The sequence below is a fragment of the Cibotium barometz genome, chromosome 5, assembly GCF_041138505.1.
Source record: "Cibotium barometz isolate CiBa-2024 chromosome 5, ASM4113850v1, whole genome shotgun sequence".
NCBI classification, from domain to species: Eukaryota; Viridiplantae; Streptophyta; class Polypodiopsida; order Cyatheales; family Cibotiaceae; genus Cibotium; species Cibotium barometz.
The window spans coordinates 9327621-9398595 of NC_141050.1; the positions used below are offsets into that span (position 1 = coordinate 9327621).

The 70975-nt window shown below is 38.9% G+C and overlaps 1 protein-coding gene across 1 annotated transcript; it reads left to right on the forward strand.

Moving 5' to 3' along the window:
- The first annotated feature begins 35334 nt into the window (after window positions 1–35334).
- On the forward strand, window positions 35335–36540 carry LOC147638030 (putative transcription factor KAN4). Its single transcript, XM_086796958.1, has 4 exons — window positions 35335–35519; window positions 36053–36129; window positions 36224–36266; window positions 36389–36540. The coding sequence occupies exons 1-4, from the start codon at window positions 35372–35374 to the stop codon at window positions 36538–36540; spliced, it is 420 nt and encodes a 139-aa protein (XP_086653084.1). The 5' UTR covers window positions 35335–35371.
- Window positions 36541–70975: the final 34435 nt, after the last annotated feature.

Sequence of the window (70975 nt, forward strand, 5' to 3'; positions counted from 1 at the left end):
GAGAATGATCAGGAATAATCTCACCTGCAGAAATCAACTGTTCTTTGAGATCTTTAATCTCAGCAAGAAAAACATTATTAATGTAGAAGAATGCGGAATAATAAGAAATGACGTGGAACGATGTGGAAAGATGGGATTTCGTTGGAAACTGTAATTGTATATGAGACCTATTTTTCAAAGACTATTTTATGTCAAGAATGCTGGGGAAGCATTTTGACTATCTTGTCGACTAAGATCGTGAGGACCTAAGTGAAAAGGTTACAACAGTTGATGAAACAACAGTTGATGGAGAGTCAATGAAGGATATCTCACGTAGCAAGGTCGGCCAAGGTCTTGACCAGCCTCGGTTCGATTAAAATGGTGAGCTTCCAGTACAGTGGGATGAGGGACTAAGGAAGCAGCCTATGAGTGAAGCGCTAGGTGACCTGCGAAGGAGCCTAGAGGGTGTTGACTATACGGTGCTCGGGCTCTGGGTTTCGCCCCAAAGATACCCACGCGTGCGTCGAGGAAAAAAATGAGTTGGAGTTGTTTTCTGAACACGAGCATGGATCTATTGATTGGCCTTGCTGGTCTTCAACGCGGATGAGTTCATGACCCTTTTACAAAGGCCTTAGGCGAAATCCTTCACCATCCACACTACTTCAGTCATGGAAACTGGCTTGGCATTCTTTACCAGGGTATCCAAAGGTTCGTTAATTCCCCGAATGAACATGGGCCCATCAACTGTTCTTCATCCAGTGGTGGCGGACGACTGAGTATTTGAGGAGGAGAGCGAACGCCTAGTGGTATTCCTCCGTTGTTCGGCTTCCCTGGGTTAACTCCAGGAATTCATTCATCTTAGTCTCTAGGAAGCCGGGAGGATAAAATCTCTTCCTTAGGTTAGCTTTGAGATCATTCCATGTCTGGGTGTTCCGATCCAGATGGTTTGTTTTGCAGTGGTTTCTCCATGCCACTTTGGTTGTTTCTACTATCTTCAGTCTTGAAAGAGCCATTTTACTCTTCTCGTTGTATCCAGTGACATCGAAGTATTCTTCTATTGCTTTGATCCACTTCTCCATAGCCTCACCCAAGTTTTTCCCTTCACCCTTGAAAGGTCCAGGCTGAGATCTATGAAGAGTTTTATGAACATCTGGGTCGAGCTCTTCCTTATCGAGTTGGGGGTTAACATTCCTACCATGATGACCTCGATCCATGATCCTATCAATACAAAAATTCTTGTTAAGTCCCTTTTTCCATTTTAACCCCAAGACGCTCAGGTGAAAAGACCACTTTATTTATGATTTGAATCCAACTGATTCTGGGGTTCCTTAAGATCTGGTCAACCCTCACAGAATCCTGGGATAAAGATCCCTTCTACAAGAAGAACATATAGAACTCATTATTATCAGAAAATAGTTCATTCATATCCTTAACACAATAATGATCCATTAGACCAGAAATTCCATTTGAACATTCCCCACGGGAATTTCAGTTATACAGGTTCTCAATTTGTCATTCCTTAATTAGGTCCACCGGGTCAAAATTCAAACAGCAAACAATTTGTTAGCACGATCCACTAATCTCATAGTGATCTTCTGAAATTTATTCAACTTATCTACTTTCAACCAGAATTTAGAAATTATCATCTTTCAATCAGAATCCAAATCAATTCATCAATTCTCAACCAGAATTCTAAAATCATATCAACCAGCATCCGAAATCATCATCCAGGATAGCATTTTTGCTTATAACTTCAAGGTCTTATATTTACTCGTATGTATTGTCAGTAAAGAGCTACAGTTATACCCACAATATATACGGGTAGTCATGGTCCTTGGAGCTATAAGGTAAATACTATCACATCTAGGCCTCAAGCAAGTCAGGGATTCCACACAGTTGCGGTACTTCCATCTGAAGACCCAATTCCCAACTTATGAATCTTCATTCTGAATGTCGATTTGTATGAATTTCATCACACAATTATAATCTTTTACTAGTAACTCATAAATTTTTAACATTTCTTGCTTCTTGGTTTATCAACTTTAGCCAATTCGCTCTGATACCAACTGAAAGATTCCTGCCCCCTCCGTGCATTGAATTTAGGGTGCTAGCAGAGCAGAAGTAGAAACTTCATGCATACGGTAGAGACTCCCACTCGGGGCCTCGCCCATGGATGTTTGGACAAGAGACTAATCCCTCGGTTCTCCTAAAATCGAACCCGAAAAAACTTCCCTCGCCCAGAAGGCATATGCGATTCCTCTGAGAAATTATATTCTAACGTAGTCAAGAGCTTTAATTTAGCCTTTTTCATTCTGACCAAACCCGCAGGTCACATGGCCGGATCAAGGGAACAACTTGCACTTGGATCATAGAGACCAAAACGTTTTTCCCCGTCAAGAGGCACAACCGTTGATTCTTTTCCATAGAACAAGGATTATCCGTGATTTACTTCAACTATCATAACTTTAACATAATTAAATTTTATTTTAGGAATCCATCAGTCCAGCCTAACCCCATCTAATCCCATGGGTTAGCCAACCGCCCAAGCCAACCGCCCAACCACTATATTAATAGGATCCATTTAGAAATTTCATTATGTTTTGTCTCAGGTACCAAGGAAAAGAGTTCCCAGGTCCCCTAGCCAGATTCATGCAAAATACATTTCAGACATACCACTTACGCACCCACCAATATGAAATTGCCTTTCACAGATTCGGCTATCTTTAAAGCAAACTTTTAATGAAACCATAGTGTCACTGATCATGATCCTCCAAAATATCTAGCTTGAAGTCCAATTTCCAATCATTCCTTCATCGATGTACCTATGGCATCATTGGCAACCAGAACGCTCACCACCTACTCACTTAGGGGACATTTCAATAGTTCTCATTTCTAAAAATGTTAGCATAACCCTCTTTCAATTTAGAATGAGTTAATATGATTTTTCTATATTATAAGCAAGTTTAAAAGAATTAATCATCCTTTTTTCTAGATTAAAAATCATAAAAAAAACTAATCTCTTTCTCTAGCTTGTCAAGCCTAGAGTTTAGATTAAGATAATGAAATTATCATTAAGAATCATTCTTCTACCAAGGACGTAACCATAAAGATGAAAAGAGAGATTTATCAACAAAAAGCGCTAATTATTAAGCATAAAAATTAGCATTAAAATATTTAAGCATTATGAATCATTGGAGAGCTTGATTTCAAGAGAAAACCATTCCATTGATAGCTTCTCAAGCATTAGAGGGGTTGAGAAGAAGAAAGTCATTGAGAAGAATAGAAAAACCATTAAATTAGGGTTTACCTTTGAATTTGGTTTGATTCTTTGGATAGAAGTGAAGCCCACAAGGAAGTCCTTGACCACCAAGAGGGAGAGGGTAATCTGCAAGAGAGGATGGAGAATAGAGAAGCTCCAAAAATCCCAAAAGAAGAGGCAAAATAGAGGAATAATAGAATTACACTAAAATGAAGATAATAATGGCATGTAAATTCACAAAGATGAAAATACAAAGGAATGAGGGTCTATTTATAGGTGAGGGAGGCCACTAACCAAGTCCAACTAGGTTCTAGAGCCTTCCACCTTCAGTTTGACCCAATTTGGACAAGATTTGGATCAATTTGGCCCCCTTTTTGGTCTAGCTTGCACTAGGAGAGAGGAGAGATAAAATATCTTGATTTTTTTGAATTAAAAAAGCCAAGTAATGATGATAAAAAAGGAGCCTACCTCAAGTGGCTTTCCCTTCTTATTGAGGTGTCAAAAATGCATCATTTTACCAAAATATCCCATTTTTTTACTAATATATCTTAATTTTTAACTAATAAAACCCTGTACTCAGTCAACTCTTCATCTTATGTGAGCATTTACTCATTTTTGGGGTATTTTTTTTTATTCTTTGAATTTTTGTCATCCCAACACTTGGATTAATCCTATTGGCCCCTTGGAACCTTATTTGGACCTTAATCCAAATTTTTTTGAAATGTGGACCCTTAGGCTAAGGTCACTTGTACACATATTCAATTAATTCCTAATGCACATTGGAAAGTTCATTTTGAACTTCTGTTTCAAAGGAATTCATTTTAGACATTAGGAGAAATTTTGTATCCAAGAATATCTCAATTTTGAATTATCTCTCTCTAGACATTTTCTCTTTCTAGGCTAAACGTGGGTAAAACAAGATCTTTTTCCATTTCTGAGGGGCGGAGGATTACAAGAGATAGAAGGGGAGTTTCTTACACCTTTACATCTCAAAAGTTGGAGGGAGGAATCTTACATGCCTGGAGAGGCAACGACAGTTGGAATGGAAAGAGGGGCACTGGAGAAGGTCATGGTGGCACTATGTGTGAGTAGTTAGTTGGGGGTGGTGCCACGAGTAAGGCTTAGTGCCCAGGAGGAGAGGAAGGCAATGTTACAAATGAGCTTTGGGTTGTCATTAGCGCAGTGGCCAATTGCATGGAATAGCTTTCTTGCATGTTGTCATTGAGAAAGATTGCCCAGTTGTTGTAGGCCTGATCAAAGGTGGAGGGGTCCTTGACCAACATGTGGTCATGGAGTCTTGGACTGTGCAAGCCCAAGAGGAATCGGTCCATTAAGTGCTTGTCACACTGAAATTTTCCCTCTCTTTGCAACACAAATCAAGGTACTTGATTTGTGAGATGTAGTCGTGTAAGGTATTCTCTCGTTTTTATTCCAATTGGAACAGTTGGATGATGGGACTCCATTTGGGCCCATAGGGTGCAAAGCCAAGAATGAAGGCCCCTCTCATTGCTTGGAAAGTACCTTTGTGCCGAGGGTCCAAGGATTGGAACCAATGCACTGCCTTATCTTCAAGGCTGAGTCCAAGGAGATGGACTTTGGTTACATTAGCAAAAATTTCAAATGCGTGATAGATTTGGTTAAAGTCCTCGATGCCGAACGTAGTCTCCAACTTTGTAGAATTTCGACAAAAGTTTAAAAATTTTCACCCACATGAGTTGTGTATGTGAGGTTTTTGGGTGCAATTGTTGGGACACTCCCCTTCCTAGAGCTTGTACTAAGCTCAGAATGTCGAGGTGGTTCAAGGGAGGTGGTGCAAGGGTGGGGGATGGAAATAGATCTGTGGATAGAGAAGAAGGTACGTGAGTATGCTCGAGGCATCTATCCACGTTAGGTGGAGGGACCCCACTAGATGAGAGCTCTTCATAAATCATTTCGCCCTCACGGGCAAACGTGTGTGGCATGGCAACCACATGTGAATGTGCTATGGTGGTTATGTCACCCAATGGAATGGAGACACTTGGGGCATGCAACCATGATCGAAAGGTGTCCATGGTGCACGGGGAAGCCTAGAAAAGCTTCAACAGTGCACGCGCAGGCCCGAAATAGGAGTTTTGGCTCTTTTTGCCTTGCACGCATGAACGTACCCTTAAGGTTAAAAAAATGGTCTTTTGTGCTTGTAAAAACAATCCTAGTGAGTCGTGGAGGGATACCATAAGTACCACTAAAGAATTGGAAATTTTAAAATTTTTGAAAAAAGATCAATGATTTTTTTTGGGACGGTATGTCTGTACACTCACGAGCATACATCCATGGCTTCATGAGGTACATTCGTGGCCTTAGGAATGTACGAGCGTGGTATTTTTTTTAAAAAAAAATTTTGGCGGTGCGTCTGTATACTTACAAGCATACGTCCATGGCTTTATAAAGGTATGTTCGTGGCCTTAGAAAGGTATGTCCATATGCTTAGGAAGGTACGGTCGGGCTTTATTTAGGTACATCCGTGCAAAAAATAAATAAAATTTTTTAAAAGTTTATTTTTGGGATGGTATGTCCATATGCTTAGGAAGGTATGGTCGGGCTTTATTTAGGTACATCCGTGGCCTTAGAAAGGTACAATCATGGGGGGTGGCAAATTTTGTTTTTCAAAAAAAATTTGGGAAGGTATGTCCATATGTACGTCCGTGGCTTTATGAAGGTACGTATGTGGCCTAAGAAAGATATGGCCATAGCAAAGTTTTTTTTTTTTGAGAAAAAAAGTTTTTTTGGGACGGTACATCCATAGGCTTAGGAAGGTACGACCGTGGCTTTATGGAGGTACGATCCTTAGACTTAGGAAGGTACGACTATAGAAAAAAAAATGGACGATACGTCTATACGCTTACGAGTGTACGTTCGTGGCCTTAGGTGTGAACGGTTATAGCAAGCTTGAAATTTGAATTTGACTTTTGAATTTCAAATTTGGAGGGAAGTGAGTGGGGGACAACTAAGTTTCCTTCATTAATGCAAGGTAGGTGGGAAAAGGCTAAAGTTATAGGTTACCTCTAAATTAGTGGTTTTTGACTAATTTAGAGGCACTCTAACTTAACTAATGATTAATTCTTCTTAATCCCATTATTAATCACCTTGTAATCCTCATCTTTGCTCTCCAATTACTCCCTAATGGTGGTGAGGAGTTTAGGAATGGGGATTTGATAGGTGGATTAGCAATGTTTAGGCTAACCCAATGATGTGATCATCCCTAATTAATCTCCCTAATTAGGTCTCTAATTAACCCACTCAAAAGAAAAAAATAGGTAAATGAGACATAATTAGTGCTAATTATTGCTAATTCAGGCCTAATGGAAGTGGACTAAACATTGCTTTGGGTCAAGGCAAGTGTTTAGAACACTAATGTCACTCTCCAATTAGTCTAATTGCAAGAAAATAGGCTCATTTTTTTCTCTCTCTTTAAATTCACTAATCACACTAACCAATAGATTAGTGAAAATTAAGAGATACTTTATCGTTTTTTATGTTTTTGGGTTGATTAAGGTTCTATCTAACATTCCTAACCTACCTATGTAAAGTAATTGAGAGAAAGGAATAAGATTAAGCTAAAATTAAGAAAATAGTCTAGGTTTAAGCAAAAACCCTCTTGATTAGGATCTCTAATCAGCCAAATCTCATATCTTTTCACTCAAACTTGTAGTAATCCTACTCTGACACACAAAGCTATGCATAAATCACAACAAAAACATCAAAAACAACCATATAAAACATCAAAATACATCAAAAAACCAAAAAACTGTATGCTAAAGAGCTTACTTTAGCACCAGGCTATGGAGACTCCATTGGATTCGAATCAAAGATGGCTTTGACAACAAGTAGCAGATTGGCACTCCCCCGCCCCCGATAGCAGCACTAGAGATGTTAAACTCTCCCTAACATGTTGTGGGAAGCTACCGATCCGCTGGCTCGAGCCAGGCTCAAGAGCTCCATCGTAGCTGCTCCTCGTCTCACCGCTGTCCTCCCACACTCATTGTCACACCGAGGAGGCGGTCGCTCTAATCCAACGGGTCGTGAAACCTCTCTCGAAAAGTTCGTGTGGGATCTCTGTAGAAGATGATCGTGTTGGTAGCTTAATTACTCAAGTAAGAGGGAAGCATGAGAGAACAAGTGATTAGCACTAATTACTCCCAAACCCTAACCCTAAGCACACCACACATGCTAGATTAAATTTACAAGAGAGAGGGAGAGAGAACACTCTACTTCTATTGTGCAAATGGGAGAATGAGTTACAAATAAGAGAAATTGGCTTTTATAGTTCCAGGCCTTTTCCCACCACCCCAGGAGTAAGTGACTCGAGGCACCCAAAACATAGTTACAAGGATTTTTTCTATGGTTTAGCCAACTGACCAAGATCCTCTTATCTATCCTTCAAAGCTCAATACTTGGGAGCGTCTTTAGGGCGTTTTCCTCATCAAATAATGAGATTTACAATATAGTGCTGGTGCCCATTACATAAGTGTGCGGATAAAGTTTTCAAAGGAATGTGTTAACCAGTATGTGGTTAACATGGATAGATGCCATTGGCCTTTGAAAGTGAGCTACTGCAACACCTTGCATTGGGTAAGTACATTAGAACTTTCACTAATGGGGCTGGTGACATCGGTTATACTTTTGTTCCCTTCTGAGCTCCTACTATAAAGTTCCAAGGATACTTGGGAGCTTGCTCTTTCTTGGACCCACATTTTGGAACCCTTGGCTCATATTTTTAAGTCTTATTTCTATTTTTCTTGGGTGGATTCTAGTTCTCAATTGGGGGGGTTGATGATCTCTTTGGAGTAGTAGGGGTCAACCTTCTAGAGTGAGGGTTCTTCTTTGGGAAAGCCTTCTAGAGTGGATTCTAGTTCTCAATTGGGGGGGTTGATGATCTCTTTGGAGTAGTAGGGGTCAACCTTCTAGAGTGAGGGTTCTTCTTTGGGAAAACCTTGGCAAAGTTTTCTACCATATGGATTGCTTCAGTTCGAGTCTAGCTTAGAATTTTTAACTAGCTTATCTACAGGTGAATCAAGCTTTCTGAAAAATCTATTAGGTAACGTGGTATCATCCATGATGGAGAGAACTGCATCAGATTACATAAGCTTAATGATAATCATCAATAGATTTACCATCCTGAGACAATACCAAAAACTCGTTTATCTTATCCTCTTCATACCCTAGCAAGAAATACCTTTAGAGCAAATACATTTTCAAATCATCCCACTTTATTTGGTGTTGATTAAGATGAATGGCGTCAACATTATTCTTCTAGCTTTGAACGAGCCAAACCAGTAATCTTAAGACGTACCAAAACCATCTTTCTTTGTTTATTATAACCGACAATATAAAAATACTCACCCATTGTGTCAATCTAGTTACAAATCATTCCAGCCACATTATTTCCTTCACCATGGAAAGGTCATCGGCTAAGATTTTTGGAAGGCTTCATAAATATCACTATCAAGTTCTTCCACCATGTGGGAAGATTTACTCGTACAACTCATGGTGATAATTTCAAAAAAGATAATCACATATTTGGATTTTGAGACTTGGTGATTCAAGTTAAGACAAAAGAAAAGATTTATTCTTGACTTGAAAACTTTTATTAGATTGCAGTAGGGAAATCTAATTCATGCTTCCACACAAGTGATAATTTTGATATTGTCCCATAATGACAAATTTTTGGTAGAGAAGATGCAAACTCAAATGATTTAACCTCGACAAATATTCATCTAAGGAGTGTTAACTTCTTCCTCTAATCCTATAACATTTCAAAGATCATTGTACTTTATAAATGATAGGTAACATGGTGTTCATGACTTTTGAATCTCATGGGCACTTCTAGCTATCCTTTTATCTTTAGTATGGAAGAAGAGCTCTCAATGTCACTATCTTTTGTCTTTGGTATGGAAGAAGAGATCTTGATGTGGCATGGCTCATCCTCCTCCTCTTCAATTTTAGGAGTGTAGGCTCTTAATTTTCCATTAATCCACAAGGCGATAATTATCTCCAAAGTTGAGAATCTCCTTATGATGAAAGAGAACTTATTGAGACTTAGACTTCCAAGGATTCTAAGGATGTGAGGCCTAATATGTTCCTTATGCAATATTTGCACTCACTTGGAAGTGGACTTTGACCTGCCAATGTGCAAGGGATGTGCACTGATCCTTCCCTAGGAAGCTTTGAGGGAGTCAAAATCAAGTGTCCACCTATCACATGAACCACCTACTATAGTACTTACTCTAGTTCAACCTCCTGGACATTCCTTAAAATGCTTGGGCTTGTTTCATTTTCTCCTTCTCGAACACGAGACTAGGGTATTCTTTGAGTTTCTTTGGAGGGTTTATGTAGTCAAAAGGTTTCTTCTCTTCGGGAAGAGCTAGTTTGAACAAGAGATTACCCATTGTCTCCGTAAGGTAGGCAATGGATAACTTTGGAGGGTTTATGTAGTCAAAAGGTTTCTTCTCTTTGGGAAGAGCTAGTTTGAACAAGAGATTACCCATTGTCTCCGCCGTAAGGTAGGCAAATTTGGAGCTATTATCTGGACTACTTTGGTCATGACGTTGTTGCCCATGATAATTGATCATGCATTACCATGCTTCTCAAGGTTTTCTTCTTTTGGACCTCTTATTCTAGACGTTTAGCCTTTTCAGGGACTATTGCAAGCTTGGGGCTTGCATCTCGAGCTCTTTGGCTGCTAGGTTCAAAGTTGAGGCTTGAGCTTGTTGCTTCTTAGTTGCCTTAGATGTTTCCTTGACAACTACCCTTGTCTTGATCTTGATACTTGTGATAGAATTAGGGGGGCCACTATATGAATAAGTCCTCTTTGTATGCTTAACAAATTAAGGCTCATCGAAGTAGTTGATTCTTCTGCCCCCACTAGGGTGATTATCACTCTATTGGGAAAATCCTTGAAAGCATGTTCGATCTCAACACTCAATTCCCTATCTCAAACCATGTGTAAGAGTTAAAGAAGCATACAAAAACCTGTTAAAGAAAGCGGTGTATTGGATTTTTCAACAAAAGGAGCTTCTACACTAGCCCATTTTGCCTAATTCCCATGTCTACATATACACACGAGCTCTGCATCTAGTAGACACATCAGTAGTCACGATATCTCAAGCATATACATTAAGCCTCATTGAAAACCATCTAGTAAACATATCGATAGGAACTGATATCTCAAGCATATACATTAAGCCTCATCAATAGCCATCTAGGTACCTTTCTAGATGGGAAGACGATGGTGGGGCAGAAGCCTGGCTGGTACAACCCATCACCTTGATTTTCCTTAAATCAGTTTTGGAACCTTCCGTAGTCTCTTCTTTGTTCTCACCACCCATTGATCCACATTACCTCCATCCCCCCAGTGCTTGGCTAACACCAAATATGTTGAATCATAGAGGCTACCCTAGCTCTATCACAAGTATTGGCAAATTCAGTTGCCATGCCTCAATAATTTAACGATCTTGACTCCCTAAGAAAAGGGATGTGGAGTAAATATCAAGGAAAGTGGGAAAGATAAAGAAAGCAATGATTTTGAGAAATCTTTGAGTTTAGAGTATACACACAGAGGGCACACCTTCTGCCCATTACCAATGCAAGTCACCTACATATATCACTACGGGAATCACCATTTATTTTTCACATCTCGCATCTCATGGTATGGACACACACATGCACCTATAACTAAGTTAAACCCTTCAGGTACATCTCTCGATGGGGGACCATGTGGCAAGTGTAAACCTAGCCCATGTACGACCCATCGCCTAGAGAAGCCTTGACCTTGCAAGTACCTCTAAAGAGATTTAACAGATGCAACATTTTCTTCAACTCTAATTCCACACCAACACAACCTTGCCCTGGACATGACACTGTCGCCAATGTATTCACCATGAAGAAGCCTAATCTATTAAGAATCATGTTGTGAGATCCAAGAATGATACCCTATCATGCCACTGTCTCACCAACATATTCACCATGAAGAAGCCTAATCTATTAAGAATCATGTTGTGAGATCCAAGAATGATACCATATCATGCCAAGAAGATTGGGATTGCCATCTACCCATGCTAATCATTTCATGGTAGTCCTAGCACTAATCCCTCTCTTCAAAGGGTGTTGGCCACTTCTACCAACCTTGAAGGACCCGTGTCGAGAACAGAAGGATGCCTCACATGACAAACTTCTACTTTGCATTTACTTGTCATGTTGTCTTGATAAGTTGCCTACCACCATTGTTGCTACCCAAAGTAGCTTATCACTAATATGATGTGCATCTAGTTGCAGAGCATATCACTTATCACCGATATGTCCTACATCTATCTACAGATTGGTCCCGAGTCATACCACTTAACCTCGCATGCCGAAGTCACACGAGGACCACCACATTCAAGCATAACCCAAGCTGCCATCATGACGACCAACCATAACCCAAGCCATCAATGACACGATCAAGCAACGTAGTATAAGTTGAAAATAAGTATTTCATAGAAATTGATGTATACAAGAAAATGATTGGGTTTTATGAGTAGTTTGGGTGAAATCATTTGACAATTTCTTTATATTCATTATCTAGAAATGGCATGCTCAAGAATATCTCTTATGTAAATGTAAAACAATCACATTTATGGATTCAAAGCAACGAGAGTGACTCAACATTATTAAAAGATCTTCCCCAAAGATTTCAAATCCATCACTGTGTATGAAGAATATTCACATATGAACATGGACAAAAACTTGTGTAGACAATCTATAAAAATCACCTTCATAAATCTCTATAATGTTTTTTTTGCATTTTGCATAGTCCAAATGGCATAACATTGTACTCAAATATCCCTCCAACAAATAACAATAGTCTTCCCTTGGTCTTCTTTTGTAATGGTTAGCTAGTTGTAGCCACTATATCCACCCATAAAACTACATAGCTCATCTTGTGCCAATTTATAAAGTATGGTTCCAATGGAAAAATATTTCATATTTATGCATTTAATTTTCTACAATAAAGACCTACTTAAAGCTTCCAACTTTTATTTGAAATCACAACAGCACCACTTGCTAGGTAGACACTAGAAAAATTATCAATTTTCTCCTTGATCATTGTGAACATTTGGGATTCATTCTACACTTTCATATTCAAAATAATAAAAGATATAAAACCAAAAGAATCTTATGTTCACACAAAGTTAGATCCACACCTCTGAGATTAATATGGTCCTAATAAAATGCATATGAAGGCTCCTTCATATCAAGGCTTCTTCAAGAGGGGATCTATATCCACACCTCTGAGATTAATATGGTCCTAATAAAATGCATATGAAGGCTCCTTCAAGAGGGGATCTATATCCCAATTTGAATCCTTGTGTAAATTAGCGTTGATCATTTGAAAATTTGGGCTCGCAAATGAAATCAAAAGACACCATCTAAGATGCCACTCTTTCTCCCAAAATATTGGAAGCTAAGATATTGTATGGCTCTTCTCAAAGAGTTGTTACCATTCACATCATTTAAGGAATTCTACAAAGGAGTGCTCTGTGTGGGGGGGTAGGGGGAGGGAGAAGGACTAACATTCATCACCTAACCATAATCAAATTCTTTGACAGCATCATCATGGGCACATCTATATGTGTGTAAGGCCCTGAATCACATCTTTAGGGAGGTGTGTGGGGTGTGTGTGTGTGTGTGTGTGTGTGTGTGTGTGTGTGTGTGTGTGTGTGTGTGTGTGTGTGTGTGTGTGTGTGTGAGAGAGAGAGAGAGAGAGAGATAGAGATAGAGAGATAGAGAGAGGGCGGGGAGAGAGGGGATGGACTCACATTCATCACCTAACCATCATCAAATTCCTTGACAACATCATGGGAACCTCTATATGTGTGTAAGGCCCTGAATCACATCTTTATTTCCTTCTTGTTCTCATTGGAGGCAACCAAAAAATCTACAAGCATGAAAATTATCTTAATATCATCATATATGAAAAGATTTTTCACACAATTTGCTCTCTTTATGAATATTAAACTTGCCAAACACCTATATGCTTAAAATCCAAGTTACTTAGTTTGTTAGCTTTAATTGTGGCACATCTAACAAGGCTATTTTGATCTTGAGTCATGGAACTTCCCCCCCTCTCCAACCGAAAAAAAGAATTCTATTAAGTATGAAAAAATTTTACAAGAAGGGAGATTTTAGACCAGCAAGCAAGGAGGAAATCTCAACCAATTTAGTGCCTTGTGTTACGAGTAAAAGGTCCCATATGAGAGACAGTAAAAGGTCCCATATGAGAGATAGTAAAAAAGATCACATGATCTCATTCTCTCATGAATTGGCCATGTTTTCTCTTTGCAACCCTTGAAGATCCCTAAATACTAGTCTAAGTGGCCATGAGCATGTGGATAATATCAAGCCAGTGGATCTGCACTATATATCATAAACCAAAGTGCCCTCCATGGCCTCAATGCATCTAACCTTCTAGATGTGCCAAGTTGTGATGCTAACAATGATCTCCCATGAAGTGTCCAATCTCTGTGCTAGAGGTATGTAACCTACATCTAGCATGTTGAAGATGGCATTGCCAAGGTAATCCACATGACCAAATCTATGTCGTTTCCTTCAAACTTGCAAGATTTGCGAGCTTGATCGTGTCAACCAAATAATAGCTCCAAAACAAATGAATACATCCCTCCTCATACTTCCAAAATGTGTCCTATTGTAATCCAAATTTTCTATGACTCCTTGCACTCCAATAAGCAATAGTAGAGTGTCTCTGAAGTTCCTGCACATCTCGGACAAGCTAGGCTAGCATGAGTGACCGATCTCCCACTTAGTGGCAAGGCCACCATGTAGAGAAACAAAAATAAAAGAGGAAATCTTTGTTTCCCTGTATAAGTGCCACAACCTCCATTAAAAAGCTCTTTGAATATGAGGGTTGATCCCATAATCCTCCCAATGCAATTTTAAAGTAGGAACTCTCTAGATTTGTCCTAGAACCAAGTGTTTGGTGTTATGCACAATGTAATTGAATGCTTTTCATGGGGGTTAAAAGCATCCCTCCAACCCCACTCACTGTGTCCCAATATAGGTATCGCTCTAGGACACCCATCATATAATCAAAGGCTGCAAGAGTGCATAATTATCCCTTTAGGTGGATTAATATAGATGTGCTATGTTGCCATGCCCACCACTCTCACCGACTGGACCACCATACCCTCAATGATATCCCACCCAAGACTTCTCTCCAAGAGCCATCTATCTTGAATGCAATAAAAAACCAGTACTTCATCCTTACCCGAAGTGGGAAGGCACATAGCCTGAAGAGTACCCCTATCCTCCTTGAAAAAACCCCAAACCATAAGTGATGAGGCCCTTCCACAAAGTTCCCTATGATCCAGTGGTTAGGTACGGCTACATTTATCTACATAATCCTTTGACTAGTGCCTCTCAAGAACTAGGTGCAATGCATTGTCTCATCCTCCGTGAGACTCATGAGCCTCTTCTAATCCAACACTCAGGGAAGAAGAGTCCTCCAGGAAACCCACTGGATATTGGTGGCTGGTCCAATAGGTCTACCATATTCATCCAAGCTTAATTCATTCCACACAATAGGCTACATAAGACTCCTCAAGTGACCATGGAAGAATATGAGCCAAGAAGCTCTACGTGTGCAATCCTAGGCTCACAGAAGATATCTCACCAACGGTGAAGAAGGTGGTTAGTACTCTCTATCCAAGAAGATGAAGCATGGATTGCAAATACAATCACCTCCCTTAATCAGAGTGAACCTCATAATCAGTTTGCAGAAGAAAGTCCTTACAAGGCTTAATCCCAAGAAGAAACCCTCTAAACACCAACTTACAAAGTAAAGCCTTACACCGCACCTTTGGGTCAATGATGTTTAACCCTCCCTCTTGCTTAGTCATAATAATGGTATCCCGAGACACTCTCACCTGGTGTGTAGAGTGCCATATAATCCCAACCAAGGAAGTTCCAAATAAGCCAACAAAGTTGAGCAATGCATCCCTTATGAGAAACCCAACAAGACTTGACAAGACAAGTAGTCGCTAGCATCATTTGGTTAGCTACCAAGGCTCTAGAGGTGAAATCAAGCTTCCTTCTACTCCAATGTTGGAACTTTGCTTTTAATGCTCATGAGCATAGGAATGAGCTATTGTGTAGGTGATATGTCAATGCCAACTTGACAAACCAAGTTATCTAGTACTGCATCATCTCTCAATCGAGCCAAACCCCCATCCAACCCCCCAATCTATCTGTGGAGAGTCACTAACCCAAAATCCCACTAATTTTTTCCAATTGACAGTGGTGCTTGCTACCAAACAAAATATCTCGAAGGCAGTGTGGAAAGCATGAAGGCATGCTTGGGAAGCCTTATACTCACTACCTTTGCTAATATTTTGTAAGAAGACCCAAGCATAGTTATGGGTCTCCACTATCTAATATTGGTCATGTCCCCACCTTTCGGGACAACATGGATAAAGGGGACATCATAGCACAGTACACCACATCTCATGCAAAGAAATCGTAACATCATCACTAATGCTATCCCAAAATTTCAAAAAGGATTGATAGAGAGAAACCATACCCTAGGAATTTTCCTTTTTGAGAGGGCGTCCAAAGCATGATGGCTTAGCTCATCCTTTGAATAAGGGGCATCCAAAGAGGCCCACATATCATTTGTAATAAGCATGGGCATGCGCTCCCAAACTTTTTGTTTTGCAACATCTGTATCCAAAGAGTGGTCCTCTACAAAAGAGAGCAAGGTTTGATAAAAACCTAAGGCAATACTCCTCACTTTATTTGGATCAGTATAATATTCTCCTCAAAGATCCTACAAGCCTCTCAAATTTTCCCTATTGTGCATATGTCCATGTGCTAAGAAAAATGGTTTATTGCATCTCCCACCCATTTGTGTCCAAAATGCTTGATTAGCATGAAATGAAAACTCAACCCGCCTATCCATGGCCACGTGTAACTCAACTCTAATAGTGGACAAGAGATTTGGGATCCAAGGAGACTCAAGATGCTTCTCGTGTTCCTTTGAAGGGCAGCCAACCTGTGTCTGATAGCTCGCTCCTTGTTCAGAGTCTCTTCTTTCTTGGACAAGACAAAAAAATGATAGTGTTGTCTAGTTCTCTCCAAGGCCAAGGCAGGCATCTCCTGGGACTCAAGATCATCACAAAGCCTCCAAATCTCTCTAACCTCTAGGGAGGTCTCTACATCCTAATAGATATAGTCAACCTATGTATGATAGCTCACTCCTTGTCCATAGCCTCTTCTTTCTTGGCCAAGGCAACAGAATGATAGTGTTGTCTAGTTTTCTCTAGGGCCAAGGTGCTTAGCCTCTCCTAGGAGACACGATCATCCCGCAAAGCCTCTAAATCTATCTTACCTCTAAGGAGGTCTTTTTAACCACACTGGTTAACATCATTCTCAATCGTGCTTACATTTCGTGTAACTCATTATTATGTAATACCACAAAGTGCTTCATGAAAAAGATATACGGGATGACCGAGCTTACAACTTGTGTAATACCGGTCTCACAGGCAGGAATGAGCCCAAGTGTACATAAAGCTAGGAAGTTAGCTTTGGGCTCCCAATTGTAAATGGGCAGCCGACCATTGTTAAAAGTGATCTCATGTATATAAGTTATTTATGAAATATATATAAATGGGTGGCTAGCCATTGTAAAAAGTGAGCTCATGTATATAAGTGATTTATGAAATATGAAAAGGGACAATCCCATTATCACAATTGAGTTTTGCCTTCTCTCTCTCTCTCTCTCTCTCTCTCTCTCTCTCTCTCTCTCTCTCTTGTGGCTATGGTGGTAAGCTTGAATTGGTTAATGTATGCTTGCTTGATTGTGGTGTGTGCATGTAGGTGATGATTCTTCTCTTGCCTTCTCTTCTCCCTCTTCTTATCTTCTTCTTGAGACCCCTCTTGCATACACATAGGCATTGAGTAGAGGTAAAGCTTTCCATATCTCCCTTCCTCTTTTCTCTCTACCTATCTTGTGGAAGCTCCATTTGAGTGACACAAGTAGAGGTGGAGTGAGCCCCTAGCAGCCTCACATCAGGAAGTTAACCCTCATTAGTGTTGGCTAAGTGCTAGTGTCTCTGAACCGTCTCCGAACCGACCTTTGCATGGTCTTCTTTCTCTTCTTCTCTCCCTCTCTTGAAAGGTAGCATACTAATTTGGTTAACATATTTGGCGTTGCTGCCAAGGATGGGCATTTAGCTTAGGGTCCTCCACACTCTATCACTTGCTAGAATCATTGCATAGCTTGGTTGGAATGCGAATCCACCAGTGGTTGTATTTTTTATATGTTTGTTTGTTTATTTAATCTTGTCTACTGTAAGGTCCCTCCCAAGCCATGTATGTGTCTCTTTTAATATAGATTTCAAGAAGGAAAGAGAGTACACTCAGAGAAGAGTGAGACAATAAGGCTGGAAACATTAGGAAAGTGATAGAGTAAAAATATTAGCTCCAAAAATTCTTTTTTTTTTTAAAGAAGACGAATAGTTCTACTAAGAGATAAGTGTCTCCAAAAATAGAAATTTGAATTTAGGTGATAGGAGGTCATATTTAGATTACTTTTACATATTTAGAGGCCATGCACACAAAATATAAAAAAGCAACGAGTTTTTAAAGATAATGCATTTGCATTTGCATTTGCATATGTTTTTGCCTATTCCGCCTATGCTGGCTTGTAGACTAAGATATGTTGGTGCCAGATACCAAACCCGCCAATGATGTAAATGTGAATGGTCATGTAGGCACCTCATGAGTGTGAACCCATGTTGAGCTTGACATCTCAACACACGATTCCTATCCTTGTCATCCCAAAGTTACCAACATTTCAATGGAGCCTCCACCACTACCACACCACTACTATTTCATGGGATAAAGGGAAAGAAAAACTTCAAGAAGACCCCTTGACCATCCAACCATAGTCCACTGTCCCTGACAATGATATACCTTCAACTTTGGCTACTCCTCTACCACTTATCATCTGACTCCCTTGGTATACTCCCACTCAACCCCTTGCATCTCCAACCCCAGCTGCTCCCTCCATGGAAGCCTCCAAACTTTTGATGGAGATACCAACCCCAAAACCGAATTGGAGTTACCTTCTCACTCTAGCAAACTAGGTAAGGAGTTAGTATAAAATCTGCAATGGGGTTCTGGTTACATAGCCTTAGGGTAAAAACCTATTTTTACAAGGTAACCAAAAAAAACTGCATGAAGACACGGCCATACCATCTTGAAGACACGATCGTACCTTCACCAATCCACAGCCATACCTTCTTCAGCTTTGTACAAAAAGCTAGTGCATAAGCTTAATCCATAAAATTATGCGTATTAGTTTACTAACGTATATATTTTCTTCAACTTGTAGATTGATGCTCGATACATAAGCTCAATTTTGCAACACAAACTCTACTCTTCCTCAAGGAGATAAGAGTACTTGTCTTTTATAAACCCTTTTGTTACTTTTTTATGGTGCACCCTTGGGTGCTTGGGAGTATTTTTTTCATTATGCATAAGATCCATTTTTATAAAACATAAGGCTCATGCCATATGGCTTTATGCATAAACCTTAAGCACAAGGATTTATGCATTAAGCTTGCCATATGTATTAAGATTTATGATTTATGCATTAAGATTTGTGCATGTGACTTATACTTATGCTTATGCATAAAACTTTTGCATTAGCTTTATGTTAAAGCTTATGCATAAATTTCAAGCATAAGCTTTATACATAAAGCTAGCTAATGCATGAGGCTTTTGCATAAAGGTTTAAGCTTATGCATTAAGCATAATGCTTTATGCATGTGACTTATACTTAAATGCTTATGTAGAAATCTTAAGCTGCTTTAAGCTCGATGTAAAATCCTTAAAGATTAATGTATAAGCCATTGCATCAAGCCTATGCATTAAGCTTAATGTAATAGCTTATGCATAAGGATTTTGCATAAAGCTTAAATCTTAAACTTAATGGATAAGCTTAATGTAATAGCTTATGCATAAGGATTTTGCATAAAGCTTAAATCTTAAACTTAATGGATAAGCTTTATGCATTAAGCCTTATGCATAAAGCTTAAAGGTTAAACTTAATGGATAAGCTTTATGCATAAAGCTTAAAGGTTAAACTTAATGCATAAGCTTTATGCATTAAGCCTTATGCATAAAGCCTTATGCATAAACCTTAATGCATATGGCTTATACATAAAGCTTATGCATTAAGGCATATACATAAAGCTTAATGCATAAGGCTTTCACATAAATATATATGTGCTTCACTAATATATATATATATATATATATATATATATATATATATATATATGCTTAAACTTGTAGCAACATAAGCTCAACTTCACAAGGCAAACTCAACTTCTCTTATTCTCAAGGTAAGAGTACTTATCTTTCATAATTCCTTTCTTTACTTGTTAATGGTGCACCCTCAGGTGCTTGTTGGAAGCATTTTGTTTCATTATACATAAAGCATAAGGCTCATGCATCATGGCTTTATAATTATGCTTATGCATTATGTTTTTATGCATAAGGCTTTATGTAAAATCCTTATGCATTAAGCTTAATGCATAAGCCATATGCATAAGGATTTTCAATAAAGCTTTAATGCATGTGGCTTAATGCATAAGGCTTTATGTAAAAGCTTAATGCATATTCTTTATCCATGAAGCTTATGCATTGAGCTTAGGCTTTAAGCTTTATGCATTAAGCATAAAGATTAATACATAAACCTTATGCATAAATATTATGTATGAGATTTATGCATAAGACTTATGCATAAAGCTTATGCATCATGCTTAAGCCTACTGTTGTAAGCTTTAATGCATATGCTTGCTTAATACATTAGGAATTAATGCATAAAGCTTTATGCATAAGGCTTTATGCATAAAGGTTAATGCATAAGCCTTATGCATAAAGCTTATTTATTAAGGCCTAAGCTTTAAGCTTTAATGCATAGGCAAGCTTAATGCATTAGGCAGTAATGCATAAGCCTTATTCATGAAACTTAATATTTAAGCTTTAATGCATAGGTAGCCTTAATGCATTAGGTATTAATGCATAAATCTTGTGTATGAGATTTATGCATAAGGCTTATGCATAAGACTTATGCATAAAGCTTATGCATCATGCTTAAGCCTACTGTTGTAAGATGTAATGCATATGGTTGCTTAATACATTAGGAATTAATGCATATGCTTGCTTAATACATTAGGAATTAATGCATAAAGCCTTATGCATAAAGCTTTATGCATAAGGCTTTATGCATAAAGGTTAATGCATAAGCCTTATGCATAAAGCTAATTTATTAAGGCTTAAGCTTTAAGCTTTAATGCATAGGCAAGCTTAATGCATTAGGCAGTAATGCATAAGCCTTATGCATATAGCTTATGCATGAAACTTAATATTTAAGATTTAATGCATAGGTAGCCTTAATGCATTAGGTATTAATGCATAAAGCTTAAAATGCATAGGCATTAATGCTTTAATACATAAGCTTAATGCATTATTACATAATACATAATGCATTACTACATAATACATAATGCATTAAGCTTATGCATTAGTCTTAACACATTATGCATAAGTTTTATGGTTTAAGGCTTTAGGGCATACACATGTACACTCTACACATGATCTATGTGAGTGATGCATAGACTATGTGAGCACATAGAGCATGCATAGAGCTTACACATGCTCTATGCATACTCTATGTGAGCTATGCATGGTTAAAAATTATGCTTATGCTTTTGCATTATGTTTTTATGCATAAAGTTTAATGCATAAGGTTTTATGCATAAAGCTTGTGCATGAGCTTTATGCAGCATAAGATGCGTAATGTTTTTATGCATAAATTTATATTTTTTGATGTGGAGTGCTATGCATGGATGGAGAGTATAAGATTTTGAATGTTTATACTCTCTTATACATATAGCATATATTGCTTATGCTCTCTTTTTCTATGCATAAGGTATCCTCTCTATTCATAGAGTTTACATGTGTATAGGCATTGTCATCATCACAATGCTTGCCAGACCTCCTTATGTTAGAGTTCAGTGGGAAGTGACATTGCATGCTAATATAAGGAGGTCTAGCAAGTATTGTGAAGTGGTATCCTCTCACATATTAGAGTACACATAGGCTCTATGCATACATGTATATAGATCATGCATAGAGCTTAAAGCTTAATGCCTTATGATTAGTACATTAAGCTTAGTACTAATGATATTAATTTTTATAGATGTGGCCATTATGGGGATCACCAAACAGATCAAGATTTGATATATGGAGGAAAATTCTCTAGTACACCTCCCATACCCATAGATGACCCTGATTTGTGTAGTGTTTTTGAGGCATAGGTGTTGAAATATACAAGTGAATAGGGTGTGTGCGGGAACAAGCCCTTGGTTAGAGGCTGTAAAAGAGAATCTGTAAATGTGAGAGAACCTGTGAAAAGGTGACAAGAATCTACTAGGAGAGAATAAAGGGTAGCATGAGAAGATTTAGGAGGTGTGGAGATATTCTGGGAAAGGTGGAGTGAATCAAGCAAAAGAGGTGGAGTGAATCAAGCAAAAGAGGTGGGGTGAATCAAGGAGAAATTAGTGGGATTAGATGCTTGGATATAAACTCTATAAATTGAGGCATTGGCCTAATGAGAACTTGCTGGTTTTTAATTATCCATGCCTACATTAAGCTATTAGTTAATTACTCACTAATCACATCTTAATTATCATCTAATCACTTTGTTTAATGATGTTGATTCTAGCATTTGATCCACCATAGCTCATCACATTGCTGTAATTTTAACATAGTATCAAAGCCAAGCCTAGAATCTATCAATTTGTGAGCCCATTATCTTGCTAATCACCTGGCTAATTAGGATTAGTAGCTAACTAATATTTTCCCTCTTTTTCAACTAACCTCTGCACCCCCAGCTGGTGGAGGAGCTCCCTCTCCTTGTAAGCTCAAAATTAGCCCAAACCCTTCTAGCCCAATATAGCTAACTCAGCTGTGCTCCAGCCCATTCAAGAAACATCTCAAACCACCAGTGCACACCGATTTTTGATGATTAAGAAGCGCCGTTTTTTTGTAAGAGATCTCATATCTACAGTCACTCAAGGTGAATCAGCCTAGTTCCTCTTAGCCCCAAGGGTTTTTTTGCAAGAGATCTCAGATCTACACTCACACAAGGTGAATTAGCCTAATTCCTCTTAGCCCAAGGGTCTTCAAGCATGCTCTACAAGCTGGTGAAGTCAGAATTTGATTTAATCAAGTCTACAGTGAGATCCAAGCTCTTCATCAAATCTGCAGGTGACTTTGATAAAACAGAGATTAAGCATTCAATGTTTTGTCAAATCTTGTGTTTATTAGCTTAATCCTCTACTAGACTAATTGCTATTGATGGCCTTGAAAGAATTTGAGCTCATTTGAACTCTAAGGCCTCAGATCTGGGCTCCCCGCATACTCTATTTTTGTACACAAAACAGAGGATTAATTTGTTAATCAATGATTAATCAATGCTAATCACTATATTTTGGTACAATTTAGGGTTCAAATTAATAATTAGATATCTGATACAGATCCTTATAACTTCATATTGCAATTCGGAGATGGTTTGATACTCCAACCATTCCGTACAAATTGGTTACCCTTGATTTAATGTAATTTTTGGTAAAATTATGCTGATAAATTTGTGGTAATCATCATTTTACATTTAACCCTTGGTTAATGCCTACAAATCACACGCAAATTCAAGATTATTCACAGTCAAAGTTGCATTTGGGAATGTGCATAAGAATGAATGCTATATGCATTATGTATTGGGCACATTACATCAATGTAAAAATGGGATCAGACACTATCCTTGTCTAGAATAAGGCAAGAGGTAAGACCTCCCGCATAGATTTGGGTTTGCATTGCATAATGACACAAGATAAACATCAAAAGCCCAAAAGAACTGTCAACAAAACATTTAAACATGTTGCTCACATGGAGCAAGAACTGACGGACAAGCTCATGGCTCCAGCCATGAAAGAAGAAGATCTCTTTCCAGAGAAAGATCCACACCAAGAAGAAAAGCTAGAGGAAGCATTGAAGGAATACATGGACACGAGAAGAGAAGCTGCCACCACAACAAGAAGACTGAAAGAAGAGGAAGACATGGACGCGTGAAGAGAAGCTGCCACGACAAGAAGACTGAAGACAAGAGAAGATGTGAGGCTCCAAAGAGTGAGGAGCCATGTGAAAATCTGAGAGAGAGAGAGAGAGAGAGAGAGAGAGAGACCCCACAACCCAATGTAACCTGTCCCAACAAAGTAAAACCAACTCTGAGCCATCGATGATGTAGGCCACGTGGTAGATGTATGTGTGAGCACTTTAGTCAAGGTCGCGGGCACTTATAGTAGCCTTGGATACATAGAGAGAGAGAGTGTCAAGGACTATGAGTTTAGGGACTTGAGGCACTGGTCGGCAGACTATCAAGTAAGAGAGAAACTTGGTATAGGGTCCAAGTGTGCTAAGTTCACTTGAGGGGAGGTGTGCTAGGCACTGGTCGCGGACTATCAAGTAAGAGGAAAACTTGGTATAGGGTCCAGGTGTGCTAGGAGTATTCACTTGAGGGGAGGTGTTGAAATATACAAGTGAATAGGGTGTGTGCGGGAACAAGCCCTTGGTTAGAGGCTGTAAAAGAGAATCTGTAAATGTGAGAGAACGTATGAAAAGGTGAGAAGAATCTACTGGGAGAGAATAAAGGGTAGCATGAGAAGATTTAGGAGGTGTGGAGATATTCTGGGAGAGGTGGAGAGAATAAAGCAAAAGAGGTGGAGTGAATCAAGGAGAAATTAGTGGGATTAGATGCTTGGATGTAAACTCTATAAATTGAGGCATTGGCCTAATGAGAACTTGCTGGTTTTTGATTATCCATGCCTACATTAAGCTATTAGTTAATTACTCACTAGTTACGTCTTAATTTTTATCATCTAATCACTTTGTTAATGATGTTGATTCTAGCATTTGATCCACCATAGCTCATCACATTGTTGTAATTTTAACAATAGGCGGCTTGGAACTGACTAAACTCTAGGTACGAGGCTGGACAATTGACTCGCTCGGGCTTATCCCCCACCTTCTATGTGCCAACAGACACTTCAACTATCCCATAGTTGCCTGTTTCCATGCATCCCATTGCCTTCCCTACCCCTCTCACTTCCACTTTGCCTACCCCTCACTCTTCCACTTTCCCTACTCCTCGTCCTTCAGCTCCTCCTAGTGCTCATCGCACTCTTGTCCTCCTCCTATCCCCTCCACACAACAAACCCCGCTTACATCCACAGTGCCATCTCCCCACCATGCGACATCCTCACGATGCCACTAAAGTGGTGATAGATCAAGGGCTTCTTAGAGCCATCGATGATCCAGTAGTGGGGGAGGTGAATGCAGTAGATGCTTTGGAGGAGGTCCACGATCATATTCACCTATGTGGCGATAGATGACGTGCCTAGGGAGGGTGGTATGCTTTACTATACCCTTGACGAGGAGGGTGGGCCTTTTATGGATGATCCAGTAGTGGGGGAGGTGAATGCGGTAGATGCTTTGGAGGAGGTCCACGATCATATTCACCTATGTGGCAATAGATGACGTGCCTAGGGAGGGTGGTATGCTTTACTATACCCTTGACGAGGAGGGTGGGCCTTTTATGGATGAGATGGGGTGGAGGGTTTATTACAACTTCTGTCAATTACTAAACCAAGCCTATAAACATGCCTTCAAACCACGGGGAGAGAAGAAGGATAGAGATTTCATGTATATGGTGCAGTACGTGCATGAGTGGTACCCAAACCCACCACACACACATTTTTTCAATGAGTGGGAAAGGAATCACATAATAAAAATACTCAATAATAGGAGGTATCACGTCGCAAGGAGGTGTGTGAAAGATGGTTCACAAATTCCCTCTAATTGCAAAATTAAGGAGTGGAAGAAGGCAAAGAAAGAAGTCAGGGAGGGTACTCAACACCCTCAGCAAAAGGCGGCACATGCGAGTGAGCTATTGTAGAAGTACGGTGTGACAAAGTATGGATCCAGAGGAAAGACATCTTGGCTTTTGCACGATTTGCAAGTTTTTTCTTTGTCATGCATCACTAAGTTTAGCTCATTTGTCTTGGTGAATTTCATATCCCATGCATGTTGTAATTTGTTTAGAGGAAAGGGTAGTAGGTTGCCCCCCCCCCCATAGCTCGAGAGAATAGGTACCGTAAGCATCACAACGAAGTTGAGACTTGGGAGTGGCTCAAACGCGAGGGGGTGGTCACTGATGCAGATATCCAACGAGCTCAGGGAAACTTAGTGAGTAGTTGAACTTGAATTTTAATTATCACCCAAGTGTCTCAATTCTTATGTTGTTTTGCTTAGTTTGCTTAGTGAGTAGTTGAACTTGAATTTTAATTATCACCCAAGTGTCTTAATTCTTATGTTGTTTTGCTTGTGGCTAACTTTTTTTGATTTGTTTCACTATTTAATGTAGGAAGACGATGCTGAAAGTAGCGTTGATGAAGGTGGTGGTGCACGCGGGAATATGATGAATTAATGTAATTAGTTTTCGTAGTCATCTTCATCTTTTGTCATTTTTGGACATGATCAACTTATGTAATTTACAATATAATAGTATTATTGTAATGCCCATGACATTGTATTATAATTATTTTTTTGTGTATTTGTATGTAATGTATGTTTTAAGTGATTAAGTGTTTTTTTTAAATATGATTAATTAGTGTTTAAATAATGCAATTAAAAAACACGAGGACAAAATAGGGGAGAGATGTGGAGACACATCTCTCTCCCATTCTATCCTCGTTTTTTTTTGCAAATAGTTTACGGCTATAGCTGCACGTGGCTATACACACTACTATATGCGCAGCTATATCGTGGTTATATGCGTGCCTATAGCCACACACCCCTAGCTACATGTATAGCCATGCCTATAGACATGTGAAGTGTTTTTTGCCATAAATGGATTCTTTTAAATTTGCACGGCTCTAGACGCGACTGTGCTTTTTGTGTGTTGTAGTGTGAGATCTATGTATGCATATGAAAAGCTCTCTATGCATAGATATAGTGCTCTATGTATGCATAGGGCTCTCTATGAGCTCTTTACATGGATAGAGTGCTCTATGCATGATTATAGCTCTCTACGCATGCATAGAACTCTCTATGCATGCATAGATTACTCTACATAGAGTGCTCTCTATACATGCATAGGGATCTCTATGAGCTCTATCCATGCATAGAGTGCTCGATGCATGGATAGAGATCTCAATGCATACATAGGGATCTTTACAAATGCTATGAGGTCTATGTATACATAGAGTGCTTTATGCATAGATATAGTGCTCTATGATCTCTATGTATGCATAGAGAGCTCTATGCATGGCATAGCCATAAGCATAAGCATCAACCTATGCATACATAGCTCTCTATGAGCTCTATCCATGCATAGAGCTCTCTATGTATGCATAGATCAACTCTATCCATGCATGCATAGAGCTCTATACATGGATAGAGTTGATCTATGCATACATAGAGATCTCTATGCATGGATAGAGCTCTATGCGCATACATAGCTCATAGAGAGCTATGTATTCATAGGTTGATGCTTATGCTTATGCCTATGCCTCACTTTATGCATCTTTACATAAGGGCTTGCATAGAGGCATAGAGGCCTATGAATAAAAGCTTCTATGCCTATGCCTTAATCTATACATATGTCTTTACCTTATGCCCTGTTGTAGATGTGGCCTAGGTCTTCTTTTAAAAATCCACAAGGAGCTCATAAAGATCGAGACCTTTATGATAGATGCTTCTAAAGATATAGGGCCCAATTCATGTCGCAAGTTGGTTACAATCCAACCCCCCCTCCCCCCCATATATACCAACTCCTTCTACCCTTCTAACCGCATTCATTCTTTCCATCTACATTCCTATCTACCCAGGCCACACTTTTTCCATTGGCACATTCATCCATGCCCCTTCCATGTCTCGATCCATGCCCACCTCAACCCTACCATCTCCCCAACGTCGCACGATGGTGAATTGTAGCTTTGGTGCATGTCTCGGTGGAAACACTAGCTCGCCATCCATGGAGGATGAGAGGGATGGTGATCGCTTGATGGAGAGTTTATATGACACAGTGGATGTTGATGGGAGTGTTCTCACAGATGCCCAAGGAAACTGTTTCAAAAATCGCCTACTAACCATGGTCAACCAAACTTTCAAGTACTCATTTATAAAGTGCTCTTAATTTTAATGATGTGTATTTAAAAATAATTAGAAAAATAAGGAGATTAATCTCTCCCATTCTTCCCCAACTTTTGTATGATTTTGTTTTGTTTTACGATTATAAATGTGGTTGAAAATGCAATTATAAGGGCTATTATAAACACAATTGGAACGTGGCCCAATCGCGAACCCATAGCTAAGTTACCAACCATGTTTATAAGTGTGAAATGTGATTTTTTCAATCTATAGATCCTTGTATTTCTACGTGGATAGAAACATAGCTATACCCCTTATTTCTTACAGTGACTCTTCGCTCTATCCTGTTGGAGGAAGAAGCAAAAAAAGGAAACTCTTCCTGAATCTAATTCTTTTTGTATTTTATTAGAATGATAGGCTGGTAGCTTCGCATAGCTATAGCTAATATTATAAAATAGAATAATGCTAGTTTTATTTCTCCAATTGTAAGAACTAGGAAGCGAAAGGAAGTAGTAGGTACTGGCTAACATGGAAATTTACTATGTAGGACAAGGCACTGTTTTTACGGTGTATCTTGATGGGTGAGTGTAGAACAAAACACCAAAATTAATGTATCATGTTGGAGGAATGAGCAAGAAGGAAACTATTCATTATGAATCTATTTCTTGTATGGATCATAGAAATAGGGTGATAACTTTATGTAGCTAAAGCTAATATTATAAAGTATAGCAATGCTATGTTTATATTTCTCCAACTGTAGGAGCTAGGAAATTAAAGGAAGTGTAGTACTAGCAGCCAAACTAGGAGAATTACAATGAAGGACAACTTACAAGGGGGGTATACTGCATGTAATATTGATGGTGCCTGTGGAACAAAACAAATGGAAATGATGGCGAGGTGTTTGACTTATGTGCAAGGGGGCAAGAGGAGGACAGTGAAGATGATTTCTCTCACAGTGGAGGCCGGACGGTTATCAAGTGAAGTATGAGTGCTTCTTGGAGGGTGTGAGATGAGCATTAAGGAATAAAGGCGACAAGAAGGAAAAAGATGTCTGCCCCTCAATGCCCTCATAATTAAGGTTTATATGAGTAGATTATCTAGTACCATATGAAGTACCACCAGTGCTAGAGCTCCTGCAACTACACTTGATGGCGTCCAAAACGTTTATCAAAACGCTTCGATCAGCGAAAGAAAATAAACTCCATTCAATAGTACTACGAAGTCATATACTGTGTAAAGAGTACACAAGGTTAGCACTATGAAGCTTGATAATAATGCAGTCCTATCCAGTCCTTGAAATAATACAGTCCTATCCACCTTTCTATGAAGCGTGATTACGATCTAACAGGTTCTCAATAATCTCGATAATCAAGATTTTGTGAAGAAATAAACACACTTGATTAGACCTAAATGGACGAATGTTTGTGGGTATCAAAGGTTAATTAAAGGCATGGCGATAGTCTATGATGTCTCAGGGTGGCGGAAGTAACTGATCTGACGTAGCGCAGCCTCAATTGTAAATGTTCGCGTAGCGTAGAACTTAGAAGGCAATAATGCGATATTTTTTTTCGTGTACGGAAAGCGCGCACACACATAGATCCGAGTCATAATTTAGAGATGCTAAGTGCCAGAAATGTGTTGTATTAGTAATAATTTAGTATATATGTGTAATAATTATCAAGGCGTGGACGACTGCGCACATGAGCGACTGCCACAAACCAATGCAAACTGCAGTCAAGATGGTCCTCCTGGCTTTTAAAATAAAATCCATCATGTAGTACCCTAGATGTGAGCACAAGAATGTTCAAAAATGTACCAGCAGTACCACTCTGTGGTCGTCTGTTTTACTAAATTTTAAAAAACTAGAACCGGTTTTTTAATTCCAATTTCCGAAGAAACGAAATTACTCAGCTTCATAATTGCAACTTGGTACTTGTAGAGGATCTTTGCCTCTCTCGTGGGTCATGGACCCATCATCCATGGTCCCACAAGTGGCCCACATCACACTTTTTCTTTTTCTTTTTTTTTGGGGGGGGTGTGGGGACTGGAATTGGAACTTAATACCAATTGGTGTAGCAAGCAAGGGTCCAACTCGGGATTTTTCCCCTACGAAAATCGAACACCCTAGCCACTCCGTTAAACCCCTGTGGATGTGGGGATCACATTCTTGCCCATGAGGAACAAACACGTGAGATCCAGCTCCTATGCTTGATTTTTGACCACCATCATGCAGGTGTTTAAGCATTTCAACTATCAAATGCACCCAAACACTTTTAAGGGACATCATGTAATACACTAAACATATTTTGCAAGTATCCATCATTTTGAAGGGAGACAATGCCTATAAAAAATCAAGCTTGCTTGAATCTTTTAACAGCTGGGATTACCGTCTCTAAATCCCCTAAGATGGAGTGGAATCTCTATGATCACCATCACCCAATGAATGGTGAATCATTGACTATTTAAAAAGAAATCCCTTGTTCAAGTCCAAGGGGCCCACATTGATCTCTAAACGACATAAGGGTCTTTAGGTAACCACGTGTTCTATGATAAAAAGTGCATTAGTCCATGTTGGTCGGAGGGGGTTGGCAGGTCCCATGCTCACTCCCGTCCTTTTGATTTGTTACTTGAGGGAGGTGAATGACACCACCTTTTTATGAAGAGGGAGTTGTGTAAGATGCTTTAAGTGAACATTGGAAAACATTTGGAAGAGAAAACTGAGTTCTTATACTCAAGTATATAAGTTTCTTTTTTTAAAACAAAACTTGAAAATATCACATAGGATCCCTAGCAAAAAATCATATATCTGGCAATAACCTAATGGAACTTATTACTTACCACCATAACTTACCGTAGGTGCTACTCCTTCTGTACCACTTTTAGAAAGATTGTATGTAGTGTGACACAAGTTACACACTCCACAATAAGATTTTAAATGAATAGATTTCACAAAAGAGTAGAGGAAAAAATCTTGATAATAATTATATAGTTTAATGTAGACATCCCCTTTGTTTAACTATGCATGGACACTACTAAGCTTAAAATTTCTTGTATTAATAAATGGTATTAATAAGATATGGGAAGACTTTATATTGCTTCACAACGAAGGATACTTCTTAAGCACTTGATGGAAAAATGAAAGAGGTTCTTATATAAGCACTTGGGTGGTCAACTCGTCGATAAGTTTGTCAAATCCCCAGACACATAATTGTTGTATGTATCACTAGCCTTTTGATGTTATTTAGAGTCTTTAGGGGCCCCAAGTTACAATGCAACCCTTGACACAATCTTCAAGGATGCAATGAGCTCACATCTTGAACATGACATGCTAGACCTTCACAAAGTTGTTATAATCATCTTGATCAAACAAGACCTTCTATCGTGTTAAATTGAGAATTTTAAGCTCCATGTTTTCTTAAATATAACTACTTCTCCTCAAAAACATGAGCAAGTTGGGAGATAATGAGGGTGGGGAATATATTTCTAATACCCTTACCGAAAGGTGAACATTGCCCATGTGGTATGATACTAAGATGTTAAAAGCCATAACGGAGATATTAGAACATTTCTTGGTCATCAAAATATGAGACTAACCTTTCCATCCATGATGATTTCATGCCTCTAACACTTGGGTGGTGGGGGGTTAGGGCCAAGGGGGTCGAGTCTTGGATAGAGGGTGACATGGGGATGGGTGTGGGGGGCCATGGAGGGTGGATCCAAGGGTGTGCCACTAAATGAAAACTATGTATATCCCATGTAAATCATAAGTACATATAAATTTGGGAACTTTAATTTACCCTGATGATAAAATTGGAGGTAATAAATCTACCACTTTTTGGACCAAGCATACAAATTTTTTTCACTTTTTGAAATAAAAAAAGTACAAAACATTTTATTTAAGTTCATGAAAAGTATGCAACATTTTATTAAGTTTATGAAAATTGAAATCCCTTTAGACGTTGAACTCATGCATTATCTTAAATATTGATAGCAAGAAAAAAAAGGGGGCTATATTTTGCCTATTGGATATTTTATAAGGTTCTCTAAAAAGGTTGGGCATTCTAGAAGAAACATTCCTAGCCAAATTTTTTTAAGTCACCCAAAATTTGAGTAAATTTCTAAAGTCACATTTTCCAAAAAATATATCACAAGTCAATACATATGACATAAATTTATGAAACTTGCTCTCCCAAGGTTTTCATTCTTTCACATTTATTTTTTAAGGAATAAATAACCAACCTATTTATATTTGACCATGTTTTTGACACCAACCTATTTATATTTGACCATGTTTTAGATGCCTTTTATGATGATTCCTTTGTGAGAGGCTTATACACAAGGTTCTTAGTACTCAGTGTTCCTTATCATGTGGAGCTAAAAATTCTAGTTCATTTATTTTGAGTAAAAATTTAAAGACACATTTTCCAAAAGTATAATACACTTCAATATATAAATGACATAAATCTATACAACTTACTTCCCCAAGGTTTTCATTCTTTCACATTTATTTTTTTAGAAATAAATCACCAAGCTATTTATATTTGACCATGTTTTTGACATCTTTTACCGCTGATTTCTTTGTGAGAGGCTTATATACGTAAGGCAATCTTAGTACCCAATGTGCCTTATCATGTGGACCTAAAACTTGTAGTTCTTTACAATGCTACTACAAGCATTGTTGCAGTGCTAGTACAAGTATAAAAAGCTCATTGTTGTAATGCAATACTATTAGTATGTTTACACTTCTCCCATGCTGTGAGGCATCCATATGAGGAAAAACATGCAACTTTGTTCGTAGCTTTTATTAACAAGATTTCCACCATACTAATCCAAGATACAACTCCCAAATTGAGTCTAATGAGATATCCCTTATTAAATGTTTTCTAATGTTTGAAGTATTACCCGAGTTTGAGTTACATTAATGTCCTTGAAGGATTATGTTCAAAGCATTAATGGTGATAAAATATTATATTGTTATCTTATTGTACTTGAGCACTTAGAGTTGTGCCTTTAGGGACGGTTGTCTTAGGGCTTTGAGAGCTTACTCAATAGACATTAGCTAGAAAGTTATTGTTTCATTGAGCATATGAGACTTCCCATTAAATACATGTAGTAAGCTCTTGACCACAATATCTTAACTATTCCTATCTGAAAACTTATGATCCGCCTCTATCAAAGTAAGAACTTACTTGCATTCAAAAATTTAAAATGTCAATAAATTTAGGCTGCCATAAACGGTACATGATCTAGCAATACGTAGTTGCAAGGTAGTAGCTAGGGTGCCTACATCCAAGATCTATAATCTCGAACACTTTCTTTAACAACCCCACTATTAGTTTTTTTAATCATGGATTATCTCATGGTGAGATCATTCATGTATAATATAAAATCATAAAGTTAACCATAAAATAAAGATTCAATGAGACTCATTGCCAATACATAAGGTCTGAATGTGTTGCTACTATGCCCCAAAAGCATGTTTAAGCTTGTCATGGGCCTTATTGAATTTAGAGGCTTTGTTGGCTAAGTTGACCTTGAACAATGGAAGCTCTTTGAAAGCTATTTGGCATACACCAGTAGTACACAAGTAGACTACACATCCATGTGAAGAAGCACCATCCATATCTACTTGACCAATAAGGCTATATTCATCAAGACAATTGTTGACAAAAAAGTTATGTCAGTCTTCTCTAGTTGTGCAAAGTCCTAAATGCAAAGAAACCTTTAATCCTTTACCTTGTCCAAACTCACATTGTGCACATGTACTTTATCTCCCTACTAATATATAATATCTTGAGACCATCCACAAGATACCAAGTGTGGTTCTCAAAATAGGACTATAATCCTACTACATTGCCTACTTGCAATAATGTAGGCTCTCATTTTCTTTTGCAATAAAGGTGGTAGGTAGATCTTCATTACCTTGGACATAAGAGTATAGTTAAAGAGCTTCACTAGCTGCTTTTGTATCTTGCTCTGCAAACATGAGGTACCACCTCATCTTGATTGCAATTGGTTCCTTTCTATCAATAAGTGCTTCATCACACACATTAAGGACCTATGAAAAATATTTCACCAACCATGAATCTTTTAACGAAATCGAAAGAGAAGAGAAACTTAGGGTTGAGTTATACTATAATGAAACACACCAATGGTGGAGTGAAACTAATGTTATTTCAATCAATTAAATTCTTTATTCATCATGTCCATTACAATCATATCTAGGATACTTGTTCTCAAAACTTAGTTCCCATAGCCTTGTTCTTGAAGATGTATCCTAAGGTACTCCATGGGTCCACATTCCACACACAAGAAGAATACCCATGAGAAAACCCCTTTCCTACTGCTTTGGAATAATGAACTTTAAACATTCCTCTTTCTCTATCCTTGTTCTTAAGAACTCTTTCTTCTCCTTGGTTAACCAGCACAAGAATTCCTCTTCTCGAATGTCCTTGAATAAGATACGTGACATGATACATGACAATATATGATCACATATCATGCATAATGTTGAAATTTCATAAAAGGATTTAAGCATGTTTCTAGATACCATATGTCTTTGAGAGAAAGGGAATCAACTCTCTTTCACACTTATAAGTGATTCATAATACATGACATAAAACCTAAGCGATACTAAAAATGACACATGATAAATAATGACGTATGATACATCACACACGACATGGCACACAATATACTACCCACATTTTAGTAATAAATCCCGGCAATTGTATGATTTTTAGTGATTTTCAAGTCTACATCCCGGTTTAGTCTAAGCATTGTCTTTAATTTTAATGGTTGAAAAAAACATTTTTTTCAAGCCTTGGTAAGGAGCTTCTTGAAAAAGGATTGTAAATGAAGGCAATCATGAGTAGGTCTTAAATTTTGTAGAGTCACCCATTATTTCATTTGAACTTTAGAACTTTAACCACTATCCTTTGCTTTTCTTTATACGAAGGGTGTATTGAAGGACTTTTTAACATTGATATTTTCCTTTAAAGGGTAAATTTTCTCATCTCCTTAGAGGCTATTCTCACATTCTCAAGAGGGCCGATGGTGCATTTAGTGTGGTCACATGGCCGGCTTTTTGAACCCCTCTCCCAACACCACTTTGCCATTGGTGTGATGGCCACCACGGCCACAAGTGGTGGCCAGGGTGTGCACAACCTCTTATGTGAATAACCTCTTATGTGAAGGGTAAAATGCCTTGAGGAAGCCGGAAGGGCTCCATTTTGGGTTCGGGAAAAGGGAGGTTCGTATTAACCTAGAACCTGTTTAAGTTTGTAGGAAGTCGGTTCAAATTGAAGGGAAAAGGATCAAAAGCCCTTTTCAAAATTTTCAAAAAATGGTTATAAGTGGATAAAATTATGAATAAAATACCTCTTCAAATTCATAGTGTCCTGTTCCACCTAGACCGAGAAGGATCCATGTATAGTTCAGTAAAAAATATTTCTCGAACCCTGGAGCCTCCATTGGATGGAGCCCTTTTGAAGCTTACATGGGGTATATGTCTACATGCACATAAGTACGTGAAAGGTGGCAAGTGGCCAGTGGCGGCAAAAGGAGGAATGATGCCGATCTGGTAACCATAATTAATGCATGATCTCAGTATACTTTGCCAAAAGCATCACCATCACCACTAATGCGCCTTACGGATGGCAAAACACAAGTCATTTTTCTATTGGCCATGGATTGTATTAAGCTTGGAGCTAAGGTGCTACTTTAGCTGTTTTTTTTAATTAGCTTTTGCTTTTGGCTGCTTTTTTTTTTCTATTTTGGGGCGTCTCTCCCGTAGTTTTTTGGTTGGCTTTTTTGGGCCCATCCATGGGCGAGCTTGCATCGGATTATGCAAAGGAAGGTGCATCAAACACCGCTAGACCATATTCTCGCTCCAAGCAGCCCCGCCTTCGCTGGACTCCATACCTTCACCACCTCTTTGTCGCCGCTGTCGCAAGTCTTGGTGGACACAAAAGTAGTTAGCCCTAAAACCCTTGTTAATCCATTGCTTGTTAAGCTTCCAGTCATGGCATTGCTCGAGCAGATAATCTTAAATCAAACCTAAGTAGCTTGCTCTTTCATTGTTTAAGATCATAACGTGGTCAATTTTAGGCTTGCTAGTAGCTTGTCTGCACAATAATGTGCTTTTTGTTCTACATGTTATAACACACCAGGTCCTGCCTCTTAATTCTCTTAATCAGACAATAACATGCTCGTTTTTAGCTTGATTGAGCTACGACATAATTAAATACGGTGAATGTAAAGGTGTTACTACACTAATCTACGTGATAAACGCCTTTGGGATCATAACGCCGTCATTGTAAAGCTCGTTAAGGCGACCTTGCTTAATCAGCTGAAAACTACCCTTACTTATAAGAGAGGATTATTATAATGTTAATCTGGTTGAAAAAGCCTGGTAGTGCTTTAAGCACCCTTAGGTAGATGCTAGGTCTGATTTGCATAATAATTTGGTTTAATACCTAAATGTGTACCTGATAATCTACTCAGATGCAACACCTAAGCACGTGTTAGCGCTTATGAATGTCAAGGGACTTACAATTTCTCATGTGAAAAGCCACCTACAGGTGAGAATCTAGTAAAACTAATGTCTCTTTCTGTTTAATAAATAATTAAAAAATAAAAAATAAAAAATAGCATCATGGCTTGCCATTCATGCAGATGTACAGAAGCATGAACTGGGATGACATTACACCATACCAAGGTAAGCCATGCTAATTCCCTATAATTTGTGAATGATTATGTGATTCTTAATGCTTGGTTTGGAATAAAACCAATATTGCAATTTTCTGAAATGATTGCTTTGGTGGATTGCTCGTGTTAAAGGGTATGAAATCGAGAGAGATAATTTCAAAGACAAATTCAGTGATTACAAGCTGCTGCCCCAACATTTTGCGAGCTATTATAACAGCAAGGATCAACAGAACTCCTTAAACACTTTGAGAAATACTCAGCATGATATGAGGTGGGCCTTATAAGCATATGACACACACACACACACACACACACACACACACTCTCTCTCTCCACACACACACACACTCTCTCTCTCTCTTTTCTCTCTCTCTCTCTCTCTCTCTCACACACACACTCACACACACACACACACACACACACACATATTGATTTATTGCTGAGTGATTCTAGGAGGAGGAAAAAAAAAGGGGGAGATTAGGCAAGGTGATCCTTAGTATAGATGCACCATATGATGACTCAACTATTTCCTTTAAGGCAAGGTGACTCTTGGCTAATTAGCTCTTAGTGTACATGCACCATTGATAAAGTCTTTATCACTCAAGAGGGAAAAAGACTAATTCGCTTCAGGCCGGGTGATTCTAAGCTAAGCTCTTAGGGTAAATAATTTTAGGATGGAATTTTGTTTCTTTAACATTAATATAGCGATGATGAAGATGATGATGATGAACATGGGACTATACCATCTTTATTGTTGTACTTGTGGTGATGAGAAGAGAATGATGATGGAATATTGTTTGGACATGGCGGCAGCCTACAAGGAATGCAATGCATTCAAGCTTTTCATGAGGGTGATGGAGTGGTGGACGTGTTAAACCCCATGTGGAGGTTCTTGTTGCGGCCAGCCTCTGCATGTTCCCATGTTCAATATGATGATCATAATTTGCCAAATATCATACCACACAATTTTGGAGCAAACCCTAGCTTTGCGTCACCCTCGTCTCAAGACAAAGTAAGCCACAAATTTACCTGTCCCTTATCTGCTTTAAGCCACTAATTTACTTGTCCCATATACTAAGTATCGTTTAACTTTTGCTATTTCAAAAGAACTTGAATCTAATTCATCAATTATATATATTCACATTTTAATCAGTTACATGCTTTTTACTAGATTATTGATGGCATCCAATGTGATTCTTTTTTCTCTCATCTAATTATAACCCTTTCATCTCTATTTGGACTTTTATTGGTGGCAGGAATTGACAAGTGGGTGTCCAAGTCCATCAACAAGAGAACTCCCCCTTGTGGAAAAGCTACTAGGAGACCACACTTTTTCTCAAATGAGCACTTCACAAGAAACAGAGGAGCACCCCATTTGGAGAAAATCACCCGAACCACATGTCTCCCTTGACCTATCCATTTCAACTCGAGCATGGCCTCCTTGAGAGGGCAGTTTATGAGTTTACATTGTTCCTGTTTTCTTTAAAAATATAATATAATTTGGATTTAGAATGTTCTTGATGTTTTTATGCTCCCAAGAATTGAAAACATTACCTTAGATTTTATTCCAAAGAATTGAAAACATGAGTTTAGAATGGTCATTTCCAATCACAACTCTACAGTTATGGTCTTGGTTTGTGGAAGCAATTTAAATAGGTGCTTTTATTTTCAGGAAATGGTACGAGATCATGCCAACTCAGCCTACATAATACTTTTTGATGACTGCTAACATGTTGCCACATGAAAAAAGAGGAGGTTGTTATCGTGCAATATGTCAGCTGCCATATTGTTCCAAAAAACCTCAAGCAGTCGAGTCACTCGCATCTCTGTCTCGCCATTAACTTTCCAACAACTATGATGGTTGGGAATGCCCAACTATTGATCTTTCCTAATAAGGAAACTAGCTCGCGGATGTCTCACTCATTAGATTTTGTCTTGGGAAAGGTCTCCCACTAGCCATTCCCAATCCTCAAGCTTCCCAAATGCAAGCCACATTTTTGGTCACAAACAACGCCAATAATTTGTTGTGAAAAACTTTGCTAATGTCATCGAAGCTATGCTATTAGGTTTTTGATTGTCCATTATTGCTTCTAAACAGCACATTTTAAAATTATTTTCTCTTTTGCCTTAACATCTTTTTCTTCAATAGACTGCAAACAAGCAACGGTATTTAAAGGCCAAATTGTGCAATTGATGCACATGGGTGCACAAAGAAATGACATGCAAATTTTCTTCATGTTATTGTCTCGGGGGGTGCACCTCAAAATATGTAAGTCTACCACGTGCGATCATTAGGTGGGGTTTTTTTAATCCAAAATATTGGGTAAATTTACAGAAATACAATTACAAGTGGGGTATTTTAATTGTACTTTGGAAAAAAAACCGTAAGTTTATAAAGAAAAAGGGGTAGTTTTATTAGCTCAAAATTCACAGATAAGGGGATTTTTAAATACCGCTTGAACGCACGTCGTAGGAGGGGCTTCCATATAGTGGACCCCCCGAGGTTATTGTATTCTAGGAAAACAAACTAGGATCAAGCCCTTGTATATTTTTTTTTCATGTTATTGTATTTGAGGAAAACAAATTAGGATTAAGCCTTTGTACACAAATTTATACTCTTAAAACCTTAACAATATTTCAAACTTACAAACATTGATGGCGATGCCTTGGGAAAATCCTTCTTAGTGATTTAGTCAAAAAATATTGATCCTTCATTTTCAAATGTTTATGACCATCCATTACTACCTTTGCAAGTTGTGCAAAGAGGGTGGATGGTCAAGTTGATAAAAAAATCCTCAATGATTATGCTCATATAATGTAAGTTTACCCTAAAACCTTGACCTTGAATGTTTCACTTAAGCAAGAAAAATGAGTGAGCCGCCATAATCACGATTGAGGGATGTAAGGGGTATAGAAAAGTCACCATTATTAGAAATATTAAAACCACCTATTAATACCTTTAGAGTTGTGTAGAGAGGGTGGATGGTCAAGTTAATAGAAAAAATATTAACGATTATGCTCATATAATTTAAGTTTACCCTAAAGCCTTGATCTTGAATGTTTCACTTGAGCAAGAAAAATGAGTGAGCCATAGTAATGGTTGAGGGATGTAAGAGGTATAGAAAAGCCACTATTAATAGCAATGTTAAAAGCATTTCCCGCATAATCATGCATAAGGTTCAATGTGTTACGATGCTATTCACTTTAGTAGTGACTTGAAATCGGCCATTTATTACTACAAAGGAATAATTATGAATATACTACCACCAAAATAAAAATTCTTAAAAAATCATTAGAAATAAGCTTCCTATCCATGTTTATTAACACAAAAACCTTAATTGTTATGCTCATAAAATTTAAGTTTACCCTAAATGGTTCACTTAAGCAAGAAAATTGAGCGAGTCATACTAATGATTGAGGGATATAAGAGGTATAGATCTATGGTGCATTGCAAATGATAATATGAAAACTTTCAAAATGATATAGAAGCCTAGAAGTTGCCATTATTATAGAAATATTAAAAGAATTTCCCACATAATCATGCATAATGTTATGATGCTATTCACCTTAGTATTAACTTGAAATTGGCCCATTTATTACTAATAAAGGGTCAATTTATGAAAGGTGAATGTACTACAAAAAATCAAACAGCTTGAAAAATCATTAGTAATAATGGTGTCCATCCATGTTTATTAGAATTTTCTAATGCAAAATTTTAAAGATTTGATGAAACTCACTTGTGTGTATTTAGAAGTTTTTTAATGAGCATTTCTAGATAAGATTTTATAAATGATAAGTATTTTCTTACTCTACTCTCTCTCTCTCTCTCTCTCTCTCTCTCTCTCTCTCTCTCTCTCTCTCTCTCTCTCTCTCTCTCTCTCTCTCTCTCTCTCTCTCCAATGATATCATTATCTCCATCAATCTTCTCAATTTTGACACTCAAATAGCAAGACAAAAAATCCTTAAATAATCTAGGAACATGAAGGGTACCATTCTTTTGATATTTAAGAAACCGATTGCATTAAGAAAACTTAGATAGAGGGAAGATAGATGTAATGGCATATTAGAAGGTAGGGGACTAGGAGGGATTCAAGAGAGGTAAGATCTTATTTAGAATATCAATAAGCTAATTTTGGTGATACATGTGTATTATGACTCAATAAACCTTTAGACTCATAGGTCTTTAAAAAAAAAAGTTTTAAGGTTATGATAAAATAGCATAGAGTCTCCACTTTTGTGACGGTCCTCTTGGCCCCATAAGCCATATCTGAGTCTCCCATGGACCTCACAAGATCATTGAGTCCCTTTGCCACCATCACCTTGCACATCTGTTGATCCACTTATCTTTCAAGTCCTTTGGCATTTCCTTTTGAGTGTGTTACACTATGTGTAAAGTCCCATCTACTTCTACATCCATTTATGCCCCCTTGGGAACCCTTTTTTCCTATTTCTAGGTGCATATCCAAGTGTGAAACCTATAATTGTAACTCCATGCATCCCCCTTCATGATATAAGTAATATTCTTTTTTTAGTTCACTCTCCTTCCTGAGGCTTATTGGAAATTATAGGTATATACTTACAAGGGATTGTGATCTCTCCCTTTTTGATGGATATAATCTCCTCTTCAAATTTCTCTCCACCTAATGATGAGTCCTTGACTTTCCTTAATGTAGAATCCCCAATGTAAAAGGGGAGTATAGCTCTTGTTGTAAGGGTTACAAGTTCTGACTAATTTGGTTTTTTGTTAGTGCTATGAATTGTCAAGCTTTGACAAATGATATTGGTGTTGAGAGTGGTACTTATATTGCAATTACACGTGCATGTTTTTACTCAATGATAATGTTTTTGCTATTATTTTGTGTCATCACTCGTAAAGGTCTACTTGTGACTTATGTCATGCAAGAATGAGGGAGTGAGCAAGCCTGTGCTGGAGCAGGATACTTTAAACTTTCTTGGGTCTTACAGACAAGGAACTCTATACTTGGCACATATACTTCCCATAGTAGCAAATCACATTCTCTATTGTAGCATCGTGACACTCTAGGTAAAGTTTGCTGGGTGTATCTAGAGGAGGTCTACAACATCTACAAGTACCATTAAAAAATTAGCAATCACTAAGGTGACCAAATTCTAACTCACATTGAGCCACTCATAAGGGCATAACATAAAGATCAAAGAGATATATTGCATTGATAAAAATACCATAAAGATAATTAAGGAACTAATTGATAGGGTAAATGTAAATTTTCACAAAAATTCAAGAGCATGTCGACAAAGGCCATTAAGATCACTAAGAATAGAAACTAATTTGTAGCTTTGTGAAAGTCATAAAGTATATTACATTAACTTATAGACTCATCAAGTCATGCGACAAACCACAATTGGATCAATAACCAAATCAATGCCCAAAGGAATAGCATCATTAGTAATATTCTAAAAAACACCAACAACATAGCTAGATGCAATTGAGGTATCATCTTGGCTCTCTCAGCCCCACCATCCTCTATTATTATAACTCTAGCATCTATAACCACTCTCTTGGTTAAGAGTTGATACAAACTATCTACTTTGGATATCACGTCGTCCAACAAATAGCTCATAGTACACTAATATCCATCATGACGTCCACCACCTTGAAAGGAACAAGAGACATGCCAAGTTTAATCTCCATGATTTTGATACCACCTAAACATTTTGTGAAGCTCATCATCAAAAGATGCCAATAATCCAAAAGGATCACCAAAGGAATTATAAATTTTTTTTGAACTATAGGAAGAATGGAAATCTAATCACTTTGTATAGTATTTGGCCCAATATCCATAAGCATGGAAAACATCACATGAGGATGGCATTGGGAGATCAGCTAATATAAAAGGAACTTGAAAACTAAGAGGCTTTAACACACATCAAACAGTAGCATGGAAAGTAATCCAAAAATTCCCTCAGATTACGTGGTATTTGTATGTGAATGAACAAAGAATTAAGAAAAAGACATTACATTTTGATAAGAAGGTTAATTAAACCTTGAGCTTATTGCAAGAAGCATTGGGATGGCAAGGTGATTTAATTTTCCATGTCCTTAAAAATCCACAATCTACAACCATTGGGCAAAGTTTTCATTAAAAAAGAGCAAAGGAGTGTCTAAGATCTTTCTCTCTCTTCCATGTAGACAAGAGAGAGGTAAAAGATAATACTTAGCTATTGACTCTCTCTATCTTTTGTACACTCCTTGGGACTAGGTATAACTAATATTAAAATAGATTTATCAAATATTTTATTGTTATTGTTACCCTGACCAAGCCTAAGGTGAAATCTACCTTCTCTGATGCTATTGACATTTTAACTACCTTAAATGTGTCTGATTTAAATTTTTTTATGTAATCTACTTAGTATTTTGGATTTTTATTAGTTTAAGAAATTATATATGCATTTTTTGATTACAACGTTTATTTTCAATAATATGATGTTTTTGTTTGGTGTTTTGAAATACTATTGACTTTGTAGTATGAATTTCTAGTTCCCCTTCTTTCTTTGTGCACCTCTCTCTCTCTCTCTCTCTCTCTCTCTCTCTCTCTCTCCTCCATTCTCGCATTAAAGGTGATACATGTTCCCATTTATGATAGATATTAGGGTGAGAAAAAAGAATTAAAGATGAAGAGTGTATTGGTTTTCTGGTGTCATACCAAAAATCTTACTCTTCATTGGGCTTTCCTATTACACTACAAGTTCAAAGAAGAAAAACGCTATGGATGTCAATATTTTATATCTTTTTACATCTTATAAATTCAAATGTTATGTTTTGCTTTTATTAATGTTTTTAGATAAACATTATATTTTTAAAGTTTAATGGTTTTGATTATTGTACCTATTTTTTAGTCATGTTATTATGAATTACTTATGTATATCGATGATTTTAATGGAGTTACAAGATACACAAAGTAAGAAAGATGTATTCACTTTCAACTTGATGCCGAGTATGCACCTATGTATTTAAGAGGATTGAGATTACCTTGATGCAACAATCAATAATGCATTCACTTTCAACTTGATGCCGAGTATGCACCTATGTATTTAAGAGGATTGAGATTACCTTGATGCAACAATCAATAATGCAAGAGAATAGAGATGTATAGAAAAAATATGTGGATTTATGGGTGAAGGGATCCATAAAGACCTATTGATCCTTTATCAAAACGGCCCCTCGCTATCTAATAGGATTAAACTCCTTTATCAAGTATGTATGTGATGGTCATGTAGGTCTCTTAGGTTAATACAAGAAGGCTTTCTAACTAAGCACATTATGTTTACAAATTAGCCCAAACTATGTTGACACGGAAGGAAGTAATGATGACACAACTCTCAAAATCATTGATTAAGAAAGAGAAGCAATGTGAAAATTTACAAGGTGTAATCACTATAACACATCGGGGGAATAACAACGTTAAGGCCTTTGGGATGTCGGGGCATTTTGTCGCTACTCACAACGCAATAGCGCTGCTTAGCAACAAACTTTCATTGCCCACCAAAAGTGATCATGCAACAAAATTTTCTTGCTATTTTGTTACCCAGTATAGAAATTTTGTTCTGCTGATGAGAGCAGCGAGTGTAGTAGTGAAATTTCATTGCCGTGCTTAAAATTCCATAGAGTTGTTGAGTGCTAAATTTAAGCTATATATGTCACATACATACTACAAATGATGATAGTTTTTAAAAAACATCCATCAAAACCCTTAGAGCCATGTTTCAAAAAAAACGGTAGTTGAAAACTTTTGAGGGGAAATAATTATAAAAACAAGGTCAATATCATGAATCTATACCATCTTGCAATAGATCCATATGTGTTGCTTCATCAATATCAATATCTAATGGAAGCTCAATGAAAAGATGGGGTTCTATATTAATATCACTATCATTATCCAATAAAACATTGTCATGATCAATAGGTGACTCATCATCTTCTTCGGATTGATGTTCCTTATGCTCTTGATCGGCCTCCTCTAAATTGTTTTATCCATCGTCTTCTTCCAATGAGTCGATTTGAGGTAGTACTTGCACCTCATCCAGAGTTTTGGCCTCAACATCTTGATCTTGAAAGATATGTTTTGAATGAGTGGAAACTTGTATAACATACCACCACTTTGGATCAATTCAATTGGCGTGAAACAAAACCTAAAATCACAAAGCAAAGGGGTTACACTTTTATTATACTACATTAAGATTTAGCGGTGATCATTGGTTGGGTTACGGTTGAACCAGCAATGGTGTATGGAAGTTCAATTTGGTCCTTGTTTTAGGTTGAGACTGGGGTGCCATAGAAGCATAAAATACTTTATCAAATTTTGTGTGGGCACGTTGTGAGTCTTTGTTGCTCTCTGTGTCATTGTCCACACCAAGTTCTTTGATGTGAATGTGGGATTTGTTCTTGGCCTCCTGTGGATTAGGCAATGAAGGGTTAGGAGATGAATAGGATGGGCAAGATCTTCATTTGACAACATCAGGTTGGCAAACAGATCTTCCTCGCCCTCGACCATAAGCTCAAGCTCCTTCCTTACCTACTACAAAATTTCAAGTTCTTTTCTCGGATGTGGAGTAAATAGATCAATGGCGTATCAAATGTCCTAGGGTGTTCTTGCATAGGGCGATGGTAATGGCTCTTCTTTGAGTTGGGCCTCGCAGTCCCATACCCGTACTTGGGCCTGTTGAATGTGGTACTTCTCTATGATGGGGTTGGGATATGTGACCAGCTACTTTTGTAGTTTGTCTTTATTCCTCAGGGTTGCTTGGTGGAGTGGTCTTTGCCAATGTGCTTAGAGCATCATTTCTTTTTTGGATGTGGCACATTCAGTAGCTAAGGTGTTGGACTAATTTGGTTCTTTAGCCTTCTTGAGTTTGGCCTACAATCATGTGATTACATTCAATGGGAAAGTGGATATCTTTCCATGTGATTACATTCAATGGGAAAGTGGATATCTTTCCATGTTGAATGCTCAACGTGTTGAGGGATAGCATGCCTTCAACCTGTTGGATATGTGTCATCTCCAGATGGTGTCACGCTAGTGGCACACTCTTTAGCCTCTAGGCATTTTTGGGATTTATAGCATTCATTTCTATTTTTTCTTATTTACACACATTTTTGGGTGGAGGAAAGGGTGGAGAAACTTTCCTATATATATGAGGCATTGTAGTTCATTTCTAATGAAGTTGGCTAGTGGTTCATTGATGAGTTCTTGAGTACATTGTCTCTTCTCTCATCTCTTCTTTCTCACATGGTATCAGAGCAAGGTGGTGGCACACATAGAGCCTCTTTATCCTTCTTCCTCTCTACCTCTAGTCCTCTTCAACAACCCCGCTTTCAATTGCATTTTTTTATACTTGATTATCTGTTAAATGGATGCGTTTTTGAGGATTGTGCCCACGCAACCTACTGGAATCATCGTGGTCTATAACTTTGCAGAAAAAAGTTTTTGCAAATTCCTCACCGTTTTTGAGTTATTCTTCGCAGACTGCCTGCATACAGAATTTCTCCTTGTGTTTTTTGCAGAAGTCCTTACATGCTTGATTATCTGCTAAACGGATGCGTTTTTTAGGATTGTGTCCACGAGACCTACTGGAATCATTGTGGTCTACAACTTTGCAGAAGAAAGTTTTCGCAAATTTCTCACCATTTTTGAGTTATTCTTCGCAGACTACCTGCATGCAGTATTTCTGCTTGCGTTTTTTGCAGAAGCCCTTACTCATCATCCTTGCATTCATTCAATGATGCAAGAGGCTTCAAACCAGCCCCTTACCATCCTCTACAAGTGTGTTTTTAAAGCACTTCAATCGAGTCCTACAACTCTACTTGCGGTGAAAACATTGCCAACTAGTTTTCCCTACATGCGGTAGCGTTTATTTTTGGAGGCTTCTTGTGGAGAGATTTCTTGGCTACGTTTTCATCATCAACTTCAGCCCTCTTCATGGTGTTTTGAGGTACATATTCAGCCTCTTTTCTACACCTTTCTATCGGCTGAAAATTCCACTTTGCTCACACTTTGTGTTTGCGTTTTTGTGGACAATCAACTCCTCCATACTCCTTCTACCTAAGGCTACATTCTCAGCCCTCTTTTGGTGGTTTCTACGGAGTCTATTGGTTCATATATCTGCTGCGTTTTGTGGCTGCGTTTTTTGCACTATCTTTGTGCATATTTTGGAGATACTTCCTTGGTAGATAGCCCATCTATTGGCTGTGTTTTTGGAGGTACGACACTTCTTCCCTTGTGTTTTCCCACCCTCCAGTCCCTATGGGATCTCGAAAGTCCTCTACTCCAAAAGACAAAGGCAAACTTGAAGATACTATGGATCCTACATCTCCTACGACGGTTGAACCGAAAACTACTACAACGGAAGTTGGTGCAATTCCTTCTTCGGTAGGTGCTTCTACTTTCTCTTTTCCGTCATATCCATTACCTTCCACGGATCCTTTCTCTCTTTCTTCTTTGTCCTTTATGCCTTCCTATCCACATACTTCTATGCCCTCTATGGTATATCCCCCTACATCATCTATGCCTTTTATGGCAACTTCATCTACTATGATTCCTTCTTCTACTACTTCCACTACTACTCCTCTCCCCACTCAATCATATCAGCCCTTTAACCCATTCACTCAATCTTTGAGCCTTCTAAGTCTTTCCGATTCACGAAAGCTTACCCCAAACAACTACCACACTTGGTCCTTGTTATGCAACTTCTTTTGGAAAGCGCCGGGGTGTGGTCTATAATCACTTCTCCTCATATATGGTACCTTTTCAATATCAAACCTATATGGATGCACGGGCCAAAGCTTTACTTGTGCATGGCATGTCTACATCGGTTGTGTCTCAATTTCTCTCTACAAGGAGTACGGCTCAACAATTATGGCACGCTATACAAATGCAATATGGAAGACTTTCAACGGTTAAGATGGCTAAGTTGGAAGAAGATTTGGATAAGCTTTCTATCTCCGAATCCGACAACATAGTGGAGAAGCTTGGAGAATTCAATCGAATCAAGCGGCAACTTGAAGAGTTTGGTACATTGGTAAGCAATCCGGTCCACAAGCTACTTGGTAAATTGCCTTCTTCTTTTGAATCGTTCAAAGATAACATCTTTCTTCGAGTTCCTTTCCCTTCCTTTGAAGAGACTATGGGTCTTCTTCATGATAAGTGCTCGCAAGCAAAACAAAAAGGACTCAGCTTTTGTAAGCCAAGGCAAGGGGAATGAACGCAAAGGCTCTAATTCCAATGCTAAAGATTCTTCAACCAAAGGCGACAAGGACAAATCAAAGGATTCTTCCAAGGAGTGCACTTTCTGTGGTCGTAGTGGCCATACGGAGGATTGTTGTTTTGCTAAGAAGGTAGCATCCAAGAAGGTAAAAGCTGAACTTGAATCCAAATCTAAGGATTCTTCTACATCAACATCTTCTCACGACAAAAACAAAGACAAGATGGAAGACGGTAACGCCAAGATTGCATATGTTGCTATGTCTTCTACTTCTTCATGTGACACATCACTTGTGGTAATCAAAGATCTTGATACGCATACTGCGGATGAGTGGATTGCCGATAGTGGTGCTACCTCTCGCATGACGAATAGTTCTTCCTTATTGGAAAACTATAAGTCTATCTCTTCATCTATACACATTGGTGATGCTTTGTCTCTCCCTGTGATTGGTATTGGTGATGTTTCTTTTGGAGATGCGATCTTACATGATGTTTTGCATGTGCCTAAGATGTCTGCCAAATTATTTTCTATCTCTAAGGCTACTTCTAAAGGTCTTGGGGTTTACTTTGATGATGAAGTGATTGAAATCATTGATAGATAGTCACTTTCTTGTGTGGCACATGGTTATCAAAATGCTGGGCTTTATCATATAAGATCTTTTACAGCACAGTTGCCACCACATGAGTCTCATCTTCATCAATTATTTGCTTCTCCTAAAGCACTTGTTTCTAATAATGAAGATAGTGATCTATGGCATTTCCGCTTTGGCCATGTTCCTCTTGCTACTTTGCTTCTCCTAAAGCACTTGTTTCTAATAATGAAGATAGTGATCTATGGCATTTCCGCTTTGGCCATGTTCCTCTTGCTACTTTGCAACATCTTGTCTCACATGACATGGTTACAGGTCTACCAAAGCTTCAGAAACCTCGCCATCACATTTGTTCTTCTTGTGCTCAAGGAAAGCAATATCGGGCTTCTTTTCCAAAGAAGGCTACTCATAGAGCCACACGTTTACTTGAGCTTATTCATGCTGATCTTGCAGGACCTATGGAAGTACAATTGCTTGGTGGATCCAAGTATTATATGCTTCTTGTGGATGACTTCTCTCGCAAATCATGGGTTTATTTCTTACCTAAGAATTCTGATGCTCTTTCTCAAATTCTGAATCACCTTGGATGTTCATCTACTCCGACACTCATCTACTCAGATTCATAGAGTGCTATTGCTTTAGCCAAAAAACACATTGATGTTCATTCTCATTTTGTTCATGATTAGATTTCTGAAGGTCGCATTCAGCTTGAGTATTGTCCTACCAAAGATAATGTTGCTGATTTGTTTCCTCGACCTACCTTGGATTATCTTCTTCAGCGCATTGGCGTTGGTCCTCCCATCTGGACCTGAAGAGGAGCTGTTGGATAGGTGTCATCTCCAGATGGTGTCACGCTAGTGGCACACACTTTAGCCTCTAGGCATTTTTGGGATTTATAGCATTCATTTCTATTTTTTCCTATTTACACACATTTTTGGGTGGAGGAAAGGGTGGAGGAACTTTCCTATATATATGAGGCATTGTAGTTCATTTCTAATGAAGTTGGCTAGTGGTTCATTGATGAGTTCTTGAGTACATTGTCTCTTCTCTCATCTCTTCTTTCTCACACAACCATGGAGTTAGAAACTAATTACAAAGGGAAATCCTTTTGAAGTAATGGTCAATCCCACAGTTGTGACATTGTGATGCCAATGGCAAGCTTTTCTTCTAAGGGCATTCAGCCACTCTATGGGGTCCATGGCAAAGGAAACACTGAAGAGGTGGTCTCCCTACGTGTGCGCCTATGGTGTGAACAATTTTTTTAGGGTCCATGTGAGGCACAAGCAAAGAAAGACGATGTGTTATGGATGCCTCCGGGGTGTTAGAGCACATGGGCTCCATGGGCTTGGCAATGGACCAGGTCTTGATCTTTCCATGATCAATGGGATTTGCTCTAAGAGGCAATGGTTAGAATGGAAAGAAGAGCACTATAGAAATTCCAAGTAGAACAATGGGATAATGGGACTCCATTTGACATGTATGGTGAAAATCCAAGAGTGAAGGCCTCTCTCAAAGCTTTGAAAGAGCCTTTGTGCCTAGGGTCCAAGGATTAGAACCATTGCACCACCTTGCCTTCAAGGCTTAGTCCAAAGATATGGACCTTTGTTGCATCATCTAAACTACAAATTCCTGACAAATTTGGTTGAAGACCTCAAGGTGGGATATGCAGTCTCCAATGCCATAGAATTTTGGCATGAGTTTGAATATGTCCACCCACATTGATCATGTATGTGATGTCCATGGGTGCCACTCCCCTTCCTATAACTTTTTCTAAGCTCAAAATGTCAATTTGGGGATCAAGAGGAGATGGTACGTGGGTAGGGGGTGAGAATAGGCCCGTGGTTATAGAAGAAGGCACGTGTGTGTGCTCGGGGAATCTATTCACATCTTGGTGCATGTGCAAAAGTGCACCACTAGATGAGGACTCTTTATAAATCATTTTGCCCTGATGATCAAATGTCTTTGGCACATCGACCACATGTGAATATACAATGGTCGAGGTGCCGCCCAATGGAATGGGGGCACTCGAGGAATGCAACCATGATTGAAAGGTGTCCATGGTGTATGTTGAGGCTTAGAAAAGCTTCAACGGTGTGCACGTAGATCAAAAATATAAGTTTTTGCTCTCTTTTTTCATGCACGTGAATGCCTCCTTAAGGTGAAATAAGGTCTTTTTAGATGTTTTGTGTATGTTAAAACCACCCTAGTGGGTCGGGGAGGTAGACCTTAAGCATCTCTAAAGATTTAAAAATTTTAAAAAAATGAGTTTTTTCGGGTAGGTACGTCTGTATGCTTAGGTAGGTACGTCTGTATGCTTAGGTAGGTATGTCCATATGGTACTGCCATATGCTTATAAGTGAACGGCCATGGCTATGGCTTTATGAATAGTACTTATGAGTGAATGGCCACATCTTTGCGAGCGAACGGCCATTTCTTTGTGAAGGAACACTATGGTTTCATGAACAAATGGCCGTTCGGCATTTTCAGTGAATGATCGTGGCTTAGTGAGCGAACGGCTTGTACAAGAGAGTGAGAGAAGAAGAGGAAGAAGAACCGTGCAAGGGTCGGTTGCAAGGGTCGGCTAGCACTTAGCCAACCGTAATTAGAGTTAACTCCCTAATTTGAGGCCACTAGGGACTCACTCCACCTCCATTTGTGTCACTCAAATGGAGCTTCCACAAGCTATATAGAGAGCAAAGAGGAATGGAGATATGGAAATCTCTACCTCTACTCAGTGCCTATGTGTATACAAGAGTGATCTCAAAGATAAGACAAGAAGAGGGAGAAGAGAAGGCAAGACAGGAATTATCACCGACATGCACACACCACAATCAAGCAAGCATGCATCATCCAATACAAGCCTACCACCATAGCCGAGAGAGAGAGAGAGAGAGAGAGAGAGAGAGAGAGAGAGAGAAAGAATGTAAGACTCAATTGTGATAATGGGATTGTCCCTTTTCATATTTCATAAATCACTTATATACATGAGCTCACTTTTTACAATGGCCGGTCACCCATTTACAATTGAGGGCCCAAAACTAACTTCCTAGCTCTATGTACATCTAGGCTCATTCCTGTGGACTGATATTATACAAGTCGTAAGCTCGGTCATCCTATGTATCTTTTGCAAGAAGCACTTAGTGTAGTTACATCATAATGGATTGCAAGAAGCATAACCACACTTGAAAAATGATGTTAACTAGTGTGGTTAATATACCCCCCTCCCTAATTCAGATCCCTCCTCAAAGCTAGCAAGGGTACTTAGCGGTAGTACATGGAGTAGGTGCGGATGAAGTTGAACCATGACTTGGGATGTGGGGGGGATCGATGGAAGACCTTGCAACTCATCCAAAAAGTGGTCACCATCATATCTTTGAAGGTTTTGAGGTGCCAACAGGCAGGCATCCATTGGATGTGCTTGTAGTAGCGAAAAAATTGCTTTAGAGTGGGGCCTTTGTTGAGGTCAAAAGCGAGCTCTTGGATGCATTCCAATCTGAGGAAGGCTTCCAAAAGTCTGATAATGAGGTGGAAAAAGTGGATGGTGGCCTTAATCATCGTTTGCTGGATCAGGAACCTACTTATATTTGTCGATGAAGGTGTGGATCTTCATGAGCATAGTGGCCTCGATGCAAGGGCTTTGGGACATCGGCAGGGCAAACCAAGGGAAGTTGTATCAAATTTTAGGGTCCACTGTCTACTCCTTACTGATGAAGAGGTCCCAAGCCCAGTGTCAGCATAAGGGCAAGTAGGCGGGGTCGATCCATAGATGACGGGGCACCTTGCAATACTGCTCCTAGATAACTAATTTGAGAAGAAAGGGTCAACACCAAGTAGGCTGCCGGCCCATAAGTTCAAAGGTGATGTTGCGAGCAGTGGAGGGGGGTCGTTGGTAACCTCTTCGTTTTGCTAATGGGGATGCTGGCGCTTCCATGTCACTGTGCTTGGCGTCCAAGTAGGGCTGAAGGAAACGGATGTCCATGCAGTGTGTCACCCTGCTGATGGGGGGTTCTTGGAGTTGTCGAGACTGAGCAAGATATTAATGGCCTACTCAAACTCAATGATGCGATCCAAGGGATCATGCCAATTGAGGGGTTGAGGGGTGGGTCAACTTCTTCATTCTCCTACGGGGGTGGGGGGTGGGGGGATTCTGCTTTCCTCCAGAGGTGTGGGGGAAGGGAAGTCAGGAAGTGATGGTGATGATGGTGGAGGGGATATCAATGAAGAGGGTACGGTGGCGAGGGTTGTTATAAGGAGAGATGGGGGCTTTACCAATGTCGAGGGTATATCTTTCACATTGAGGAGGAGGCCCAAATGGAAATGGAGGGTGGGGTGTGTGTTCTCTCTCACTATTTGTCTTTTATCATGGTATTAGAGTCTGGTTCTCTCTATTCCGGTTTTGTGAGTGAGTGAAGAAGAGGAAAATTTCTATTTTGGAGCTATCCATTGGAGCTTGGAGCAAAGAGAAGCTTGGAGCACACACCTACTCAACACATCTGAAAGCTAAGGACCACGGGTAAGAAAAGCTAAACACCCTTGAGCGGATTGCAGGTAATTTGACACAAGCAAAGCAAGATTTGAGTTGCCCAAAGTAAGTGAAAATTTTGGTTTTTGCAAGCTTTAATGGAAATCTTGAGAGCTTGAATGCAAGAGGCAAATACATATAATAGGTGAAGGACACATGTATGTGGCATTGGTGAATGCAATAGCAACTTATATGCAAACCCTAACTTGATTTTGGAGCAAATCTATGCATTTAACAAGAGGGAAAATCATTGTTTTGGAAGCCTCACAAAAATAGAGAGTATATGTCACAACTTGATGCCATTAGAAGTGTTTATTGCACAAATCGGAAGCATTGATGTGATTGGAGCATACATAGGTCAATTGCTAAGGTTTATATGCACTCATTAATGATTGACAAGCTTTCAAATTCCCCTAGGAGCAAGCGGCGCTGAAAAAACAGGTCAGTGGAGCAGTTATTTGCACATACTTATGTGGATTGTATGCATAGTACAAGCTAATTGAAGTGTTTTGGAAAGTGGAGGGTTGTTTCGGATGCGTTTCTTAGATTTTGTGAGCGGCGCCAAGTTATTTTCAGCTTATGCAAACAGCAATTCTGAGTCCTAGAGTTTGTCGCCATAAAAATTATTGCATGTGTGGACAGCATTGGTGCCAAAGTATATGTATGTATGTGTGTGTCTGAGTTAAGTTTTGGAAATACTCAATGAACATTGTGCTTAGCAAAATGAGTGACAGTCCAAACAAGATTGTTGGTGAAAAGCATGATAGACATAGCTTTCGCATTTGGAACCATATAACAAATTTCCTCAAAGGCGGCAAAGGGCTTTGGCATTTGGTGATGATAGACGACGAGATGGAGCCAAGGGTTCCCCCAATGAATGCAACACCCACCCAGCTTACAACACATCAGAATTGGACAAAGAGGTCCTTCAAAGTGTTGCATCATTTCTTGATTTGTGTGACAAATACCATTTTATGCCATATTGAGGACACACATAATCCCAAGGATGCATACCATGTGGTGACCTAATCACCTCAATGCCTAAGAAATATCTAAGCTCCCCCAGATCCTTCATCTCAAACTTCTGTCTAAGCAAGATCTTTACATCAAAGATCTCTGCATCATGTTCCCCCGTAAATGATCAGGTCATCTACATAGATGACAACAACGACAACCCCTCTATCACTGTGTCTCACATACAACGAGAAATCTGCATTGGCTACAAGAAAGCCAATAGTGACAAGATATTCAGAAATCTTGTCAAACCATGCTCTTGGTGCTTGTTTTAAGCCATACAAGGCTTTCTTCAACCTGCACACATGCTCAAGGTGACTCACATCCTCATAACCAGGTGGCTCCTCTTCCTGCAAATCCCCATGCAAGAATGCATTCTTTACATCCATCTGATGTAAAGACCATTGCTTTGATGCAGCCACCACTGCTATCACAACTCTCACTGTTGCCATCTTGGCAATTGGGCACAACTCTCACTATTGCCATCTTGGCAACTGGGCAGAAAGTTTTCTCACAATCAATGCCATATATCTGCGCATATCCTTTGGCTACCAATCTAGCCTTGTACGTGCTTATGCTTCCATCACTGTTATGTTTTACTTTGTACACCCACTTGCATCCAATGGCTTTCTTGCCTTCAGGCAATTGCACTAAATCCCAAGTCTCATTTTCATATAGTGCATCCATCTCCTCATCCATAGCTTTCTCCCAACACACATTTCCAATAGCCTCATCAATGCATGTAGGCTCTACAACCTGTACAACTTTTGCCATGGATGTATAGTGATGTGCCACATAACCATCATAGGTAAACCTCTGCACAAGATTCTTTACTCTCCCAAATCTTCACTCTCCCAAATCTTCGCAGCTTTGCATTCATGGCTTCCATAGCCTTCTTTACACCAGGTGTTCTCATAGCTGGTATCCCAAGATCCTCATCAAGGCTCATCTTTGAGCCACTAGACTCTCCATCAACATGAGAATGCCCTACAGAAATGTCAGGCATACTAAGGGGCTCAACCACTTTCTCTTTGCCTTTATGTGATGTACTAATCACATTTGTAGGATTGGTATTATGACGTAGCCTGCCACTCCATTAACTATCTGAATCACTAGTAGATGAGGACTCTCCTGTGATTGCTAACTTGTATTCTGTGCAACCATGCACAACATCTAGTGCATTTTTGCTCACATTTTTGTCATGTGGAAATACATGCTTTGTTTGCTTTCCAAATTGGCATGCTTCACATATTTTCTGCATACCTTCAACTTTAAACTTTGGCAGTCTTGTCAAATTCTTTTAGTCTGCATAGACTTCATTCTCTGCACATTCACATGTCCAATTCTTTTATGCCAAATGTCTATGTCTGCAACAATTCCTGAACCATTTGCAAATATCACAGCACTCACTTCAGGCATGTTTACATTCAATGTAAACATTCTCCCCACTTTGTTGCCTTTTGCAACCAACCTGCACTTGTCTTTAAAGTCTTTAACATAGCAACCATCATGGTTAAATCGAAGCTACAAACCCTGCTCAATCATCTGGCCAACTGAAACCAAATTCTTTGTTATGTTCAGAACATGAAGTACATCTGCAAGGTACTTCACTTTGCCATCCTGCATAGACAATGGCACATCTCCAACATGGGCAATTGGATGAGCATTGTCATCCCCTGTTTCTACAAAACCTGGTCTTTCAAGGTTTTTCATCTCTTTGAACCACTCCCCATTACTTGTCATGTGGTTTGAAGCACCTGAATCAATGTACCATACATCATCTTTATGTGCTGCTTCAACATTTTCAGACATGGCATTAACAACATGGTGCATAACAAACAACCTTTCATTATCCTCATTGTTTCTGCTCGAGGATGCGTAATTGTTTTGCTGCAATTTTCCATTTTGCATGTCAGCCTACTTCTTATAACAATCTGCCTGCACATGTCCAGGCTTACCACAATAAAAGCATCCACGTGTATCATTATGCTGCCTTTGCCAATTTCCACGACCTCTTTGACTCCCCCTGCCTCTGAATTGGCCTTTGTTGTTGTTGTGAATTCTGGGACTGTTGTTGTTGCTACTGCTGGCCATAATTCTGATTACCTATTCGGCCACCTCCTTGGCCACGTCCACGGCCTCCTCTATCTCATCCTCTTCTTGAACTTGTGTAGAAGGCATGTTGCTCTGAACTGTTTTTGTTTTGTGAAGACTGTTGGTCTTCACCCAAGCTCTTCTCTTCTATAATCAACATAGACACCAAATCTGTGAAATTGGGAATGTTTTCCCGAGTCTGAATAGACGTCTTGAACGCCTTGTTTTGTGGCCCGAGACCACATAGACAGTTATCATCATCATCTACTGAAACGCCAATAGATGCACGGGATTCCATAATACCCTTGATCTTCAATGCATAGTCATTCATAGACATACTCTTTTTCTCCATAGTATGAAGTTCATTCTTCAACTGTATCTTTCGTGCCTTGGTATTCGTTTCATAGAGTTTTACCAAGGTGTCCCACGCCTCCTTGTGGGACTTGGCATCCTATATGTGCCCAATCATGGTATCCTGTATACTGATAGAGAGCCAAGACATAACTTTTCTGGCTCCTTGGTTCCAATCCTTGAACTCTTTCACATCTGCAGCAGTCGGATTGATCTCGGTATCTCCGGTGCCTCTTCATGCTCACCTTCTATATAGTCCCAATAACCCTTTCCCATCAGGAAATTTGTGAGCCTAAACCTCCAAGCATGGAATTTGTTCTTATTAAGCTTCTCAGAAGCAACAATCTGGTTTATGCCATCATTTGACATCTTGCCAGACACACAAATTTACCAGAAACAGCACTCTGGTTTGTCCTGCACAAACTGTTGTATTTTCTGCGCAGCAGTACTGTACTACACTCAAATGTCACCAACCAGTGACCTCAATGTGCATACATACACCCAATGGGTGTTGACCTCCTTGCAGCACACACAATGTCTGCACAACCAATCTGTCTTCCTGCAGTTCTTAAAATAGAGTTCTGTAGAGAATCGCGATTACTTACCCACAGTGCTCGAAATCGCCTGCTTTCTGAAAAACGGAGGTCGTAACGCGTCTGAAACGCGTTTTCGGCCCAGAAAAATTTTTTCCAATAGGATGGTATAGTTGCCCTATAGCTTTACTCTCGCACGACGAAGAAAGCTCCTCAATCAGAGATCGTTCGATCAGTGCCTCCCGTAGAGCTCTCGACAAGGGTGTAGTCACCAACACAAATAGGGAAGAGTAGATGAAGCTCTTACCCTCATACCGTTTCATGTGTTTCTCTTGCTTGTAGCTCAGTCCTTAGCATGAACTAGGCTCTGATACCATGAAAAGATGCAAGGGAGAAGAGAGCTTGAGCTCTTGCAAGCTCACACACACACTCACAAAACCCTAAAAGAGAACACACAAGGTGAGAGGCTGAAAATCTTCTTATTCTTCACTCAACACTCAACACTCAACACTCAACACGCCATATACAAAGATAAGAGTACACACAATATGAAAGGTACTCAACCAAATACATACTAGGGTTCTCTATAGTGTGAACCCAACTAAATGAGCTGGCGCTATAACTGTGCCAGCCTAGAATGGCTATCACACAACCTATCATCCCACTGGCCGCATATCACCCAATGATCTCACCAACCATGCCAGTGATGTAAGTGTGGGGCCTATCCACTAGGCGGGTCATCAGTGTCCACCGCCTCACTAGATGAGCTCAATATCTCAACAGTCTTGAGGTAGACTTCTTGCCTTTCCTGTCAGATCTTGTGCTAGTCATTTTGAAGAAAGCCTCAGACATGCCCTCATGCAATTCTTGAGAATGCGTTCCATTGAAATTATCCTAGTCCATAGCACTCCTACAGCATTGCTCAAAGGAAGTGTGGGCTAGAGTGTATAAGGAATTATGCAAGGGTACATCATCAAGGCCTTCAAGAAATCTCCTGATCATCCTTTCATAAGAGAACTTGTCTCTATCACTAGAGCGGGAATGGAGATACCTCACCCGATTGATGTAGTCCCGGATGGTTTCCCCATCCTTCTATTTTACATTGTGCAGTTGCTCAACTCGACTCCATCGGGTTCCTTGGCGGGAGTATCTAACTTTGAAGGCCTCCTCCTTTAAGGCTTCAAAGGTGGCCTTATCCTCTACCTTTAGGGATCTAAACCACTGGCCAACTTTAAGGCTTCAAAGGTGGCCTTATCCTCTACCTTTAGGGATCTAAACCATTGGCCAGCTTTGCCATCTAGGGTGAGGCCGAAGGCACTCACCTTGACTTGGTCGTCCACGTGGCAAGATGCCTCCCATTTCTGATTAAACATTTCTAAGTGTGGTATGGGATCTCCAGTTCCATCAAGCTTGGTGATCAACTTAGAGATGTTGGCTGGTTTATTTCACTCTTATCTTGGCCCCTGCACGATGTTGTGGCAGTGCAAATCCGGCAACTACCCCCTCCATATTTCCATGGCTATCCTCAACATTTTAGGAGTTAGTCTTGCCGTGTTCTAATTGGGGTAAGATAGGCGGGGGAGGTGGTTCAGGTGGATAATATACCATCGGGGGTCCTTGTCTCAAGGGAGGACTGGTTTGTGCTTCATAAGGTCCCATATGGTATCTAGGGTATATCCCGCAAGGCAGGTACTATTGGGACATTGGTGTAGCGGGTTGATAGGATTGTGTAAGGTAGGCTCTCTCCCTTTCATAGGACGTTTCAGGTCCTTAAAGAGATGGTTCCTGACCTAGGTTGGCCTATGGTCTTGGTATGAGTTATCCCTTCCAGTTGGTCTCAGCATGGCCTATGGTCTTGGTATGAGTCAACCCTTCCAGTGTGGTGTGGAGAGCCGGTTCCTGATCTAGGTTGGCCTATGGTCTTGGTATGAGTTGGCTCTTCCAGTGGTGGTCGGCATGGCCCCTCGTACTGGTGAATTAGTATGGGTTGTGTTACTTTCTCTTTGCCCCATTTCCAATCTATGGTCTAGAGGTGGCGTGGGCTCTCTTTCGGGCTAGCATTCCATGCCTCTATCCCTAAGATGCAAATTGTATGATTATGTGTTTCCCAAGATAAAGTTTTGTAGTCTCAAAGCAAGACTTCTTTGTGAATGTGTAGGGGACTCTGGGTCTTGCTCCAAGGTAGGTGGTCTGTCCATTCACTGGGCCACCAATCCTCCTATCTCTAAGTTAGGGGTAGTGTACCCCATGCTAGGATTCTCCTCACTCTCATTGGTGCTTTTAAAGACCAACACCGTTTAGCTCCACATTGTGTTGACTGAAGAGTTCAATCTTACAAGTGAGGGAGCATCAAGAGGATTTATGTCATCGAAGAGAGGGTTGTTTTACACCAATTTACCCAAATTTAAGTGCATGAATGTGAGAAATGGTAGTGCTAGACCCCCCTCTGGACAGTCTCTGTTTTTTTTTAATATATAATGGTATGGCTAAATGCGAGTTGAGGAACGGGTGTTCCTTTCTAGTTTTAGTACGAGCATGGCTAGTTAAGACACGGGTGTACGCTTGTGAAAGACATGGACGTGCGTTTGGCGGAGGGTACAATCATATGCTTCAAGGAAGACACGGGCATATGCTTATGAAAGACGGGTGTGCACTTGGTGGAGGATACGAGCGTACGCTTCAAGGAAGACATGGGCTTGCGCTTGTGAAAGACACGGACGTACGCTTGGTGGAAGGAATGGGCATACTCGAGGAATCGTACAGGTGTACTCTTGTTGGGTCAGGTAGATCTCTTAATTATGCAGGGATGACGTGGCCTAATATTCTCCTGACAGTATAGTAGTATCCTATTCATACCCCTTTTTAATGCCTTTTATACCTTGTTGTAAACGCAATTTATTCTCCTTAATTTCCCTCTGCTCATATTGATGAAACATATTCGGAACGATTTTCCAAGAAGGTATGGGTATGGCAAAGGAAGACACGCTCATGGCTCTTAGAAATGTATGGTCGTACTCTTCTTAGAAGATAGATAGAGTTGAAAATGCACCTATCCTCCTCCCCTTATTTCTAAGGTTTTGGGTTATTCCTTGATGATTTTTTGTGTTTTTCCTCTCCAGCTACCCAATGATACCTAGGATATTTAATAAAACCTAATTATCTAAGACTAATTAAGGGATTAAGCTATTTATGCAAAGTTTGCCAAATATATTGAAGAAAACAACAAATCATAAACTTCAAGAGCAAGGTTTAGGCACTTACTTATGTCTCCTGCTCTGTTGATGAAGACTCCCAAGCTCCTTATGCTCCATTGAACTCCATGGTTGAAGTAGACAATATCAAAAAACAAACAAACATATCAAACATGCCCCTCCAGGGCTCCTGCCCAACCACCGCTGACGGCGGAAGCGACGTTGGCCTCCCGTGCGGGGCGGGGATCCACACTCGGGGCCTCGCCTGAGTGTGGAAAGACTAGCTCGGGCAGTTCCTCCATAACCGGGCCCGGAAAGACTCCCCTCGCTCGGAAGGCACGGGCAATACCACCATGGGAAAATCTTCTAGGTGAGAGGCTGAAAATCTTCTTCTTCTCTACTCAACACTCAACACACCATATACAAGAATAAGAGTACACACAATATGAAAGGCACAACCTTTGCCATATATGCATAGTGATGTGCCACATAACCATCATATGTAAATCTCTGCACAGGGTTCTTCACTCTCCCTGATCTTCGCAGCTTTTCATTCATGGCTTCCATAGCCTTCTTTACACCAGGTGTTCTCATAGCTAGGATCCCAAGCTCCTCATCAAGGCTCATATCTGAGCCACTAGACTCTCCATCAACATGAGAATGCCCTGCAGAAATGTCAAGCATACCAAGGGGCTCAACCACTTTCTCTTTTCCTTTACGTGATGTAGTAATCACATTTGCAGGACTGGTATTATGATGCAGCCTGCCACTCCATGGTCTATCAACAGACCCACTAGATGAGGACTCTCCTGGTCCACTCAAAGACTGTGATTGCTGACCTGCATTCTGTGCAACCACACTTCCACTCACATCAGCCCCAACAGCTTCTTTTTCAGCAACATACCAGCTGCTCATCTCATCAAACACAACATCCCTGCTTACCCTCAGCTCACGTGTAGCAGGGTTATAACACCTGTATCCCTTTTGCTCAAGGGAATATCCAATAAACACACATTTTTCAGCTTTCGGGTCCAGCTTAGTTCTCAGCTCATCTGGCACATGCACATATGCAATGCATCCAAAGACTTTCAGATGAGACAAATCTGGTTTTCTGCCAGTAAACCTCTCCTCTGGAGTTACATCATGTATGGCTGCAGTTGGAGTCCTGTTCATGATGTATACTGCTGTAGAAACAGCCTCAGCTCAATAGCAATGCGGCATACGCATGGGTGTCCTAGCAACCGCGAGCCCGTGCGTCGCCTAGTCAGAACCCTCTAGGATCCTCCTTAGGTGTCCTAGCACTTCATTCAGGGACCACTTCATCGGTCCTCACCCATCGTACCGGAAGCACACCATTTTAACCGTACCGAGGCTGGTCAAGACCTCACAGGCTTTGCCGCGAGCGACGTCCCTTGACGACTCCCCGCCAGCTGTTCCAACAAACCTCCTCTTAGTAAAAACACATGGCAAATGCTTCCTCCATCCAACATTCTGGCGTAAAACAGTTATTTGAATGAAAAAGAGAGGTTCCAATGCAAATAAAATTTGCAATTTGAGATTGGTTCCACAAAACGCTTTTCTCCATAATTCTCGGTTTCATAATGAGGATCCTTGATCTCTCATGAGGGTAATCTATCCATCATTTTGTCTATTTGTCCAACTAGATTCTTGGTGAGTTCGATCAAAGGAAAAACTAGTTTAGTTCCAGTAGTCTATTCTTTGTATTTAGGAACTCCATGGAATTGGTCACCACGAAGTTTTTTGCGTGATTCAGATCAAGAGATGGACAAGTAGGTCTACTGTCCGTCCCTCTCGTAGTCTAACCAAATTCATTCGGTTTACTTCTAACAAGGATTCCCTTCAGATAAACATGTAGTTTTGGGCAAATATCAATTTAGTGATTTTACCAATTAAAATATCCAAAGATATTCTTTCTGCCATATAATTTCTCGGCCTTAATTCATTAGGTAGAATTATGGTGGAAATTCATCTTTTGATACTAAGATTTAATTCAAATCCATCTTTCTTAAATATCATAAAAATTCTTCTTTTAACTAAATACCAATTACCTATTTTTTGAATAAACTTAAAATCCTTCTTTTTCTCATTTAATGAGTGCAATCCAATTATCATGGGAACTCCTCTTTTACCAAAAAATAAAATCTATCTAAAACTCTCTTAAAAATTACATAAAATATCCATTAATTCCATTAAACTAGAAATTCCACTTTCCTCATTCATATGATTGAATTCCAAATATGATTGGAATTCCTCTTTCATCATTTAAATTTATCTATGCAAAAAGATAAATTTAACTAAATTTTCTCTTAAAAATTAAATAAAATTCTCCATTAAATCCTTTACACTAGAAATTCCACTTTTCTCATTTAAATGGTTGAATTTCAATTATGGTGGGAATTCCTCTTTCATCTTTTAAATTTATCTATGCAAAAAAAAAAAAATTTAACTAAATTTTTTTCTAAAATTTAAATCAAAATCTCCATTAATTCCTTTACACTAGAAATTTCATTTTTCTCATTTGAATGGTTGAATTCCAATTATGGTGGGAATTCCTCTTTCATCATTTAAATTTATCTATGCAAAAAGATAAATTTAACTAAATTTTCTCTTAAATTTTAAATAGAAATCTCCATTAATTCCTTGACACTAGAAATTCCATTTTTCTCACTTAAATGGTTGAATTCCAATTATGGTGGGAATTCCTCTTTCATCATTAAAATTTAACTATGCAAAAAGATAAATTTATCTATGTAAAAACATAAATTTAACTAAATTTTCTCTTAAAATTTAAATAAAAAATCTCCATTAATTCCTTTACACTAGAAATTCCATTTTTCTCATTTAAATGGTTGAATTTCAATTATGGTGGGAATTTCTCTTTCATCATTTAAATTTATCTATGCAAAAAGATAAATTTAACTAAATTTTCTCTTAAAATTTAAATAGAAAATCTCCATTAACTCCTTTACACTAGAAATTTCATTTTTCTCATTTAAATGGTTGAATTCCAATTATGGTGGGAATTCCTCTTTCATCATTTAAATTTATCTATGCAAAAAGATTAACTAAATTTTCTCTTAAAATTTAAATAAAAAATCTCCATTAATTCCTTTACACTAGAAATTTCATTTTTCTCATTTAAATGGTTGAATTCCAATTATGGTGGAAATTCCTCTTTCATTATTTAAATCTATCTATGCAAAAAGATAAATTTAACTAAATTTCTTCTTTAATTTTTAAATAAAATATACATTATTTTAGTATTCTAATTTTTCTCTTACTTCATTGGAATACATGGATTTCTTTTGTCATGGGAGTTTCTCTTCTATCATAAAAATGAATTACTAGAAATTCTCTTTTTTTCCTAATTAACTATTTATGTATAAACATAAAAATTAATTTTTCCATGGTTATGATGAGAATTATTCAATTAATCTAGGATGATTAATCCTAGAATATGGTAGGAAGTCCTCTTTTCATATTATGTACGAAAATGATTTATGTGTTAATTTTTTAAAAATTTTACCATGCTATTACTGATAATTTTTTAATAATTTTGAAAGCATAAAGTTTTAGTAATACAATATGATAGAATAACCATCATTAGGATCAATATCCAATTATGGACTTGATTCCTAAGTTTTTTATAAATTAAGTAGCATAAAAGCATTAAAAAGCCACTTCTTTGGCCTCTAATTTGACAAGCATAGAAATTACTTTTAGATTTGAGAATTGCTTCATGAGAAGCATCGTTTGAATATAGAATAGGTCATAGGAATGAGCATTCTTTGGGGGAGAGAGAGATATGCTTTTTAAAAAAATATTTTAATTTAAGCATAAATGTAAAATTTATAAGATTTATCACTAAAATTCATTAGAGAGTTCCAATTGCATTAAAGAGCCATTCAATTAAATGCTTCTCAAGCATGAGAGGGGTTAAGAAGTGAGAAACATTTTGAGATTAAGAAAAAAGACCATAAACCACACTTTACCTCTTAATTTGCTTGATTCTTTAGTCAATGGAGAGGCCTCCAACCAATCAATTCGTTTAGTATGTTGATGAAGACTCCAAGGAAGATTGAAGAGAGAGAGAGAGAGAGAGAGAAGCTCCAATCTCTTCAATTTGTAGAGGATTGTTAGAGGATAATAGAAAATAAGCTTAACTTAGAGTAATACCGACATAGTTTAGTTCATAGATGAGAATACAAAAGAATGAGGGTCTATTTATAGGTGAGGGAGGCCACTAACTGAGTCTAACTAAGTTCTAGAATTTTTTAGCTTCAGTTTGACTGAATTTGAACAAGATTTTGACCAATTTGGCTCCCTTTTTTATTTGGTTTAATCCAGGAGAGAGGAGATAAAAATATCCTATTATTTTTTAGTTTAAAACTCCTCCACACATGTGAAATAGGCACCTCCTTAAAGGCCCCCCCTTTTCCTTACCAAGGTGTCGAAAATGAATGATTACTCCAAAATATCTCATTTTTTTAGTAATATTTCATAATTTTTAACTAATAAATCTTATACTCAGTCAACTCTTCATCTTATGTGGGCATTTACTCATTTTTGGGTATTTTCTTTTATTCATTGGATTTATCTCATCCCAACACTTGGATTAATCTTATTGGTCCATAGGAATCTTAATTGGACCATAATCCAAAATTTTCAAAAAATCTTAACCCTTAGGCTAAGGTCTTCTGAATCATTTTTAATTAATTCTAATTGCACTTTGGAAAATGTATTTTGATTTTTTTGTTTTAGGAAAATATTTTTTTGATATTTGTAGAATTTATATATCCAAAAATATCTCAATATTGATTTACCACTCTCTAGAAATTTTTATCTCACTAGGCAAAACAAGGAAAAATAATATTTTCTTGTATTCAGAAACAGGGAATGATTACAAGGTATTGAGGTAAAGGCTTATTCATTATTAAGCTGCTGAGGAGGAATCTTACATCCTCTCCCACTTGAAAAACGCGAGATGTCCTCATCATCTCGCAAAGTGGGGGTAATCCTTCGCCAACTCTTCTTCTTTCTCTCCCAACAAGTGCCGTCTTCTAGAGGGAAGAACTTCCACTTTACTAAGAATTCTCTGAGGATTCTACTCCTAAGAATCTTCTCCCGAATGTCAAGGATTTCCATAGGTTGGAGTACCATCTGGCCTTGAGTTAGAGAGATCAATTGTTCATCATCAAGTACGTGACTCAGGCTGGGTACATATTTCTTAAGCAAACTGACATGGAATACATCATGTACCTTGAGATGGGGAGGCAGAAGAAGTTTGTAGGCTAGATCACCCACTTTCTTTATGACAGTATATGGCCCACAATATCTGGGGAGAGAGCTTCTTGTACTTCCCAAAGGATAAGGAACTTCTTTTTGGTCGTACTCAAATGAAGACCATATTTGATTCTTCAAACTCTCTCTCTGATCTCTTTTTATCTGCATACTACTTTTGTCTGTCTTGGGCTGCCTTTATATCTTTACAAATTGATTGCATTTGCTGGTCCATGTCATCAAGCATTTGTCAAGACATTTCAACTCTGATCAATGGGTCAGACCAAGTAAGGCAATCTTGTCCATAAAAAGTTTTAAAAGGACTGATCCCAATGCTTCGATGAATAAGAAGCATTGTAAGCAAATTCGACCAGATGCAAATGGCTTAACCACTTCTTAGGTTCCCTGCCGTAGCATGACCGAAGGATATCTTCTATTACTTGATTTACTCTTTCAATCTGGCCATCTCTTTTCGGGGTGATAGGCTGTGCTAAGATCCAAGAAAGTTCCTACTGCTTTGAAGAATGCAGTCCAAAATTTTGATGTGAATTTGGAATCTCTGTCACTTACTATCCTCCTAGTTGGATAAACCATGTAATCTGAAGATCTTCTTAAGGAAAACTCTGGCAACATCCATTGCAGAGTATGTTTCTTCCACTGGAATCAAATGGGCAACTTTGATTAGCCTGGAAACTACCACAAAAATGGAGTTGTAACCTGATTGCACTAAAGGTAATCTAGTGAGACAAAGTCCATATACTGATACATTCCCAATTCATCTATGGAATTTCTAGAGGCTGCAGTTTCCCTGGCATCTTGACTCTCTCTGCCTTGACTCTTTGTTGGCACATTAAGCATTTCTGCACATGATCACTTAAGTACATCCTTTTTGAGTCCTATCTAGAAGAAGCGTTTCTTCACAGACATATGGGTTTTTATAAACCCTGGATGTCCAGCTATCAGGCTATCATGGGCTTCTCTCAGAATTCTTTCCTTTATTCCCTCATCATTGGGAATACATAGTCAATTATTATAATACATGCATCCTTCATCCAATTTGTATCCAAGAACTCGACTCATTTCCAAAGGAGTCTTGCTTTCCTGCATCAGAAGTGTAGCAATAGGGGTAAAGAATTTGTCCTACATGATTTTCTCCTTTGCTTCACTGATCAATGGATTTGACACCACTGTAACTGCAAGCAAGGAGGCTTTTCTGCTGAGCGCATCTGCAACCACATTTTCTTTCCCCAGCCGATACTTAATTTCAAAATCAAACCCCTGCAGGGTCTACATCCATCTCCTTTGACACATGTTGAGATCCCTTTGGGTGAAGATCCACTTCAGACTTTGATGATCTATCATCAAGGTGAACCTTTGTCCCAAAAGATAATGTCTCCATAACTTCAGAGCATACACTACTAGAGTTTTCTGGAGATTCATAGGCTACTACTGCATGACCTTCCTGCATAAGAGCACCGCATAAGGCAAACCCACTGGCATCAGTAACTACCTCAAAGGGTTTGGTAAAATCTAGTAACTGAAGGATAGGGTTGGTTACTAAGGCTGTCTTCAGTTTGTCAAAGGCACTCTAACACATTACAGTCCACTAAAAAAGTGTACTCTTCTTGAGAAGATTAGTTAAAGGGGATGCTATCTGAGCATACCTAGGTATAAAGATCCTATACTATCCGGTTAACCCTAGGAATCCTCTGACTTCCTTTACTTTCTTAGGTTCTGGACATTCTACTACTACTGCTTGGATCTTTACGGGGTCGTCCAGGAGAAATCCCATCCTTTGACACTATGAATCCCAAGTATTCCATCTGGTCAACAGAGAAAGAACACTTGCTCTTCTTTGCAAAGAGTTTGTGTTTCCTTAGGATTTCCAGGACCTTGTGCACATGATCTTCATGATCTGCAGCATTCTTTGAGTATACCAAGATATCATCAAAGAAGACAAGAACAAAATCATCCAAGTATTCTCTGAGAATATCATGCATAAGACGATTGAATGTCGCTAGGGAATTAGTCAATCCAAACGACATGATTGTGAACTCATAATGCCCATAGCAAGTATTGAATGCTGTCTTTGGGATGTCTTGCTCTTTGATTCTGATCTGGTAGTACCCGGATTTGAGATCTATCTTTGTGAACATTTGGGTCCCACTTAATCGTTCTAGAAGTTCATCAATCCTAGGAATAGGATACTTATTTTTAATTGTTAATTGATTCAATCCTCTGTAGTCAATACAGAGTCAGCGTTCCATCTTTCTTCTTTTGAAAGAGAATGGGTGCACCCCAAGGTGAGACACTGGGTCTGACGAATCCCTATTCTAATAGTTTTCTTAACTGCTCTCCTTAAGTTCTATAGCTTTAGGGACTGGCATTTTGTATGCATGCTGAGCCACTAGTGGCTGAGCTCTGGGGGTTAATTCGATCTCGTGATCTACTTCACGAGATGGAGGCATCCTAGTCAACTCTTTAGGAAACACATCTGCATACTCACTTAACCACTCTCGTTCTTTAGCCTTGCATTTTATGTCTACTGGATTCATTTTAACGACATACATAGCTTGCCTCTTTCTGCCTTGACTAATTGTAGCATTGGGGATCCGGAAATTCCAATCCCTTGAACTTTATTCTCATGAAGGTCAAGGAAAGAGATGGTTCCTTTGTGACAATGAATGTCAGCCTAATTCTTTTGGAGCCAATCCATTCCAAGGCTTCCATCATAGATTCCCAAGGGTAGGACTCTGAACAGGCACTCTGCTACGTTCCCATCTAGGCTAAACTGAATAAGGTCAGTCTCAAGGTGTGTGAAAAGAATCTTTCCACTGGCCAATTCCACTTGCATAGGTTTCCCTGATTTTTGATTCAGGACTAATTTACGCACATCCTGGGAAAATAAAAGAATGAGTACTACCTGAATTAATCAAACGCTTAAATTGCTTACCCTGGTACTCTGCTCGAGTCTGGAGGACTGAAAATTGACGGTTATTCCCCTGATGCTCTATTGCTGCATAGATTTGTCCTTTCTCTTCCTCCACTTCTTCAGCAATAGTGACAGCTCTGGCTGCTACAGTCTGAAGGCAAAACTCTCTCTCTTTGGTTATTCCAATTTTGGGAGGGAGTTTGGAGACTGCTTTGTGGATGGAGGCTGCAGGCTAAGCTGGCACTCTTCTAGGGTTGCCTTGATTCTAGCACGGGGAACCCTAATTGGATTGATACGAAGGAGTCTGTCTTTGAATTCTGGGACCCTAGCTTCCTTGGCCCACAGAAAGAGATGGGCAATCCTTGAGCTGGTGCCCAATTCCCTGACATCCGAAGCATCTGTTCGCTTCGAAGCTCTTCCCTTTGCGTTCTTGAGAGAGCCGGAGTTCCTGAGAATGTACTTTGATGGAAAGGTCTTCCTTCATTTCTGAAGCTTCCCGTCTCCACATTCTGGTTAGTACCTTGGTGTCTCTTTGGAGGCGGAAGGTTGGAAGAACTTCCTGGTGTTTGAAATCTCTTGAAGGATGAGGGAGCTGGCTTTGCAAGACTTTTACGATGATGAAAGCTTTGGCAAAGTCCTTCGCCATTGTGACAGCTTTTGCCACCATGGACACTGGCTTGGCATTCTTGACCAGTGTGTCTAAGGGTTCATTCATTCCCCGAATGAACCTGGCCATGAGTTTCTCTTCATCTAGAGGTGGTGAATATTTGAGTAGCGAATGCCTTGTGATATTTTTTGATGGTTTTGCTCCCCTGTTTTAGTTCTAAAAATTCATTCATTTTGGTTTCTAAAAACCCAAGGGGACAAAATCTCTTCCTCAAATAGGTTTTAAGGTCGTTCCAGGACTGAGTATTTCTGTCCAGATGGTTGATGTCACATTTGTTCCAAATCCAAGACAAGTAATCGCAAATTATTACCATCATAGTCACACACTTGGACATAGTCATCTAGATCTGCATTCCACCTCTACAAATGTTGATGCTAGGATGTTGTGATTTGATGTGCTTATGAGTGTAATGATGAAATTGTAAATCATGCAAGCGGACATTGATATGTCTTTTACTTGAAATTCCTCTCTTTTTTTTTAAACAATGAATGCACCAATAAAATGTATGATATATAATGTATATGCGTTAAATAACCCGACCCTATAGTTTGGTTTAGGACTATATGTCTAGATGAAGCCAGATATAGTATTTTTGCATGAACATAATCAGCATGATGTAGCTACACAAACTATTTTTTCCCATGACTATGCCGCACCATATAATATAACACCCAATCCATATATACAAGAATTTTTGTATCTTTCTGCCATAAGGGCTATGATATATATTATACAAGTTTGAATACTTTTTCTAGAGTTTGTGTAACACATTCGCCATATATGCATAGTAATCTAGATGGTTGTCTAGTCATTATGTAGTGTATGTTGAATGGCCAAGTTTATGAATTTGCATTAGTTTAATCTCCCTCAATATCATCCCAAAGATCCAGGCTTTGGCACAAACCTTTGCAGCATCCATGGCAAGAAAATGCATTTCTAGCCATGGCTAGAAAATGCATTTCTATGTGGGGACTTTAATAATTTGTTGTGTGATGACAACTCTGGTGGTCACTCATATTGATTACATTTGAAAGGTATCATGGACAAATGTAATGAAGACATCTTTTAAATGCAATGGATATGCGGAAAGAAAACTTGTCCACACAAAAAAGGTTTCACATTTCATCATAATGTTTTTACTAGACCGTCGGTATAGTTTAAATGCTGATCCATTTCACATTTCATCATAATGCCTTTACTAGACTATCGGTATATTTTAAATGTTGATCCATTTCGTATTTCATCATAATGCCTTTACTAGACCATCGATATAGTTTAAATATTGATCACACTAATCTAGTAGCATGTTATATGTGGGTTGATTGTTCCATTGGAGTCTTGGATCATGTTCCTTTATGGATGGGTCTCTATTTAGATGTCTCCATTGATGATGTCTCTATTTAGATGTCTCCATTTAGATGTCTCCATTGATGATGTCTCTATTTAGATGTCTCCATTGATGATGTACAATTGCCAAAAAGAGGCATACCATGATTGAGGATATTATGCCATCCTCTCGGCGCAAGAGGGGTTAGCCAAATTAGTGCAAAAAAAAAAGTGTCCTAATATCTGTGTGACTGACACCCTATTATATTGATGCCTGTGATCTATAAATTAATCACTGCTAGGGTCAAAACAATCTTGAATAGGGGCTTGCATCTTTGATTGGATTAAATTGATGCATGTGATCTATGAATTACTCACTGTTAGGATCAAAATGATCTTGAATTAATCACTGTTAGGATCAAAATGATCTTGAATAGGGGCCTGCATCTAGCACAATATGGCTTTGTCCCTAGATGACAAATCACAAATAATATATGTAATGCATATGTAGGAATAGAATATGTCAAACATATAGAGCATGATATCTTATTACTGTTGCGAATAGATGTGGCAAAGGCCTTTGATACAATTCATTAGTATTATATTGCCACAACAGTAATGACAAAACTTGGGTTTGGATGAAAAAATGTGTAATGTAATTTATTAGCTATATCAAGAGACAGCATGGTGTGGCATATACTTGGCAAATGATTGTCCTCTCCTTGGGTATAAATTGATCAGGCAGCAGGGATGCCCTTTGAGTGCTTTTTTATATGCAATTACAGCTCATCCTTTATTCTTTATATGGATAAACTCATTGATAATGGAAAACCACATAGGTTGTAGCTCTACGCACATGGTTGTGCTTTGGTAGCTTAGGCTTATGCTAATGACTCATTCTTCTTTCCTAAAAATACGACATATGATCTTAGTGTACTTATGCAAGATCTTGAGCTTTTTT

Coding starts and splice junctions, on each gene's coding strand:
- LOC147638030 (XM_086796958.1), top strand. CDS start 35,372: ATGGGCGAGCTTGCATCGGATTATGCAAAGGAAGGTGCATCAAACACC. Junction 35,520..36,052: donor AAGTCTTGGTGGACACAAAA/GTAGTTAGCCCT, acceptor TAATCTACTCAG/ATGCAACACCTAAGCACGTG. Junction 36,130..36,223: donor ATGTGAAAAGCCACCTACAG/GTGAGAATCTAG, acceptor CCATTCATGCAG/ATGTACAGAAGCATGAACTG.